We start from the raw sequence: 72,089 nt of genomic DNA, 5'->3' as shown, positions 1-72,089 counted from the left end.
ACGAGCCATCTGCATTTCCATGACTTTCTGCCTTGCGATAAATGATGTGGTAATCATATGATGACAAAATTATAGCCCACCACTGAATGCGAGCGCCAGCCATCATTGGGAAGTGCTTGTGTTCACCGAACAGGGTCACTAACGGTCTATGATCAGTTATCAATTTGAAGGATCTTCCACAAATATTGATGGAAATTTTCTACTCCGTAAATCACACTCAAAGCTTCTTTCTCAATATCTGAATATTTCTGTTCAGCAGGGGACAAAGTATGAGAAGCATTTGCAATATGCATATGCAAGTCAAAGGCAGTTGTGGATCATAATACACTTTGTCACTGGTGAGCAGTTCTTTACACCTGTTGAAAGCACTTTGTTCTTTTTTCCCCTGCGGCAAATAACTTGTTCTTTCAACAGTCTATACGGTGGTACCAACACTGTGCTCTGATGTGGTACAAAACATCCATAATAATTTACCAGACCTAAAAAGGCTTGCAGTTCCTTCACATTTGAAGGTGCTGGTGCATCTTGAATAGCTCTCACCTTGTCTTTTGTTGGATACACCCCTTTTTCATCGATCACATGACCCAGGTATTCAGTTCGTGTTTGTCCCCACTCACACTTACATTTCTTTACTCTTAGCTCTGAGTCTTGAAGATGGTGTAAGACTTTGCAGAGGTTTGCCAGATGTTCTTGTTCATCTTGACCTGTGATAAACAATCACTTTCAGATCTTTCATCAAATTTTCCATTAAGCGTTGGAAATTTGTGGTAAGGGATACACTTTAGTATTGGCATCTTGATTAACAGTGATACACATATACACATTATCCCAATACACCAAGCCCAATTTTCACTCGCCCGCAAATACCCGAAATCGGAGGTAGCATAAATCGGTGCTCATTAATGCGAGTGACAATTACACAGTGTGAATTATCAAAGACGCGATCTGAGAGATTCAACGAGATATTTGGCATGCTTAATATCTGGACCTGTCTGCGATTCAAAATCCTGCTGTGTGAAATGTGTTCTGACTGAAAATGACATCGGCGATGACCTACAGCCAATGAGAGAGGGCAGCAGGAAGTTATAGACCCGCGTCTCCCCAACCATTTCGTCCTCCATAATCTTTTACTCCTTTTTGCTGCAAATTAGCACACAGACTATTTGGTTTCAAAGCTTCTTGCGGGATAACATTTTTAATAAAAATTCCAGTCTTGCACAAGAACTCCGGTCTCACGTGTGACATTGCATTATTTCCTTATCACTTCTCTAGTTTGCCGACTAGAGTTGTCAGCGATTCTTCCTATTGTAAAGTCATGCAATGTGAAACCCCCTGTCACCGATTCATCGTGCAATGTGCACACAGCAGCGACTGAATGCTACCCCAGATAGTCATACAGTATGAAAAGAACAGTGATCTGATGACTTTGAAAATCGTGCAGTGTGAGCTCGGCATTATATTACCTTCGCTCAAGACCAAGACGATATCAATTTGCTTCAGCTATGTGTATATTAGTCTGAATCAGGTCGGTAACTAGATGGTATGTTCTTGTATCAAATTAATTAAAGTTTAAATATGCTAATAGCATTTATATAGTTCTGTTGTGTTTGTTTTATGTTTGTTGTTCTGAATAGAAATTACTTTCTTTTCCTCACCGGAATTCCTCCACAACTTGTAACATTCTAAAACAACATTCAGAGGCAATAAATACTCAATATTCAATGCGTGCCTGTCAGTGAACAATAGAATGCCACTCTCAGGCTGAATAACGCAAGGACGTGTAGACCTTTGCCAAAAATGTCTACCCGTGTTCAGCGATTAGAATATATAGCATACAAAATATTTATCATGAACTAGTGCTAAGGCCCAGAAACTGCCAGAATCGATCAGGAGCCACTACTAGGACTCATGAAGTTGACGACTGTTGATGAGCATGTTACTTTTACTTACAAAGCAGTCTGCTTTATCATTGTTATATCATTACAATGTCCATATATTTGCCCTAATGACTATCAACTGCTAGATAATATAGCATACATATTTCAAATACGTATTTCCAGCCTGGTCTCATTGTTAATACGTAGTTATTAATACGTAACTTTAAAAGACACAAAACGTACATATTTGTACGTTTTGAATGGTGCTAAAACGTACAAATACTGACGTAATTATGGCACCCAAACGTAAACATACTTACGTTTTTACTGCGAATAAAACGTAAAATATTTACGAATCTTTCATGTCATAAAAATATATGTATAAAATATATATAAATGTTCCCTTTTTAACATTTTTAGATGAATGTAATATCCGTAAACCCCACCCCACCCCGAACCTAAACCTACCCATTTTATACATAATGTTAAAAGAATAAATCATAATTGACAGAAATGTGTAGGAAAATGCCAATTTTAGTAAAAATATGACATTAAAACGATATTTTGAGCCACTTATCCTACACCTACCCCTAAACCTACCCATAACAATTTCTTAAAACTACATACTGTTAATAAATGAAAAACAGACAAACAAGCGTAACGTTAATCACAATCATTTATTTTTTGCAAATATGTCAAAAGTGGTACCAAAAGTTAAAATGATGATGAGTTCCAGTCGCAGTCCTCTCTGGCTGTAACGTAATAATTTTTATAGGGTACAGAGCAGAATATAATTTATTAATCCGTGAAATTATGTCTTCTCTCCGTGAAGGCGCGCACTCATGCCAAATGTCAATCCACTGAAACACGGCATATCGCAATCTGCGACGAAGCAGGTGAGAACCAATGAGCGTTCGATATCAGTGCCGTAAACCATGTCGTAACGCTTCTCGAGGGTGGCGCAGGCGCACTGGCGCTATTTTATAAATTTGAATCATAACGTGCGCGGGCTTTGACTGTGACGGTCGCTGTTGCTGAGAATGAAGGTGAAGATCGACAGATAAAGGGCTGAATTTGAATCTGTTCCTCGCAAACATATGGATTCTAAAGATATGGAGTAAAGCAAACAAATAAAATGGGTGTGATTTGTTAATTTATGTTGTGCTTTGGTGTATCTTATGGTTGTATTGTCAGTCACTGCATAGGAAAAAAATCGCACAGCAAAATATTACAAAACGATTATAGAAATGTTATTCATTTTAAGGTTTCAAAGTGTAGTCTCGTTTAACATTATGTAACGTTAATGACAATTGAACACAACATATTTGAATCATTAAAGCCAAGATTTTAATATTAATACATGGTAATTCATATACATTCACACTTTACGTTAGATGTTTTACGTTTTTTAAGCTGCTAATACGTAAGTATTTGTACGCTTTAGTGCTATAAATACGTCAATGTTGTACGTTTTTGTGTGTATGAAAACGTTAGTAAATGTACGTGTGGTAGAACCACACTTCACGTAAAAATACACACGTATTCTCATGAGATCACGTTGGTATTTCAAATACAAAGTAGTATTTTGTAATTTGTATTTGATAGGGTTGATGAAAACGGCTTTGTTTTTGTATCAAAATACTTTAGTGTTTTGTATTTTTGTAGTTTTAAAATACTGTAAAATACTTTGTAAGAAGTCTACATGATGACATCATAAAAATGCGGCCTCTGATTGGTGCTTACTCAGTGGTTTGCAGAGACTTGTTACGATCAGAGCAGAATATTGATCCATATGGAAGAAGGTGGTCAAGAAATGTGCAGGCTGCCAGCTTTCCATACATTTTTAGCATGAATTGCTATAATTTTTAACAGTTCATGTTAAGTTTTGGTGTTCATTTTAGAAACCTAAGCTAAATTGTTTACCAATTTACATAATGTTCTTGAAAACTATAATACCAAGCAGCAGCCCCCTATATTTATGATTAACAATCAATTGATTAATTAGTGCTATGAATACAGGTGCCATCAGTTGTCTTCTTACGAATGAGTCAGTATTGCTGATGCAAAGTAGGCCCTTCGTTACCAAACACCAAGTAACTAAATTAGGATGCAGTTATGAGTCACTTGGAAACTGTTAAACATTAAACTGTTGGTTAATTTAAAACTAGCCTTCATCTTGTTACATGTGCACTCTGTTTTGGACTTGTGTTGTACCATTTCCCACCACTAGTTTGTTGCCATAGCTACTGATCACCTTCATTATCACCACCAGCTGTGGTCGTTCACCCATCTCGTTTGTCTGTGTATTTAACTCCTGTGTTTTCAATTCTGTGTTGTCTGGTATTGTTAGTGTATAGTGTGGTTGTTTCTTGCCTGTGGATTCCCTTGCCTGTGGATTCCCTTGCCTGTGGATTCCCTTGCCTGTGGATTCCCTTGCCTGTGGATTCCCTTGCCTGTGGATTCCCTTGCCTGTGGATTCCCTTGCCTGTGGATTCCCTTGCCTGTGGATTCCCTTGCCTGTGGATTGCCTTAAGACTGTTATACTTATATCTTCCTTGTCATGCGTACTGATACTTACAACCAGCTATTGTAACACATCTAGGCGATCACATGTGAATATTTGATCTGTTAAAGCAATATGTAAATTTTCGCTGCTAGAGGTCGCTTGTTCATTCGCTTATCCTTGATTTTGTGGAATAATGGGATGTGTTGTCTTCACGTCTACAGCCAGTGGAAAAGAATCGGGGCAGGACTCGGGCAGAAATCATGTTCATGGATGAGATTATTAAAGTTACTGTAATATGAAGCAGAGCAGGACGAATGATGCTGGAGCTGAACGAGACCACTGGAGAGATTGCTAATGAGAGACGAGCGAGACACATGTCTCAAGAGCAGCGGAGCTTTCATTATGCCGCAGTCGCCGCTTTCGCTTTTTTTCAGTCAAGCGCACGTGGGGTAATGCAGTGCTGTTTATCATATTAGATTTGAGTGTTGAAAGTTGTCCTAATCCTACTCTGTGCGTTCGCTTGGCAGCTGCTATGAGACACTTGTTGCAAACTGCAGTAAGCTAAATCAGTGCTAGTCAAGGTAAAACATGGTGCTTGCAGTAATTCAAGAAAATGAAATTTAAACAAAAAGGTATATAACATGATTAGTTTGCAGTCGATGAATGAATCCAAATAGTTCCTCATCTGTCTAATAAAATGTTTTATTAGACAGATGAGGAATATAAAGCATCTTTGTTTCATGGTTTCTACAAAATAAAACCGGAAATTTTAGGGTATGATGTCATTGATAGGCGACACGTGGACACAGCCAATGTCCTGGTTAAAATTGCTTATTTCTCTGGATTTAAACATTCTTGGAAACATTTGGGATAATGTAAGTACACAAATCAACACAATATATAACATTGTTCAAGTGGGTTTTTGGATATTTTAATCCAAAAATCCTACTGTACATATTGTGCCTTTAACTGGTTGCATATGTTAGATTTATTGATTAAATCGAGCAGACAAAAGCTATCAAACATTGTTTACTTAATCAACTGAATCAGTGTAATGGTGAAGGGATAGATCAAATAGGCCAATTGATGGAAGGTTTGCGAAGAAATTTCATGCTCCATGTAAAATATTTTTTAGTATTTTTAAAATACAAAAATACTGTAGTTTATTTTGATACATGGTGTGGCTGCTGTATTTTGTAGTTTATTTTGATACACTTCAAATTAAGGTATTTGGTATTTTATTTTAAAATACATTATGTATTTTTGCCCAACCCTGACTATGATGAATATCACAATATGAAAGTAAAATCAATTAGGTCCATGTAATTGATTAAAAATGGAAAGAAGATTGTTTTTCGTTTTAATCAACTGAAGTTATTAAAAAAGACTCAATTTAATGTATGTTAGAGGGGTAATTGAAAAATTAATCAAATAAATCAGAAGGGAGTTTCCATTTCAGGACAGGTTTTATGAAAATTAATAAGCTTTTATGATTTTGAACCATTTAATACCAAGCTTTTAATCTGAATCAGAAAGAGCTTTATTGCCAAGTATGTTTGCACACACAAGGAATTTGTTTTGGTGACAGAAGATGCTACCAGTACACAGAGACAACAACAGTACACAGACAGTATAATAAAAAATAAAGATATATGTGAATAAGACACACACAGCACACCTTCAGGGGTCTAGTGGAGTCCATGCCTCGACGGGTCAGGGCTGTTTTGGCAGCAACACAATATTAGGGAGGTGGTTATAATGTTATAATGTTATGCCTGAAAGGTGTACACAAATAGAATAGAACAGACAGAGAATGGAATAAGATGTAGGATATTGTCAAATAAATAAAATTGACATTGCACATAGTTATCTTTACAGCTTTTTTAAATTTGCTTTGGTGAACATTTTCAAAACTCTTAGTACTAATATCACAAAATGTGCTGTTTTTTTCAAACATTTCATCATATTTTCAATTAGTACAATCACAGAGTATCCTTTTCACTACACAAAATAATGTTTCTATATAAATGTTTCATTCACGGTAACTGCCTTTCATAATGCTATTACTGTAAAATTTTTCATTTGCATCTCTTTTCGTTAAGTTTAATACATTTTTCTATTATTTAATCCAACTGATCTTAATGGTTAATCAATGGATCATTTGGTACACCTATAGATTTCTATAGATATTGGTTCTATAGGCTTTTTTATAGAAATTATTTGCAATTTCTGATATGGATAATCAAATGTAATGAATTATAAGCAATTTGTCTTAGATGATGACCACAATTTTCAAAGTTTGTGTGTGTGGTCCTGGTAAACACTGCATTGTGAACCAAATGTCCCAACAAGGATAGTAATACCAGTAATTTTAGTAAAAAATTAAGTAATATCTTACTGTTGTGTTTCAGTGATTAAACCAAATGTTCTCATGACATATCACAATGATCTTATGTTTTGAAACAGTGATTATGTAGAATGAAAATATGTACAACTAGAATGAAAACATGAGATCAGGTTTTGAAAGAATGACAAGCTGTGTTACAAGTGTGATCAGTTTGGATTTTTGCACTAAGAGTTTTGAAAATGTATACCTTGTTAAAATAGTACCAAAGTGAATAATAAAAAAAAAAAAACTGTAATGAGGCATCTAGTATAATGCCACTAAAAATAGTGATCGTCTTTGCGTCATCATGTCACGTCTGTAAACAGAAAGGAAGGAGTCCCAGCTAGTAGCTATATCATGTGAGGATGCTGCTTATAGCGGATCATTTATAAACTTTTCTCACAGCAGCTGCAATAATTAAACTTATCATTTTGATGGTGGATTGTAATCCAGAAAGGTCCGAAATGACAGTCTTCAGTGACACCTGGAGATTCAACTGTGGTCAAAAAGCAAAAGTCTTCGGACTGCAGAGTGGCTACAAAACTAACTAGTGGCTACAGATCACTAAATACACAGTCACACAATGCTGATGTTAACATTAACAATTTGAGAACAAAGTATAACAACAATAATAATTTGCACGGTGCGATATGAGCTAAGAGATTGTTAGATTTAATCACCATTGCAGCGTGATTTATTGTAGGCTAATGCTTTTTCCCTCAGTTGGTCAGAACAAAAGTGGCAGATATGTACTTACTTGTTCAGACAACATTTTCTGGTGAAAAATCATCATTTGAAACACATTGATAACAGCACCAGAGTAAGAGTTTTTTTTGGAATATGGAAGAGTGGCTGATTTTGACAGGAGGACACTGGGATAGTGGAAAGGTATTCAGAAATAAAAAGCGTGTTACAAAAATGTGTGTGACAAAGAAAGAAAGAGCAAGAGATGGACACAGAGCAGCTCTAGTATGAACAGGTGCAGTTGTTAGGCCCTTTTGATCTTGCACCGAGCCACGTCCCATAACACCATCATTACTCACCATACACACAGACCAACAGACAAATAAGGTTTCTGTTCTTTTGTCAGCGTCATCCTTTTTAACACTCTATCCATCTTTTCCCCATTCTATCTTTTTCCACAGCATGCAGGTCCATTCAAAATGTTAAAACAGCATGTGCTAAAATAACTCATCTTTTGTCTGACCTGATGTAGCCAATATAACTGTCATAAAAACTCCATGGAAATCTGTGGATTCCTGCATTTCCTGTACGGATAGTAATGTTGACGACTATGAGTATGAATATATTACAGACATGTTTGATATCACAGATTGGATTGTATCTTTCTATGTACCACTGTGAAACAATAGTCAGCCAAAGCAAACAAAGAGCTATGGCCGCATATCTTTCAGACACAAGAATGACAGTATCTGTGCAAGTTTTATGCATTTTCTTGAATTGTAGGAAGGATAAATTGAGCAAACAACTTGTTTCCCATATTTTCCATTTATAGTTCTCATATCACAGAATTTAAAAGACTTAAATCTAATATTCTGGGTTCAGTACAAGCAAAGTTCAACTGACAGCATTTGTGGCATAATGTTTATTATTGCAAAACAAGCAAAAAACAGGGTTACAATGAGGCACTTACAATAGAAGTCAATGGGGGCAGTCTATAAAACATTAAAATACACACTATTTCAACAGTATAAGTGTGTTAACAAGATTTTAGTGTGAAAAATCACTTGCTAACCTTTTAAGTGTACAATTATATCCAATTTCGCAACTTAATTGCCACGACAGTGACCATAAAATGGAAGATTAAAGTGCATAAAATTATACACATTTTCATTCTCATTTTTTCGGTATTATGGTAGGCCCATTATTTATTATAGCCATATAGACGTTATCTTGCAAATTCTATCTTGCCAGACGTTTTTATAAAATAAACCATTTGTCTGTGATGCCTTTATTGCTATTCGCAACTCAGAAGAGAGATCTCTCACCTGTGGTAATCTTGTTTTATTTATTATATTTCGATTTTGGCTTCCAAGGATGATAAACAGAAGATATCTGAGGTAAAACTATTAAAAACTAGCTGCATTCCGTCTAGAGCAACTTTCTTCCCTTCACAGCGGTGTGCATTCGTTCCTCCCAAAAGCCCACAGGGAAACACATACAACACTTTTGTGTTGTCACACAGAGGGAACTTACGACCCATGTCTCAAAAATAAATAAATAAATAAATATTGGAAGACAAATGTGATAGAGGTGATACTGTCTCATACATACTGCTGTCTCATGCATAATTATTTTTTATGCATACTACAGCGCAGTGATTGGATTGAATGAGCTCTTTGTCATGAATAAATGCAAAGAAGCGCTCAGAAACGGTTGACATCAGCTCGTTCGACCAGCCCCTACTGGAGCCCGGCAGCCAATCACCAGTCCGGACCTTGCCTGTATTACGCAATGATGTCAAAATCCGTGACATTGCTCTGACTTTGCTTTTCAAACTGGATGACAGAAAGCAAAAATAACTAATTTCCACTTATGAATAAAAGTACCTTTAGTGTTTTCAATGATGTGCAGCCTACATATCTGTTCACATCTCAAAAAATGTGTTTTAGGGTTTCATGACCCTTTAACATCAGAATCAGCACAATCAGTGAGTGTTGTAAAATGCAGTCTCTACTGTTGCTAAATTGTGGGAAAGCACAATAAACCCCGCAAGAGACGGTGTTTCCAACTTCAAGGTGGTGTGTGCTCCGAAACGGACCGCAAATAGACAAGCAAATTATACTTTAGGTTTCGTGTGTGTCTAAACGATCAAATACACACAAAAATGTCAAAATAACCGGCTTGGAGAGTATTCACTTAAACACAGTTTATGTCTTAAATGGACATAAATAGTTGAGGCTTGGGAGAAAATATGTGTATTAGCGTATTAACATTCGGTCTTAAAGTAGCAGCAGTCTAATAAACCTGCTGATTGGGCCATTTATGTGAATCAAACAACAGAAGGCAAAGAGAAAATTACTCACAGCTCTTGAATGAATAACTTTAGCTTTATTAAGTATTAGGCCTAATCTATCAACGTATACAGTGAAAACTATACAGTGTTATTTTACATTTGATTACTTTATTAGATTACTTTTGTAGGCTATATTACCTGAACAGTAATGTTAGTAGACCTTCCTGAAATTAAAGCACTGTTTACTTCATTTGTATCTTTGTTTTATTGTATGTTTATTGCATTTATTTGACCATTTATTTGTACACTGTTTCTTTGTTCTTATTCTTATTGTTATAAAGATAAACATAAGATAAAATACTGCACACTGGTGCATCTAAAAATATGTTTTATATTTGTTTTAAAGGTGCCCTAGATTATGTTTTTAAAAGATGTAATACAAGTCTAAGGTGTCCCCTGAATGTGTCTGTGAAGTTTCAGCTCAAAATACCCCATAGATTTTTTTTTATTAATTTTTTTAACTGCCTATTTTGGGGCATCATTATAAATGCGCCGATTTTATGCTGTGGCCCCTTTAAATCCCGTGCTCTCCGCCCACAGAGCTCCCGCTTGCCTTAAACAGTGCCTTAAAGTTTACACAGCTAATATAACCCTCAAAATGGATCTTTACAAAGTGTTCGTCATGCATGCGGCATGCATGCGTCGGATTATGTGAGTATTGTATACTGTTATATTGTTTACTTCTGATTTTGAATGAGTTTGATAGTGCTCCGTGGCTAATGCTAATGCTACACTGTTGGAGAGATTTATAAAGAATGAAGTTGTGTTTATGAATTATACAGACTGCAAGTGTTTAAAAATGAAAATAGCGACGGCTCTTGTTTCCGTGAATACAGTAATAACCGATGGTAACTTTAACCACATTTAACAGTACATTAGCAACATGCTAACGAAACATTTAGAAAGACAGTTTACAAATATCACTAAAAATATCATGATATCATGAATCATGTCAGTTATTATTGCTCCATCTGCCATTTTTCGCTATTGTTCTTGCTTGCTTACCTAGTCTGATGATTTGGTTGTGCACATCCAGACTTTAATACTGGCTGCCCTTGTCTAATGCCTTTTATAATGTTGGAAACCTGGGCTGGCATATGCAAATATTGGGGGTGTACATATTAATGATCCCGACTGTTACGTAACAGTCTGTGTTATGTTGAGATTCGCCTGTTTTTCTGAGGTCTTTTAAACAAATGAGATTTATATAAGAAGGAGGAAACAATGGAGTTTGAGACTCACTGTATGTCATTTCCATGTACTGAACTCTTGTTATTTGACTATGCCAAGATAAATTCAATTTTTCATTCGAGGGCACCTTTAAACAGTTCTGTTTCTTTTGCTATAGATATTTATTTTACATTTCAGAATATACAGCAATGTTAATTATGTTCTTAATTTGTTTCTTTATATATATATATAATATATATATATATATATATATATATATATATATATATATATATATATATATATATATATAATATATATATATATATATATATAGCTATGGAAAAAATTAAGAGACCACTCCAAGTTCAGAAATCAATGTTAAGTGGTCTCTTATTTTTTTCCATAGCTGTATATATATATATATATATATAAATAACAAAAAGAACAGATAGGTATACCGTCAAGTACTGGATCGATAAGCAGTATCGGTAAGAGTAATATCTTTAAAACCTTAACAATACCCATCCCTAGGGATTAAAGTACATCCACTTCTCTTTATCAACTGGGTGCTTGTGTAGTTTTCTATTTTTTTGTTTATTGGGGACTGTATTTCCTACCAGGTGATTGATATGACCTCAGTATTAGTGCGGAGGTCTTTCTCATTCTCCCTCTCTCTCACTTACATGTACACACACACTAAGTCTCAAGACCTGTAATTGCTCTACAATCAATGACATCAAACACTTTCCTCAGATGCATGAATTTAAATCAGCCTCTTTTACCGTCCAGCACTCTCCCAAAGACACAAATACTGATTCACACACACACACACACACACACACACACACACACACACACACACACGCTTTATGTTCTCTGAGCATTCATAACAAGAGGTTGTCATAGATACCAGCAAAAAAAAAAAAAATTCCATTCATGTATTTGTATGTCTGAATTGCAGGCTTTTTCAGTATTTTTTTTGGACATGATCAGAGTTTGGCTATTCAATTGCATTGTGTGAGAGAGAGAGAGAGAGAGAGAGAGAGAGAGAGAGAGACATTTGTGTTCTCAGATGGTGAGCCACCCCTTCACAATATAAAGGTCTTTCTTTTCTTTCACACACTTTTTCCCTCACATTTTATTTATGAGCTTGTAGACTTGAGGATAGTATGCTGCTGCACATATGTGCAGTGACGTCCAAATTTCTTGAGTAGGCAAGTTTTGCAATAATATTTTATCTACAATAGACTAACCATCAAACTTTATTGTCAAAGGTAAAAAATACATATATTTTTTGTTGTCTATTTTTTTTGTTTTTAGACGTTCTATAAAATAAGCTCAAAATCTGTCATGTCTTAGTTTGAATCAGCATGATGCTCCTGGTTTCAGTAAAACAAAGTCAAACCCTGGGTAACACTAGTTTGGATGAGTTAGATATCAATAAAAACCAACCACTATCATATTTCATCATCCTCCGAAATGCATCCGTGCACCTAAACTTTCTGTAGTTCTTTCACTTATATGCAATTATACTGTTTAGAAAAAAGCTCAAGGATTCAGTTCAAATAACAGGAGTGCTGAAAACATCCGTTGTGCCTTTCAGTAAAAATAACTTCAATCTTCCAAAAGACATAAACCACTTGCTGAATTTCCGGCATCCTGTAATTTTCACTCAGGAGGAGATCCAAAGTGTTTCGTGCACCTACAAATATTTTGTTGTTTACCAGCAATGCATGCAAGAGAATGATTGTACGAGTACAATTTAATCTAGATTGTGAAACTGTGTTGTTTCAATACGCTATGTATGCACCAAATAAAATACAATGAATTGTTTTCCATGTTACTGCCATTCTGAAGGTTCCCTGTACAGTATTATTAATAAGTAGGGCTCTGTATACTCTTGTTATATTTACATGCAATTCTATGTATTTTTTCCACATTATAATAGGATGTTCCACGGCACAGCACTTATTTTCTTAAGGATAACAAAAATAGATCTTATCTAATGCTGTCTGACTCCTCCATAAACAACAATGTAATTACCAATTTCAAGGCCAGAAGGTAAAGACATGGTTAAAATAATCCATGTGACTACAGTAGTTCAAACTTAGTTTTATCAAGCAACGAGAATACTTTTTGTGCACAAAAACAAACAAAAATAATGACTTTATTCAACAATTTCTCCTCTTCCCTGTCAGTCTCCTACGCTGTTGATGTTGTACAGACTGCAGCGCTTCCAGGTTTTTACGTCAGAACGCCGGCTCAGAATTGGCCGATGCTGTTCACGTGAGCACCACAACACATGCATAAATTGTTCTATATGTTTGTACTTTTTACAACTATTTACATAACATGACTTATGTTTAAGATCAGAAAAAAGAGCTTTGCCCCACTAGAAATTTTACATTCCCAGAACATTCTCAGAACGTCCCCACTGGTGTTCAGGACGTTGTCTAGTAACGTTCCCATTACGTTCAGAGACGGTCACGGTGTGGAGTTCTTTTAAGCTTTGGGGAATGTTATTTGGTGGACCTTCACAGAACATTCAAGACATTCTCTTGTTAAGGGAACCATATTTTATTTGGAAATGTTCTCAGAACATCCCTAATGCCCTTGTCAAAAAATGTAATTGAAAATTAGAGTTAAATTGACTAATAAAAGTAGCTGTTCAAACAAAAACTATTTTTTCTTAAATTTCTTACAAAAAAAGCTCTTTACAGGTATTTCCTGGATTATTATTATGAAAACTTTTCTTTAAAACATTAAACTCTTGTAGTAAGTCATTAGCTGACAACAGCAGACATGTAACTGCTGTATCACTGCATCAGTAAATATACAGTTACTGCCTTTAAATAAAGCAACATGCAGCAGAACATCAGTGTTTCTGGATCATCACTGACTGAAGCACAGACTTTGAGGATTTGGTTGCTCACTGTTGATGATTTTATCATCATACAGTGGTCTTGTTCACAGATCTCTGAATATTGTATTTTCTTTCATCTTGTTGTAGTCCTATGATAATGCATAAAATCCTGTCCTGCTTTGATATTTTGAAAGTTTATAGCTTTATGCAGAAATTATTCAGCCAGGATCATATAGATTCACACAGACATCAAGATTCTGTGTATGATCCTCAACAATGGTGACAAAAATTTTCAGATAAACAGATGACCTCTGAACATCACAAAATAAGCTACCAAAGTCACAAAAAAGATTTTTGTTTATTGTCACCATCGTTGAGGATCATACGCTGATTCATGATGTCTGTGTGATTCTAAAAGACACTGCTCAAAATTCTGTCTGTATAATGAATTTAAAAAAACTCATAAATAAATAAAAACTAACATATAATACACTCATAGTTTAGATTCTGATGATTTAATCACCATTACTAAACAACCCAATTCATCTGATCAGAATTTCACTTGTGTTTTTTGCTATAACGAATGCGTCTTGAAAACACAATTAAAGCAGCCAGAGAAAATTTAATTATAAAATGTCAAGAATCGAAAGCCCATCTAAAGCAAATGCTCACCTCCATAATGGTGACTTCAAACTTTATTTGAAGAATAAACTTTATTTATTTTTCTCATGACCTTGCACAACTTTGCCTAAAAGTTCTCTAAAACTGACGAAAATTCTGAAATTTTACAGAACATGGGACATAAAACATTCTCTTTTGGTAATGAAAGTGCTGCAGTTCAAGGTTCCCGATATGAGTTCAGGGGGACGTTCCAATATGGTTAATTAACATAAGAATGTGTAAGATTCTAAGAACATCATGTGCACGTTTTGTGCTTCTGTATCTGTCTAGCCATTACATCATGCTTGCTTAGAGAACATGTTGCTTTTCTTAGAGTTGTGTACAACCCTTACTGATTGTATTAATACTGAGGTGCCATTTTCACTTCCTATATTTTCAATATAAAATTGGCTCTCTGGCTGAATAAACTTTGTATCTTGGTTGAACTGCACTCTTTGTGTCTGAGTCTTCCATTTGATACCCAGGTACCTGCTTTTCTGTGCTGGATCGCTCAACCCGAATAGATCTTTTTGAATTGTATTATTAAGTTGAATTATTAGATTCTAACAGAACGTTACAATGAGGATATTTATGACATTAACTGAATGTTCCCACATGGTCCTCTGTTGGTCATTTATTAACGTTCCCGAAATGAGTTATGGAGGACGTTCTATTTTGGTTATTTTATGGTCGCGCGAGAACGTTACGAAGAGGAAGTTAACAGAATGTCTTATAGTAATAGTCCCCTAAACATTCCCAGAACGTTCTGAATGTTCCCTGAAGGTCCACCAAATAATGTTCCCCAACCCTTTAACAGAACATTCCCACATGGTCCTCTGTTGGTCATTTAATAACGTTCCCGATTAATAACGTTAACCAGCCCCTAACTGAGCATATAATACTCATCTACCGATACAGCTATAGGATTACCGCTAGCAACTACTTGTCACAGCACGAAGAAAGACAGAAGGTAGATCCAATAGCAGCAATAATTTAATAAGGGCAATTCCAAAAACGTAGTCCAAGATACAGGCAGGGGTCAAAATCCATAAACAACAGTCCAAACATAAAACAAGAAACAGGAAACAGGAAACAGGAAACAGGAAACAGGAGGGTGACATTCAACAATGAACCACAAGAACAGACAGAAACAACTCAGACTAAATACACAGACACTAATGACCAAATACACAACAGCTGGGTGTAATGATGAGTGGTAATTAGTCCGGGAAGTGTGTATGGGGAATGTAGTCCATGTGACAGTCCGGGACGGAGTGCCCTCTAATGGCTGAAGGGCACTCTCACAGGTGATCGTGACACTACTAGCTTAGGTCCCTCAACCGGAAGTAAGATGACAAAACGAACGTAATGGCGCCACCCTTGTTGTCGCGGAAAATAAGGTGATTAGGCTTATGTTCAAAAAAATTTCATCAGAGATCTTAAGGCTGGTTCACACTGTGCGGTTTCGGCCACGGATTGCAAATCCAAAAAGATTCCTATAATCCTAGGCAAAAATCTGTAGTCTTTGATCGCTAGTTTGACATGTTCACAGACAGCCGGTTAATAACCGTTGAGATCAAATTTTACCTCAGACGAAATTCTGGCAGTGTCAGAAGATTTGGCGCACAGTCCTGCAGTGTGACTTTTCCTACGACAAACGTCAAATTGTCTTTGTTTTTCAAGACAAGCCATTATCAAAATTTACAATAGAGATGTCTTAAGTCCTGCGTGTAATGCAGCTCACTGTCATCAAACGTGTATGGGTTGATTATGTAAAACTCCGGACAAGTTTTCATGCACGCCTCTGTTTTTTCCTTGACTGTTATACAGTCTGACATAAATGACAACTGAGACCCCACAGTGTGACATGAGGATCATGAACGTACAGTCTGACAAGCAACAACCCTAAAGGACTATTATAAATCGCACAGTGTGCGCCTGGCTTTACAGTGTAATTTGGAGCACAGTAATAACTGAGTATTTAAAGGCAACAATAGTTCTTCTAAATTCTCAAACGCACACCTTTCAGGCTAGAGAAAATACATGAGAATAAACCCAGAAAATTGCTAAATACATAGGGACAAACAATGAGAATGTTTCCTCTGAAGGATATTGCATTTGCTCCTCCATCACAAGCTGCATCGCACTCATCCACATGATCTCAGAGGACAAACTGCCAGACGTCTCATATCACCATGTCCAATTAAGTCATCTTACTCACCTTGGGCAACACAAATAAGATTGTGTGACTTGCACCTGTGTAGATATCAACAGTCTCAACACCTTGTTCCTTTGCCTCAGCTTTGGATTTTCACACTATGGTAAATCGGTTATAACCTTCAATATAAATGTATGAAGTGTTGAATTCTATCATGATGCTAATCATGCTCTTTAGGGCCAGTAAAAATACCTAAATATGCTTTATGATATTTCCTATGCCATTCACAGTCAAATCATTCATATTCTGTTTCAAAATCTGATGAAAATACTTTAAATTACAAATGTGATGTGTGGTTAGTTTTAATAAATAAAACGTTTTTTACATTTTCAATGTAATTATTATTATTTTATTTTTTTTACTGTTACGAATGTTTATTTAAAATGTGTTAACATTAAGTGTAACCAGAACATTAATTTACATTAAAATAAAGTTAAAATAAAGCATTAATAAACATCCTGTACTACATACACATTAAAACCCAACAGAACATCTAAATATCATTTTCACTACTTCAAACACAGCATTAAAAGAAAGATGTTTGGGTACAATAATTCAAAATTAAAATCTGACATTTGATATTAGAATTTAATCTCATCTCATAATGACATTCTGTCAGAGGAGTCCATGCAAGTGTGTTCCAGAATTATGAGCAAAGTGTATATTATGACAGATGGAGAGCCCTGAAACACAATAAGCAGCAACAGCTGGAGGATGGAACAAGCAGGTTAGGGTGAGAGAGCTGGAGAACGTGTGTGTACATAATTGGGTTTCACCAAAAAACAGCAGGTTCAGACATGCATGATATGGACAGCAGCATGTGAACATGTTTATGTCAATCTCACATATTTGAGTCACTAAGATCTGGGGAATACAACTCACTCTCTCTCTCTTTGTAATCATCTGAGCGAGGGAACAAAAGGGCAGACAGCTGCTTTCCCTCCTTTGAGACTTCTGGGAAAAGAGAAAGCGAGAGAGAGAGAGCTGGGCAGCTGAGAATATAATAAGCAAAATGGTGAAATGGTTCATTTTTCTCCATTTAAAGATTAAGTCTAAATAAGTATCTGCTGGATAGGACGCTTCTTTATCTGTATTGGGCTCCTCTAAACTCCTCTAGAGAGGATTTGAAAAGGGAATCATGTTAGTTAGACTGACCACCTGCTCGTTGTATAAAAAAGGCCTGGACACACTGTGGCCTTAAAGGTGTTTTGATGAGCCTATGGTACAGTCAGAGTCTAATCCTCAGGGGCTTAAATATGTGCTCTCGCCGAGCAGTTGAATGTGTGTTGGGTCTTATGACTGATTTAACTGTTCTGATCTTTGCATTGCGTCAGAGAGAAGTCGTTTTGATACAGTACAAAGACAATTGAACAAGTATTCATTCTAAGCCTTCTATTTTGAACAAATTTAGGGTCCAATCTAATTCAAACATTCATTTATTCTCAGTAATAGCTTTTAGTCACATGCTGTCCATCTGAAAACCACCAAATGGATCCATCTGAAAATCACTGGAAACCAATAATCACGCACACTTTTTCAGCTCTGAGCCTATCAGTTGTATATCTCTAATCCTATCATGGTGCATACTTTTCCCAATTCCAATTGACTTTTCAATTTCTAGCATTTTAATCTGCAGATGTCATCAGTAGTTTTTGTCACTCAGACTAAATGTTGCTGAAGCAAAAAATGGGCATCTGCCTTTTTTGGCTTTATTCAGAGCTATATTTATTTAATTGATTTGAACAGTCTATTTTATCATAAATATATAGAACTACATTTGAAATACTCTAAATGTCCTTATAAGGTTGTTTAATGTTTTAATTAGAGGGCTCCTTGATTATGATTTCCCTTTTTTTTTAGTTAGTGTGTAATGTTGTTGTTTGAGCATAAAAATCTGCAAAGTCATGATGCTCAAAGTTCAGTGCAAAGGGAGATATTTTTTAAGCATTATAATAAACGGCTGGTAAGGACTACAGTGAGCTTTTTCCCGGGTAGGTGACATCACAAACTCTAAAGTTCAGTAGTCCTGCCCACTGATTCGAGCATGACAAGTAGTAGTAGGTAAATAACAGATGTTATGCTAACACTGGATCGAGCAACTAAGCAACAACATGCCTTTGAAGAGTGCAAAATGTTGTGCAGTGTATGGAAAAACACAGTAGCTGCATTGGATTTCTGCAATCAAAAAACAATTCTGTGCCTTCTAGATTGGATCCAATAGGAACGGCGCAACACATTTATGTGAGTAAAAAGTTTTTACTGTGTCACTATTGCTTTATTACAGATCGTTTGACATGTTCGGATTATGTGTACATGTTTAACCAAAATCACAAAAGACCAGTGATTTCTGATATGTAATTATTCATGTAAACAAGTAGATGTTTTGTCTCAAAATTGTTTATTGTCAGTAAATCAAACCAGTGACTAAACGGTCAATTTCACATTGTTTTTCTTAGTAGGATGAAAATAATCTGTTATTTATACTGTGATTAAATTATATATAGAAAGCGATCAAAGAACGCTCCCTTTACAATCGCTGGAGCTGTCAATCAAACAGTACAAAGTGTTCTGGACTCTCGCCAAAACTCCCATTAGAATCAACAAATCTCTTATTTACATTGTGTTTGCACTGTTAGTTATGATGAAAGCATTCATTAGTGTGCAGAAATCGAGTTACAATGACGAGATCACTGCATTCATGCACTCAACACATCTGTTATCAGCTACATGCTCATCACTGCAACCTTTCATGCCACAATCTAAATATAATGCTATAATCAACACTTTTCACAATAAGTAAACCTTGAGAACTGTAATAGTAAAAATGTGCTAAAAGTTTTTGAGAGAATTCCAATATGTAATACTTAGCTATTTCCATATGCAAAGATTTTAGCGAATCACAGCAGTAAATGCCCACTGATCTCTGAACTCTCACAGCAGATACACCCTTAAAACAAAGCGTTGAAATCAGAGGGCTAAAATCAGGGTAGGAAAAATGCCTTTTTTTTTTTTTTTTTTGATGTAAAAATCATACTAACATTATAAGTGCACCCCAGAAAACATTAAAAATAATAATGCAGTTCATGATCCCTTTAAAGCTAGTTTCATTCAGCAGGTTTCATTGGTACACCAGTAGATGGTGACAAGTGGCTGTCTATGATTGAGTAATGGAATCATTCTGATTTGTTCAAATTCAAAACTAAATGAAACAAGTCTGATGGGTGAGTAAACATTTAGTCAACTGATTTGTTCAAAAACACAGATTCATTCAGGAACAAAACAAGTGACTGTGAGTCATTAAGCCATTCAATCAACTGATTCCTTCAAAACATTGATTCATTTAGGAACAAAACACCACAGCTGTGTTACTCTGAGACTCGCAGTGGTGAAATCTGCTGTGGCTTTGTTTGGAACTATTTTCATTGATAATGCAAAACAGGCAAAGTGACCTGCAATAGTGTTTTGAATAAATAAGTGAGCCTACTCAGTATGAACTTCTTGTTTAGAGAACTGTAGCATAAAAGCAATACCAAAATCTAAACCCTGCTGTTACTCTGTGGTATATTTGGAACAAACAAACTCTTGCTATCCTGTTATCACTTATGTCACTGATTGAACCTTGTGTGGAATTTTAGTTTCATGAGTTTGTTTCCTCATAAAATCTTTAAGCTGATAAGGTTAAGCGTATTTGGCTTGCTGTACGCTGTGGAGGGGCTCGAGGAAGCAGCTTCAACTCAAGCTTGGATATAACCCCCGGGACTACTAGTGCCTGGAAGAGGAGTAGATGAGATGCCTAGGGAGGTGGAGGGATATCGAAACAACTGATGCCAGAGCAGGGTGGGTTCCCTCCTCTTGAAATTATGTTTGAATTTCACTCATTGAAAGATTAGATGGGTTCACTCCTCCCGAAATTACATTGTGAACTTCACTTGTTTTTTCTGTTGGTTTCTCTTTTGTTTGTTTGCTGTTCAGTTGTGGACCCACATGTGGACCACAGTGGATATGATTATGTTAAAAAAACATTTTTTTTTTTTTTTCATATAAGCTACACAGTTGAACCTGTTAGATGTAGGAGTTGTACATTCTGGAGGAGCAGGGGGGATCAGGAGAGAGATCAGCAGGTGGGATGATGGACTTCACCCCATCTGGTGAGCATTCCTCTCTATACCAATTCATCTGGTGGCTGTACAGAGCCAACTAAGGATAGGCAAGGATCAGCTAGAACTCAGAGTCTGCCTGAGATTAAACAGACCCTGTGCCAATTAACACAGAGACAGTGGAAAAGTGTTATGGTGAATCTGCCAAAACTCTTCTATCCATTCCAGTGATGTAAAGGTACTAAATTCAGTATCAGTGAAATTGTAGGCACACTAGAGTCTACATTTGTTTTTTTGATTAACCTGATTCTAAAGGTGTTCTTCTGAGGATAAGTAAATGATGAAAGAATTTTCATTTTTGGGTTTTGGGTGGAGTATCCCTTAAAATTAGAGTATGTCTGATTGGTATATATGGCACATATGTTTTTTTTTTCACCATCCTTGTGTGAAAAAGAATGGAAAAATTGTGTTTTAATGTTTTAGGTGAATACGTAGTTATTAATACGTAACTTTAAAAGACACAAAACGTACATATTTGTACGTTTTGAATGGTGCTAAAACGTACAAATACTGACGTAATTATGGCACCAAAACGTAAACATACTTACGTTTTTACTGCGAATAAAACGTAAAATATTTACGAATCTTTCATGTCATAAAAATATATGTATAAAATATATATAAATGTTCCCTTTTTAACATTTTTAGATGACTGTAATATCCCTAAACCCCACCCCACCCCGAACCTAAACCTACCCATTTTATACATAATGTTAAAAGAATAAATCATAATGGACAGAAATGTGTAGGAAAATGACAATTTTAGTAAAAATATGACATTAAAACGATATTTTGAGCCACTTATCCTACACCTACCCCTAAACCTACCCATAACAATTTCTTAAAACTACATACTGTTAATAAATGAAAAACAGACAAACAAGCGTAACGTTAATCACAATCATTTATTTTTTGCAAATATGTCAAAAGTGGTACCAAAAGTTAAAATGATGATGAGTTCCAGTCGCAGTCCTCTCTGGCTGTAACGTAATAGTTTTTATAGGGTACAGAGCAGAATATAATTTATTAATCCGTGAAACTATGTCTTCTCTCCGTGAAGGCGCGCACTCATTTCAAATGTCAATCCACTGAAACACGGCAAATCGCAATCTGCGACGAAGCAGGTGAGAACCAATGAGCGTTCGATATCAGTGCCGTAAACCATGTCGTAACGCTTCTCGAGGGTGGCGCAGGCGCACTGGCGCTATTTTATAAATTTGAATCATAACGTGCGCGGGCTTTGACTGTGACGGTCGCTGTTGCTGAGAATGAAGGTGAAGATCGACAGATAAAGGGCTGAATTTGAATCTGTTCCTTGCAAACATATGGATTCTAAAGATATGGAGTACAGCAAACAAATAAAATGGGTGTGATTTGTTAATTTATGTTGTGCTTTGGTGTATCTTATGGTTGTATTGTCAGTCACTGCATAGGAAAAAAATCGCACAGCAAAATATTACAAAACGATTATAGAAATGTTATTAATTTTAAGGTTTCAAAGTGTAGTCTCGTTTAACATTATGTAACGTTAATGACAATTGAACACAACATATTTGAATCATTAAAGCCACGATTTTAATATTAATACATGGTAATTCATATACATTCACACTTTACGTTAGATGTTTTACGTTTTTTAAGCTGCTAATACGTAAGTATTTGTACGCTTTAGTGCCATAAATACGTCAATGTTGTACGTTTTTGTGTGTATGAAAACGTTAGTAAATGTACGTGTGGTAGAACCACACTTCACGTAAAAATACACACGTATTCTCATGAGATCACGTTCCAGCCACAGGTACAGATACAGGATTTTCACTTTTTGTTTTCCCAAAGATATGTGTGAATATTTTGGCACTTTTCTTTCAGGGAAGAGTGATTGCTTATCTTCAACATGAACTTGGGGACAATTGCAAAAAATAAAATGTTTAATTTTTCCTTTTTGCTGTTGTGTAATTTCCTTTTACCTGAAATATGCAGAATCTCACAATCTTGTCACATTTATGACTCATTCAAACTTGCTGCTTGAAAGAATTCAAAGAATAGAACTCAACTGAGAATCTAGGATGTGAAGAATTTAAAAGAATCTGACATGTCTGTCGCTGTGTGTATATACATTTCTCAGAAAAAAAACGCTGTTATGTCACAGTATAATTAAGGGCATTGCACAAGTCTTAATCAAAGATGAGGTTGTTTTCCTGGGTTTATAAAACACATTTGGATTGACCAACTTACATCTATAAACCTTCCAGTTTGAAAATAGGCATGAGGGCACCACTCAATGGATTTATAGTTATGTGTATTTAATCATTTGGCAGTTTTGTAAGTTGATGAGTTTGGTGGCTATGGGATTTACTGTACTATGCATGGCCTGTGAATCACCAGAAATACAATAAAATCTGAAAAATAGAAATTAAAGGAAGCAAACATCTTTGATAAGTAGAGTATTATATCTCCACACAAGCTGGAGAACATTCACCAAACCCTGCAATCAGCCAGCTGAGCCATTCTTATTCTAATGGAGTATGGCCACCTCTTTGGGGAAATTCACACACATCTCAATGCTCGTCATCAGTCGGGCTCATTCAGATCACCTCTTTAAGAGCTTAGCGCTCTTGAAAGACTCTCAAGACCCGCAAACAAGAACTTCAGTGAACTAATGCTACATCAGTTTCTGAAAGAGGAGAATCAATGTGAAGCTGAAGCATTTATGATTCTTTATCAAAGAAAAAGAGAGTAAGGATTTTTAGAACACCTCAGAATCATGGTGAACAAAATGATGATTAATCTTGTGACTGGTTTCTATATAGAATGTGATATTGCTCAAAAATACAAACAAACATTCTCACTGATATTCCCATACTATTTTTGTGAATCTCTGATTTCAGGTTTCAGCAGAGTGTCATATTGTCCTTTAAAAAGCACAGAATACAGTAAATATGGTCCATAGGAATCAAGACTATAGTAAGATTGTACAGAAGCAAACCAGGTCAGCTATGCAACTTGCCCTTTGATGTAAAAAAAAATTAATGTGATTTTAACGGTAAAATATTGTAAAAACGCTATGGGGAAAAAATGTAAATAGGTTAACAGTAAGTTCAGGGAAAAACTGTAAAAGCTCTTACCAGACATTTATGCAAATACATTTTACAATTTTTATAAGTAAAAAAGACAAAATCAATGTATAATTTACAGTCAAAATCTGTAAAATGATGTTCCCACAATTCCCTGTGTGACACTCCACATTTTAAAGTATTTTGTTTAAATAATCGTGTTTCTTAATAGTTTTTGTTATCAGTTATGTACATTTGGGTTTTATGTTATCATCTGTTGTTTAATGAATGGTTATTGCGGTAAGTATTGTGGGTTACCATGATGGTGTTTTGCGTTTACGTGAATGACTCTTTGCACCTTCTTTATATTACTATATACACTTCTGCTCGTGGAAAAGCTACTTGTGATGATTCTTCATGTGGCTTTCTCTTTTACCACCTGCATTATTATGGTGGTTGTCAGTATATGTTAAATGTACAAAATAATGATGGTAAGTTCGGATCATTTTACCGACTCTGACTTTTGAGTCTCGTTCAACAAAATGAACAAATCTTTTTTTGGAGTCATTTCGTTCATTTTAGCAAAATGTAATTAAAATGTTACGTGTTACTTCCCCAACACATCTACTACTTATGCAAACGTTGATCCCACTACAAACAATACAAAACTAAAATGCTATAAGATTCAGAAATGATTGATTCATTACCTGGGTCTTCAGTTTATGACAAGCTGATTAAGCTCACCTCACCTCTTGTCTGACAAGTCTTCGGGTTTAAGTCATTCCTTAATGACGTGACAGGCAGTCCCATGCTAAACCAATGCAGTCTGAGCCGGTAAGAGAATTGATTATTTCATTTCATGAGTCTTTCGGGTTTTTGAGTCGTTCCTTAAACACATGACAGACCCATACACTATTTCTGACATTTCTGTCACTGTTTTTGTTACTGTTTCTTGAGGATCTGTGGTGTGTTATTATAAATAAATAAAGCCCTGTTATAAATAAAGTATTGATTAATTTATCTTTTTGACTGTCTATCTGTAAATAAACACTAGGCTATATAATAATATAATAATCCAAGCCTACAATACAAAGTATTTATAGCCTAGTTTGTTCATTTGTTCACAGTTTGTTATAAGTGCTTTTCCTAGGCAGACTTGACATATTGGTCTAATATTTGTATAAAAAGATTGCTCCAAAAGGACATAATGACATAAATTAAAAGCAAATAACATTTTGAATTTGAATTATTCATGTTAGTTTAAAACATCAAGGTTATGATAACTTCAGCTTTAACAGTTGTAACACAAACTCAAACAAAACTGGAGAGTTAACGTTATTTACTAATAAATATAATGTGCTTGGGTCACACAGCATAGCGTATCTGTCACATGATTAAGGAAGGACTCAAAAACCCGAAAGACTCATAAAAATAACTAATCAATTCTCTTTCCGGCTCAGAATGCATTGGTAGCGTACATAGACAGTAAAAGAAATGGACACAGCGACCCCATTGGAACTCAATTGAGTCAAGTGAAGCCCATTTTTAGCGATTTTTAGCACTTCCCTTTCTGACGCGCAGACTCAAACTAAGCTTGATGACGCCAGCAACCTGTCTGACAGATGTAAATCTTCTAGTAGCTGTGCGTGCAAACTGCCATCGTTAATCTCGCAGAGACGGCGAGCTTGAGCGGGGAGTTCTTTGGCGTGAGTGAGCAGGAGTAAGTATTCTGATTAATTATTTTTTATAGTATTAAAAAATGTAACGCCAGTAGGCTTCTCTCTTGACGTCTCCCCGATTGCTGCGAGCTTCTCCTCCTGTCTGTACGGTAACTTCTCTTCTGTGCGACAGAGAGTCGAGTGGTTATGACGCAATCGTTAGCTTATTTTTACAAAAACTGTTTCTACGGGGCCATAATGTAACATAGAAGGTAATGGAGCCCTTTATACATTGTCTTGTATCTTTGGAAATAAATAATGGACAAATGGAGTCTTTAAACGCCTCAGATGTAAAGTTATTCACTGTCAAAGTGACGCCAAAATGAATGGGAGTCAATGGGGATGCTAACGCAAGTGAAGTTCTGCTACAAGATGGCGGCACCCGGCCGACTTCAACTTCCGGTCGACTTCCTTGGGCACTGGTAGCGTATGGGTCTGTCACGTGATTAAGGAACGACTCAAAACCCGAAAGACTCATGAAATGAACTAATCAATTGAATCATCAGGTGAACTACTACTAGCAGTACAGAAACTGTAGAATATTGCACATGCGCGACTGAACGAATCACCCCCCGAGGCGACTCGTTCTTCCCGAGTCAAAATGAACGAATCGTTCAAGAACGACACATCACTAGTACAAAACAGATTTTAGTAGTAGTGTGTATTGTTGAATTTATTGGTTTACATTCAAATTTTCTTAAATTACAGTTTTATATTGTAAAATTTACAGTTTGTTCTGTAAATGTGTTAACAGTTTTTCTGTATTTTTTACAAAATGTTTCTGGCAACCACAGCTGCCAAAATTATTTTGTAATTTTTTTTTACAGTGTAATGTATGCTACAGCCTTTTTCCTCATGAAAGTGGTGTGGCCTGTCTCGAAAATTATGTAATCAAATAATATTCTTCACCATGACAAGAAAACAACTGACAAATACTATATTTCTAAACTCTCGTTGATTCCAGGTTCAAGGTGATTTTAATCAAGCTTTAGGATAAAAATAATAACAGACAGTATCAGAAAGAGATATTTTAATTATAAAATAGAAACCAAACATGTGTTTACTGATAAATGAAAATAAAACATGCAGGATGCACAAGGTTGATCTGTTTTTGCTTAAATCTCACCTTCCTCTGTGTCAGTTACTCTGTCACTCTCACTGATTAAGAATAAAAGAAGGGTGTAAGATGAATTGACTGCCTGTGACATTTCGAGTCACATATTGCAATCCCCCATTTTGGTAGCAAATCAATGTGAAGCTAAATTTAGAACGGAAGCACCAAGCATATGTAAACAATTGTAATAGGCCGAATTAGGATGCAATTCCTCTAGTGTCTTTGCCCTGTCAATGAGTGTGATGTTTATTTCTTCAGGGCTTTCTACAGAAATATGTTTTTGCCTGCAGGGGGCACTTGTCACCTCAAGAGAGCAAAAAAGATTTACATTCATTAAACACTTTTTTTGTCTCCTCTTTGTTTATTAATCATTTACAGTTAGGCAAACCCTAGAAAAATGCTTGGTTACACAGTCATTATGTGCCTTTATGTTAACAGAACAAACATTTTGGACAACGCTAGGCATGGATAACAATAGCTCATCAGCATCAAAAATGAGCTCAGTGGTCACTGCTACTGCCAATAAAATTAAACCTGTTGGATTTTCTTGGAAGCCATTAACTCAGCAGGAAGTTGAGTCACTGGGGGTGAGGTACAAAGTTTTATTCAAACCAGCTTACTTTAACTGATTCATAATTCCCATGAATTACTACTCCTTTGAGTTTTCAAAGCTTAGGTATATTTATAATGTGGTATGAATGTGAAAATTATTATTCATTTGTTATTTTTAATAACCATATCTAGAGTATTTCAAACCCCCTTACTGACCAGCATGAGGTGAGATTGTTCAAGAGCTCTATGCTGACTTTGCCTCTTTGTCTCTACCATCTCTTTTATGTCCACCATGCGTCACCATAAATTATTGCAGTGATGCAGTGATGCCTTTGACTTTAGCTTCTGACTCTTCAGATCCAGGGCCTGATATTTTGTTTTGAGCTGTACAATGCAAGCTAACTCATTTTAATGCCTCACTTTTCCTGATTCCATGGCACAGCACCATTTACACCTGCATCTTGTCCATCTTTGAATATTATAACGTGTTTGAATAACAAAAAACATGGAAGAAACTTCAAAAGCAATATGTGTAAATAAACCCATATCAGCCTCTTAGGCTGGTCGACAAATCAGGTACTTAAAGGTGCCCTAGAATCAGAATTTGAATTTTCCTCGGCATAGTTGAATAACAAGAGTTCAGTACATGGAAAAGACATACATTGAGTTTCAAACCTCATTGTTTCCTCCTTCTTATGTAAATCTTATTTGTTTAAAAGACTTCCGGAAAACACTCGGATCTCAACATAACACCGACTGTTACGTAACAGTCAGGATCATTAATATGTATGACCCCAATATTTGCATAATGCCAGCCCATTTGACGCATTAGACAAGGAAAGGCAGTATTAACGGCTGGATCTGTGCACAGACAAGGTAAGCAAGCAAGAACAATAGCGAAAAATGGCAGATGGAGCAATAATAACTGACATGATCCATGATATCATGATATTTTTAGTGATATTTGTAAATTGTCTTTCTAAATGTTTCATTAGCATGTTGCTAATATACTGTTAAATGAGGTTAAAGTTACCATCGTTTCTTACTGTATTCACGGAGACGAGAGCCGTCGCTATTTTCATTTTTAAACACGTGCAGTCTGTATAATTCATAAACACAACTTCATTCTTTATAAATCTCTCCAACAGTGTGTAATGTTAGCTTTAGCCCATTAGCCACAGAGCATAGCCTCAAACTAACACAGAATCAAACGTAACCATCTAAATAAATACTTTACTCACATAATTCGAAGCATGCATACAGCATGCATGACGAACATCTTGTAAAGATCCATTTGAGGGTTATATTAGCTGTGTGAACTGTGTTTATGCCATGTATAGTTAAGAGCTCGTGTGGCAGAGGAAGCGCATCTCTTAAAGGGGCCAAGCTGAAAAAATCAGTGCATAGTTAATGATGCCCCAAAATAGGCAGTTAAAAAAATTAATAAAAAAAATATATGGGGTATTTTGAGCTGAAACTTCACAGACACATTCAGGGGACACCTAGGACTTATATTACATCTTGTAAAAAAACAATCTAGGGCACCTTTAAAGAGTTAGTTCACCCAAAAATGAAAATTCTGTCATTAATTACCCACCCTCATGTCGTTCCACACCCGTAAGATCTTCATTCATCTTTGGAACACAAATTAAGATATTTTTGATCAAATCTGAGAACTCTCTGACCCCTCCATAGAAAGCTATTATTTACCACTGTCAAGGCCTAAGGTAGAAAAGACATTATTAAAATAGTCCACGTGACTACAGTGGTTCAACCTTAATGTTATGAAGCAACGAGAATACTGTGCAAAAACAAAACAAAAATAATGACTTCATTCAACAATTTCTTCTCTTCCTTGTCGTTCTCCTATGCTGTTTACGTTGTACATACAGGGAAGTGCTTCTGGGTTCTACGTCAGAACGCCGGCTCAGTATTTGCGACGCTGTTCACGTGAGCAGCACAACAAATGCGTGTTTTGTTGACGCAGGAGCCGGCAAATAGTCAGCGTTATGATGTAGAACCTGGAATCACTGCACTGTGTCTACAATGTAAACAGAGTATAAACATGGATAAAAGTAAAGTGACTTTCCTCATGAGAGCATGCTGGGTTGGATAACTCAAGTCAGATGTTGATACTTTTTGACTGTCTCCTTTTGTGACACACTGTGGGACAATGACACTATTGTGTCCTCCAATGAACTTAAGTTGCTGTCAAGTGTTATTTGTCTATGCTTTTGTGTATCTGGTCTCCTGTGAATCTCATCCTTGGTAAAGACTTAAGTTTTGCTGATGTGAATATGCAGTTAGAACTTTTTAAAATTGTTTTATTACTTTATTGCTAATAAAGCTATAAAACTGTCAAAAGTAATACATAGATCTTTATTCTTTTTGGGTTTTTTTTTCACCATTTTTGAATGAACTTGCAGTTGGACATGAGGACACAGTCACTGGCTGATTTGTTGGCTAAAATACAAGCATGTGACATTTTATATTTTTTTTTATTTTTTATATTGCTGTGTCCTTTGTAAAACATAAAAGTTGTTAAGTTGAATGATTGTTTTCGCCTTGAGGAAGTAGAAGAGAGATCTGTCTTATGAACTTCATAGACATTTTAGCACAAAGTTAACAGTGAGAGGAGCATCAGATATCCTAACATCAAATTTACATGTTGTTTAGAGATTTTATCTTTTAAGCAACTGTTTTTCTGATATATTTTTCTAAATAAGTATTTAAAAACGTCTCTAAAAAGCATTTTAAATGTAATTAAGCCTTTGTGATAATGTGAATTCCTTGTCTTCTACTCACCTCTCTTCAATGAAAAACAATGAAAAGTAAACATGTTTCTCTTTCTCAGCGAATGTCTCTAAAGAGCATAGTGCGGATTACTGAACAAATTTACCATGAAAGCACCTTTTCCTCCAGTGCATTCCACTGTGAATTGCATGCCTAGTTACAACACATTTCTTCATTGCACCAGTGTACAGACAATACTTGTTTCTCTTTCATCTTCCTAGACACAACACATTGGTACCAATTTAAAAGCAAACAAATGTTATGTTCCATATACTTTCTTTCCTGCTGAAGAAAATATATTTGGCTGGTTGGAATAAGACAAGGACTTTAACGTTTCCACAGAAAACAATGTACTGTGTTAATATGAAGGACTGCTGTCTATTTTTTTTTTTTTTTTATCTAAATGTAATTTTTTACATTGTATGCATTCCTTCTGAAGGCATCTAGCCTTGACATTGTAGTTTTAAATAAATACATACCCAACAACACAATGTTACAGTATAAACTACACCATGTACCACATGCTTATATCTTGTTGAAGAGCACAGCTTTCATCACAGCAGATATGCTGAAACAACATTCCAGCTAGCTTGTGTTAAGATGGAATTCAATACATTGTCAGGAAAGAATTTTAAAGGTGCCCTAGAACATTCTTTCACAAGATGTAATATAAGTCCTAGGTGTCCCCTGAATGTGTCTGTGAAGTTTCAGCTCAAAATACCCCATAGATTTTTTATTATTATTATTATTATTATTATTTGCCTATTTTGGGGCATCATTAACTATTCACCGATTCAGGCTGCGGCCCCTTTAAATCTTGGCCCAGTTTGATTCTGTATGAGTTTGATAGTGCTCCGTGGCTAACGGGCTAATGCTACACTGTTGGAGAGATTTATAAAGAATGAAGTTGTGTTTATGAATTATACAGACTGCAAGTGTTTAAAAATGAAAATAGCGACAGCTCTCTTGTCTCCGTGAATACAGTAAGAAGCGATGATAGCCTAACTTTAACCACATTTAACAGTACATTAGCAACATGCTAACGAAACATTTAGAAAGACAATTTACAAATATCACTAAAAATATCATGTTATCATGGATCATGTCAGTTATTATTGCTTCATCTGCCATTTTTCGCTGTTGTCCTTGCTTGCTTACCTAGTCTGATGATTCAGCTGTGCACAGATCCAGACGTTAATACTGCCTGCCCTTGTGTAATGCCTTGAACATGAGCTGGCATATGCAAATATTGGGGTCATACATATTAATGATCCCGACTGTTACGTAACAGTCGGTGTTATGTTGAGATTCGCCTGTTCTTCAGAGGTCTTTTAAACAAATGAGATTTACATAAGAAGGAGGAAGCAATGGAGTTTGAAACTCAATGTATGTCTTTTCCATGTACTGAACTCTTGTTATTCAACTATGCCAAGGTAAATTCAATTTTTGATTCTAGGGCACCTTTAATCAAAGGCAAGCACACAGAAGCATTGTTTTACATATCTTCACAGTAGGTTAAATGTGATGAACCATCTAGCACTGCTACACATTTAAATGTGGTGCATTCTGATATTTAATATTTTCTTCAGTTAGGCTTTTCACACTGTGTTCTTTTTAAATGGCCTGACATATTAAAACAGGGCCGACTGCCATGGCAATTACATTTGCACGTTTAAAGTCCCCGTGAAATCAAAATTGACTGCTTGTTTTTTTTAATGTAATATTGCAATATTTATTATATATGGTTTATCTGTGCACATTATTTTTTTCTTAATTGATGTGCCCTCGTAATCTTTATGACATCTCTTCCCTGATGACTTGTTTACTAGTGCAAGGGGGGACAACCTGTCACTCACATGAGATCGACCAATAGAAAAACACAACAATCCACTCAATTCATGATGAACAAAATCAAGTCTCATCGTACATTTTTTTTTCTCATTTGAGAAGCCATTTCACTCAGTTAGATATACGCCATAATAGGGAAGAAAAGACTATTGCAACTTCCATTTCATGTCAACTTTAAAAATGACAGTGTTACCAATGTCTCGGAAAGCTTAACTTTTTAAATAAGTTTAACTAATTTTAACTTGAGCTCTGCATTTTAGTATGGCGTGTTATATGCAGGGATGGGCAGTATTATGTATTTCAAATACAAAATAGTATTTTGTAATTTGTATTTGATAGGGTTGATGAAAATGGCTTCGTATTTTGTATCAAAATACTTTAGTGTTTTGTATTTTTGTATTTTTAAAATACTGTAAAATACTCTGTAAGATGTCTACATGATGACATCATAAAATTGCAGCTTCTGATTGGTGCTTACTTGTTACGATCAGAACAGAAAATTGATCAATATGGAAGAAGATGGTCAAGAAACATGCAGGCTGCCAGCTTTCCATAAATTTTTAGCATGAATTGCTATAATTTTTAACAGTTAATTTTTTCTTGTTTGGTGTTCATTTTAGTAGCCTAGGCTAAATAGTTTACCAATTTACATAATGTTCTTGAAAACATTACCGAGCAGCAACCCCCTATATTTATGATTGGTTAAAAACTAGTTGCTATGGATACAGGTGCTGTCAGTTGTCTTCTTATAAATGAGTTGTTTTCATTGAGTCAGTGTTGCTGATGCAAAGTAGGCCCTTGATTACCAAACACCAAGTAACTAAATTAGGATGCAATTACAAGTCATTTGCAATCTGTCACAAACTCGGCCTCTGTGGCTCCCTCCGATCACCACCTGAGGGCACCCTCGCCCGAATACTAACCATTCCTGGACTACATTTCCCATCCCCATACCTGGACTGATTACACTGCCACCTGAACCTTGTCTTCCCCGGACTATAAAAGACACACACACCCCATCATGCTTTGCGAAGTCTTGTTTTGCCCTGGCAACAATTCTGAGTGTTTTCCTAGTGTTTTGTTCTCTTGTGTTTGACCTTGGACTGCCTGTTACCCCTGTCAACTGCCCGCCGCCTGCCTACTGACATCTCTGCCTGTTTACCCCGTCTTGCCTGCCGCCTGTCCCGATGAGTTTGTTCTGCCTCCGACACTGTCTTTGCTGGTATCTGACCCCTGCCTGTACGACTACGTTTTTCTAAATAAAAGCTGCAAATGGATCTCCCCTAGTCTGCCTCGTTACACAAACATTAAACTGTTGGTTACTTTAAAACTAACTTTCATCTGGGAGATCACAGGGATATGTGAATATTTGTTCTGTTAAAGCCACGTTATGTAAATGTTTGCCTCTAAAGATCGCTAATTCAAATTGCTCGATGACACCTTGAGTTCATGGAATCATGGCATGTATTGTCTTCACGTCGTATTGACACACAGCTCGACAGCAGCGGATCTTTTATTATGCCCCAGTCGCCGCTTCCGCTTCTATCGGTCATGTGCATGTAGGGTAAAGCAGCGCTGCTTATCATATTAGATACATTTGTGCAATGAATGTTGGTACACTATGAGACACTTGTTGCACACTGCAGTAAGCTAGATCAATATTAGTCATGGTAAAACATGGTACTCGCTGTAAATCAAGAAAAAGAGATTCAAACAAAAAGACTTAAGGCCAGATTTAATAACAGCTTGTGCCAACGCAAACCCTCTTTTGGCGTTAAAAATCTACTGTTGGGATTTACTAAAGACACGCAGTATAAAATTAGTGCTGAAAACGCGTGAATGAGTTGTGTTTGCAGCTGACCTTATTGCATATGCATTTTTAGGAGTTTCCCTTTCAGATGCAAAATTTATGTGAGGAGAGTATTTAAATGAATCTCACGATGCGATTTACTAATGTTTATTTGCACCATTATTTAACGCCCTAAAAAAGCATGTCTGAACCCATTTTGTGACATGGCTGCAATTGTTGCTGTTAGGAGGAGACACCACAGAGAACAGAGAGCACGTGGTAGAAGGATTATTAATTTAATAAGACCTTATCCGAACATATCATATATACAAACTATATTATACAGTATATGTGTATGTGTTTGTCAGATTACATGTTAAGTTATGCCTGTGTCGACCCGCACCTGATGAGAACATCAGCATCAGGATTCAGTTCTGTTTATTTGTGACCCAACTCTAATTTGCACTGCTCTTGGTAGATTGCGTTACACTGTTAAAGGTTTCTGTTAATTTACACCTAAATTTCAACATGATTAACCTGTTATTTTTAATAACTGCGCCTTACTATTAATTTTAGGAAATATATGTTAAATAACATCTTATTTTTGTTATTTAACACCTCATTGTAAAATAACACCTCATTTTTGTTATTTAACCGCAAAATCGATGTTGGATAGAGTAAGATGGTCTGGTATATTTGGAGATAAATAACGATATGCAATTTTATGTTTATTATAAAAAAGTTATTATTTATCAGTGGAGAAGTTAGCAATTTAATTTTTTTTTTTTTTTTTTTTGGTTGCTAAACAACGACTGATTCAATCAATAGTCGACGGTGCAATCCATTACTAACAAGCTAAATATTGTATGAATTTAATGAATGAAGATTAGACAAATTAAACATCTGATTTCTCTACTGCAAATGTTATCAAGAATAATCTTGCAAAGCCTATTCTAGGGCTGGGCGATATATCGCATGCGATTGTCACGCGCATTTCGTCAGTAAAGCCGGTTCCCTGATTACCGCTAAATCGCCATCACCTGCTTTCAAATGGAGCGGCATTTAATAGACAGAGCCGTAGATCACTGACAAGCCACGCAATATTGCGTTCATTATCGCAGATGAATCGTCTTCGATAATGAACGCGATATTGCGTAGCTTGTCAGTGATCTACGGTTTGCGAAGAAATTTCATGCTCCATTGTAAAAGTATTTTGTAGTATTTTCAAAATACAAAAATACAGTAGTTTATTTTGATACATGGTGTGGCTGCTGTATATTGTAGCTTATTTTGATACATTTAAAATTAAGGTATTTGGTATTTTATTTTAAAATACATTTTGATGTATTTTTGCCCATCCCTGGTTATATGCAAGACATGAGCCCAGCAGTTACTGAAACTTTCACTTGCTGTATTACTTTCAGCATTTAAGGGAAAAACGCAAAATGTCAAACACTGACAGAAAATGAGTTAATTAAAATGAAGAAGAGACTGTTTTATTCTTACAGTTATTATTGTCTGTTTAGGACAAACTGGATATAGAAATGCATATACTGATATGAAAGACAAGCTGTCATCTACACAGGTTGCGTGCTGTGTTCGTGTATTTAATGATACTGACAGTGCAAAATTTATGAAGGTACAGTGTGATACTTGAACAGTGTGATTGTGTCAGAATTTTAAGAATGTCCTCTGTCATGTTCTAATTAAAAACATCAAGAGATAGCATATTTATGATCTCACTAATTGCCTTTCCATTTCCTTTTTTATGTCTCAGTATATGGCTCTCGTTTTTTTAACCATTGGCAAGCTTGAGTACTAGTCTCACCACAGGCATTTTTTCATTCTCAAACACACACAAGCAAAGAAAGTAAAATTTTGTGCTGCCCTGAGGCTGAGTGTAATATTAATGGATGAACTGAAAAAGTGATGGACAGACATGATACATGGAAAATATTTCAAAGAGATGGAGTGATATCAGTGCTCTCATACTTATTGTGATTCTCTGCACATGCATTGGAAGCATTGGGTTATCTGCTAGAGGCATAACAAAGCTGTCACAGAACATCTTGTTTAGCTTCGTGTTAACAAGGTATTTTTACAAGTTAAAGTAGCCATTACAGTGAGGACAGCTATCACAAACTCGAGATGTGTGGACAGGCTTCTGGCAATACAAAATCAGATGGTTTTCAGCATCAATTACTGATAACCAACAGAGTGATCATTTTCTGAATCTTTAATAAACTTGAATGCATGATCAGTCCATATATTTTATTTAATTGTAGCATAGCTCCCATCACAGAGTAATTACAGGCATGTTTACATTTCGTTCCATGTAATGTCCCTATTCCAGTTTACTTTGCTACTGGTAGCTTACAAAAAGGAAAGCTGAATCCATTCAGGATAATGTACATAAATTCAGAGATGTGCTGCTTGGAAACAAAGGCATTTATTAAGTCATTTATAACCACCATTTTGTTTAATAGTCTTTCTTTCATCTGCGCAAGTCATGTCAAGTCAAATTTTATTTATATAGCACAAATTTAACAACTTTAGTTGATCCAGAGTGCTTTACAGTAAATCAGAAATTAAAATAGACAAGGAGGGGGAAAAATGGAGATAAAAGTCAAATATCAAAGTCAGTCAAACAAATTGTATATACATACATAAGATGGAACACCAACTATAAAAAAATTATATATACATATACACATATACATGCACAGCATCACTCGAATGCTAAAGAGTAAAAAATAAGTCTTTAAACTGGTTTTAAAAACATCCAGTGATGGAGAAGCCCTGATACACAAGACAGACTGTTCCAGAGCTTTGGGGCAGCTACAGAGAAAGCTTGATCATCTTTAGATTTGCAACGAGAACAAGGGACAGATAAAAGTAACTGATCACAAGATCTTAATGACCTAACAGTTGTGTATGGCTTAATAAGGTCAGAAATATAATCTGGGGGCCAAGTTGTGCAATGCTTTGTATGCGAAAAGAAGGATCTTAAAGTCGACTCTAAATTCAATGCAATGAGGCAGGGACAGGGGAGATATGATCCTTTTTTTAGTTCCTGTCAGCAATTTGGCTACCGAGTTCTGAACCATCTGTAACCGAGACAGTATGGATTGAGGTAGGCCAACATAAAGAGTTGCAGTAGTCCAATCGAGAAGAAATTAGTGCATGGATCACAATTTCAAGGTCTTTACTAGAAAGAAGGTGCTTCACTTTTGCTACAGATCTAAGTTGAAAAAAAAGCTACTCTTTAGAACTGCATTTATGTGCTTGTCAAATTGGAAAAGAGGGTCAAAATAGACACCAAGATTTTTTCATTATTGTGCAGGTTGTTGCTAAAAGAACCTAACTGTGTTTTAACAGAGTTGTTGGTAGCAGCAGGACCCAGTAGAAGCACTTCGGTTTTATTTACATTCAGTTGCAGTGAGTTATTTGTCATCCAGGACTTGACTTCATTGAGGCATGAAGTAATTTCCTTGTTTGATTGCAAGATATAGTTGGATGTCGTCAGTGTAACAATGATAATTCATGTTATATTTCTGGAATATTGAGCCTAAAGGGAGCATGTAGAGGGAGAATAAAAGAGGGCCAAAAATGGATCCCTGTGGAACACCGCAATGAATAGGCACGGAGGGTGAAGTGAATGACCCGATATTTACAGAGAAATTCCTCCCCTTTAAGTATGAGGCGAACCACTAGGTCCTGGACTCCAACACCACACTAAAGACATTTCAAAAGAATGTTGTGATTGATAGTGTCAAATGCAGCACTCAAATCTAAAAGAATTTGGATAGCAGAAGACCCAGAATCGACAGACAGCAAAATGTCATTCGTGACTTAGAACATTGGGGTCTAGAACACAATGGGTCTAGAACATTAAAAGTATTCGGGTATGAAGTAAACTGTAAAAGTGCAACTTTCCAAAACCTTTGAAATGAAACAAAGTTTAGAGATAGGCCTGTAGTTGTTATCCACGGTACGGTCAAGATGAGGTCCTTTCAATAGAGGCTGTACGATAACATGTTTAAAACTTTCTGGAAATACCCTGTTTATTAAGGAGCTGTTTATTATAGTTAAGAGAGTGGGGCTGATTGTATCTAAAACCTCTCTAAACAGATGACCATGCAAAACATCTGACTAACAGAATCTAAGTTTCATCTGAGAAATTATTTTGAGTAATTGAGATGAAGAGACTGGAAGGACCAATTGAGAGTGGTCTATGTCAGGTGGTCTATGTCAGGTGATCTAATGTCCTGTTTTTTCTGAACGAAAACTTAATTTCACCATGTCTCTACCTGAAATAATGTCTTGCCTTTGTTCATCTTTTGCGCATCGACTTTCTTTTCTTGACTTTAATGAAAGGAAATGGGATGGAAGTATAAATTGCTCCTTAGCCAATTCATTTTGGAAGGAGTGAAAGGATATGAATTAGGCCAGATTTTCATAAAGTGTACATATGCCTACTTGTGACCAAAATGGCTTTGATGTTTCACACCCTTCAGAACAGTGAAACCAGTAACTGTTTTCTCTCTCAAGAGTTCACAGCGATGGTGAGGGATACGGACAGTTACTTCAGTGTCTGAATCAGTGGTTCAGTTTTGCTAAAGGGAACACTTGCATTATCTCAGCACTGCTGATTTAACAGACGATGGCCAACTTGTCTAACCATGAAGACGTCAGCAGCCACCATATTTTGACAGATATATGACCAGCAGGTGAAGATGTGATCACTAGAGACATCACTAGGCCTGCAATTTCTTGATGTGGGTTGGCAATCCTCCCTTCCTCCTGGAACAGCATTTAGAGCCAGTGCATTCATGGCTTTGCTTTTATATCGCTTCTGTGCGATTCTGAAGTGAGAAGACGGCTTCTTTTAACGTTCTTCTCACTTTCTACTCATAAAACCCAAAGGTTTTCATTCCATTCATAGTTCCTTCTGTTCCTCATCGCTGTCTGGAAAAAAGATTTCTAAAGGCGTTGTTGTAGTTCTTATTAAAGGCTGTGTAAATGAGTGGGTTGAAGAAGGAGTTTGAGTAACCCAGCCAGAGAAAGACACTTTTCCAGACAGGTGGGATGTCGCACGAACAGAGTGGAATGATGAGCTCAGCAAGGAAAAAAGGAATCCAGCAGAGCACAAATACACCAATCAGGATCCCCACCATCAGAGCCGCTCTCCTCTCTTTTTGCTCTCGCCATGTCTCGCCATCCGTCTGGAACGATACGGTTGCATGACGAACCGTGAAAGCCATCTGTGGCTGCCGTTCGGCCTCCTTTACCTGGCAGTAAATAAAAAGATGAAATGTATCGGTATCAGTCAACTATTAGGTACTTCATTGGTGGGCATAAGGGAGAAACTACACATTTTGAGAGTGAAATTGAGTTTCTGTGATCTGTCCTGTGCCACATGGGTTTATATCAATATGCACAGATTCAGAGAAAAAGGAGTGTAACATTCATATCAAATCTTTCAACATTTAATTAAAACTTTGAAGCAGTGTAACTTTGAAAGGCAGTACATATTTCTTTTTGTACATATTTCTGTCTAGACATCCCATTTTTCCGACACTGATCTTTAAGCAATACTTGCATAACAGGTATCCATTTACTCAACCTGTTACAGAAGATTCTGAAAAGCATAAATTTAAATATTTCCGTTCTATAACTCAGAATATCCCCTGGTTTCACAGACAAGGTTTAAGCTAGTCCTAGACTAAAATGCATGTTTGAGCTGTCTTAAGTGAAAGCAACTTGACTCAATGTCCCATTTTGTCTCAAAATGCACACCAGTAATGTTTTTTTCTAAGGCACATTTATAAAAGCTCTGTGAAAGCAAGCCTATATCATTTACAGTGGTGTGCAGTGGTGTTCTGAAATGAGGCAGCAAACAATGACCTCGCAGTTTTTTATTTTGGTAACAATTTAAAATAAGGTTCATTAGTTAACATTAGTTAACATGAACTAATAATGAACTGCACTTCTACAGCATTTATTAATCTTTGTTAATGTTAATTTAAACATTTACTAATACATTATTAAAATCTTGTTAACATTAGTTAATGCACTGTGAACTAACATGAACAAACAATGCACAACTGTATTTTCATTAACTGACATTAACAAAGATTAGTAAATACAGTAACAAATGTATTGCTCATGGTAAGTTCATGTTAGTTAACACATTCACTTATGTTTAACTAATGAAACTTATTGTAAAGTGTTACCTTTATTTTTTATAAATCAAATGTAAATTCATATCCGTTACTTGTCACATTTTCCTTGTTAAATGAGCATTACTTTAAAAAGAAAAAAAAAGAAACCAAATATAATTCTATTTCGTATTTTTACATTAACAATGTAATGAATGTTCTATTTATTAAAACCAAGTCAATCTCATCAAGTTAGTTTAAAGCACTTTTACATTTATTCCAAAATAATAACTAAAGGCAGTAACAATTTAAACAATATATTTTATTTGTGTGTTGATTTTCATCTGTTCTTTTTAACAGTCAACTTATTTCAGATCATCAGTCATGCTCGGTAAACACTGTCACAGACACGAAGATTGATTGCTCACTAAAACCCCTGCAGTCATCGTGTTTTCAGGTCTTTTGACATTTGGATTTGATGTGACAAAGCGGTGATATCTAAGTGGGTTTTAAGTGTTCCTTTAGAAAAACGAGTGACTTGTACACTTTTTATTGTCATATTCTGTAATATTTGCGTTGTTTTATTTTTGTAATATGGATTATTTTCTCATCTTAATTTTTTGAGGGGGCACTGCCTCCCTTGCCTCCACGGAGGAAACGCCCCTGATCTTTTACATAAAGCAATTACTGGACTAAAATATCTGAGACTATTTCACATACAGTACATACATTAATGTTGGAAAATAGTGTTGGAAAGAAGCGTCTTTCCCCAGCTTTGTGAGACTGAGGTAGCTTCTGCAACACAACGTTGTGTGACCAATCTCACATCATTTCCCTTTGAAAGCAGAGGTGAGAATATTCTAAATCAAGAGAATATATTTATATTTCCTGTATTTGCTCACAAAGTTCCTTATGACAGAGTTATCAACAAAGAAGTCTGCATTAAGCTTTACGTGTTGCTAAGTGACAGCAGGTTAAAACCACACCACTCCGCTTCCGTACTGCTCACATACTCTAATCTGGAATGCTGCAAACACAGAGAAGCAGAGTGATATATTGTTAAAGGTGCCGTAGAACGTCTTTTTAAAAGATGTAATATAAGCCTAAGGTGTCCCCTGAATGTGTCTGTAGTTACAGCTCAAAATACACCATAGATTTTTTTAAATTAATTTTTTTAACTGCCTATTTTGGGGCATCATTAAATATGAGCTGATTTAGGCTGCGGCCCCTTTAAATGCTCACGCTCCCCGCCCACGGAGCTTGCGCTTGCCTTAAACAGTGCATAAACAAAGTTTACATAGCTAATATAACCCTCAAAATGGATCTTTACAAAGTGTTCATCATGCAACATGTCTAATTGCGTAAGTACAGTGTTTATTTTGATGTTTACATTGATTCTGAATGAGTTTGATAGTGCTCCGTGGCTAAAGTTAACATTACACATTGTTGGAGAGATTTATAAAGAATGAAGTTGTTTATGCATTATACAGACTAGCGTTTAAAGCGTTTAAAAATGAAAATAGGGACAGCTCTTGTCTCGGTGAATACAGTAACTAACGATGGTAACTTTAATCACATTTAACAGTACATTACGTTAGCAACATGCTAACGAAACATTTAGAAAGACAATTTACAAATATCACTAAAAATGTTATCATGGATCATGTCAGTTATTATTGCTCCATCTGCCATTTTTCGCTATTGTTCTTGCTTGCTTACCTAGTCTGATGATTCAGCTGTGCACAGATCCAGATGTTAATACTGGCTGCCCTTGTGTAATGCTTCGATCATTGGCTGGCATATGCAAATATTGGAGGCGTACATATTAATGATCCCGACTGTTACGTAACAGTCTTTGTTATGTTGAGATTCACCTGTTCTTCATTGGTCTTTTAAACAAATGAGATTTACACAAGGAGGAAACAATGGATTTTGAGACTCACTGTCATTTCCATTTACTGAACTCTTGTTATTCAACTATGCCGAGGTAAATTCAATTTTCAATTTGATGGCACCTTTAAACATCCCAGTACTGTTATATGAACTATTGGCAGCTTATCCAATATAATTAGAGGACTGGAACTAACTGTTGTATAAAATATATTTACCCATTTGCTTTGACAAAATCCTACACTACAACAATACAGAACACTACAGTATATAAACATTGTTTGCCTTGTGTTTTGCATCTTGAATCTTTAAAATGAATATTTAAATTTGCTTTAGTAGCTTTTTGTTTGAAAGGCTGTTGGTGAGTGAGCGTAGTACTGTGGCAGAACAAAACAATTACTGTGTATGTTTGCTTGTGCGTTTCAACAGATAAAGGAGGCAACCGGGCAATAAATTGATTCTTGGATCAGTGTACGTTAGTGAGAATAATGCACTCCAAACGCATAGTGAGAAGCTGCTTCTAATTATACCCTTTTCTCTCACTCTGAGCACACGTGTGTGTTGGGAGGGAATGTGTCAATGTGGGGCCAGGTGTCAGCTCCTGTGGGTTGAGAGTACCTACTGAGAAAATACCTTTCTAATGATAGACTGTCCGTGCATTAGTGGTGGGGATTTTTAGTAACTCTTTTTGCAGGTTATACTGTTCTGCTGCTTGGTGGCTGTCTTTATAAATGTGAGGCATTACTGAATCATTCAACCTATTCATTTGAAAATGGTGATTTATTTGTTAATGATATAAGTGTCTGCCTTTATGAGTGGCTCACTGAATTATTTTTGCAATTGATTAGTTCCTTCAGGCAGTGACTAGCTGCACCTGAATAAGCATACTTTCACCCCTATAGTAGGTGAAAACATAGTATACATAAAAAAATAATGTCCCAATTCACAGAATTGATAAAAGAGTAGGAAAACCTGACCCATTACTTCAAGTGAGATGTACACTTTACTATCCAACATGACACAGGAGAGGATTGGTAAATGGTATACAGTACAACACCAAAAATACATTTGAGAACCCTTTGAAAATATCTGAATTTCTATATATTATTTATAAAATGTGGTCTGATCTTCATCTAAGTCACAATTAAAAACAAACATAATCTAACTCAACTAATAAACAAATTGTACTTTTCAATTTTTTATTGAAGACATTGAGTGACCCTTGACAGGGCATGCAGGGAAAAGTAAGTGAAACTCTGTTGTGACTGCCAAGGCCAATTGGATTCAATTAAGGAGATGAGATTGAAAGTGTGGGTTGCACACAATAACGGCACACTTCTGGGAAAATTCTCTGTGAACAGTTGAGACAATAGTTGAATAGATTTGACAAAACAATACAAAAAAATTCACGTTTTATTTAAAAAAAAAGGGGGGCTCTGCACATCAACTTCAAAACCTCATCTCAAATGTGAAACGTGGTGGACGGAGCATCTTGGTTTAAAGCTGCTTTTCTGCCTCAGTGCCTGGATACTTTATAATTCATTGTTCCATTAACAATTGCAAAGTCTATCCAGACATTTTACGGTAGAATGTTGGGACAGAAGCTAATGACTTCAAGCTTTAGAGATGCTGGGTGATGCAACAAGACAATGATGCAAATTATACCAAAGAATGATTATACCTACTAAAGAATGGTTGAAAAAAAGGCATATTTTTCCTGTTCAGATGACCCAATTCAGATGTTGCATGTGACATAACCTAAAGAGGACTGTGCTATCAAGATGACCTAGAATTTCTCATCTGAAACATTTGTGGGAAGCTGCTAATGGAGGATCTACAAGTTATAAAATTCAATGTTTCACTTACTTTCTGCACCCTGCATTGTGGATGACTGCTCAATGTATTCAATAAAATGTAAACAATTACAGTTATTTGTGTTATTACACTGTAAAAAAAAATCCCAGTAAAATTTACGGTAAAAAACCGGCAGCTGTGGTTGCCAGGATTTTACTGTAAAAAATACAGTAGCGACGTAAAAAAAAAAAATCTGTTAAATTTACAGTAAAATAACATTTCATTAACTGATATAATGTTAATTTACCAACCTAATGAAGTACTAATATTTGTTTTGTACCTTTATAATACACTGACAGTCACCAAACACAGTGGTAAGAGTCACATGATGAATCAAAGTTCATCACAAGCAGCTTTTCCATAAGCTGAGGAGGACAATGCTAATATATAGAAGGTGCAAACAGTGTCATTCACACACACACTAAACACCATCATGGTAACATGCATGAAATTTTAAAAATGCAATAAACATTAATTTAACAACATTATATGTAACATAAAACCCTAATGTACATAACTGATTAGAAAAAAAATAGAAAAACTAAGAAGAAACAGAGTTATTTCAACGAAAATATATCAAATATGAAGTGTCACGCAGGGAATTGTGGGAATGTCAGTTTACGGTTTTTCACTGTAAATTTTACAATGAATTGTTATTTTTCACTTCCAAAAACTGTGAATTTAACGGTATTTTACCGTAAAATTACATTAAATGTACCATTAGATTTATCACAGTTATTCACCGTATATAGTACGGAAACTTTCTGTAAACCAATTGACAGTTTTTCACTGCAGCATTTTTACAGTCTTTTACTGTTAAAATCACGGTCATTTTTTACAGTGTAGTTTAGTCAGATTGTGTTTATCTGTAATTGTGAATTAAAGATCAGACCACATTTTTTGAGTAATCAATGCAGAAATCCAGGTAGAGATAATTGAATTTCAAGGAGAACACAAACTTATTCTTGCCACTGTGTATACATAATCTTATATCATCTTTTTTTACCTCTATGACCTCAGCCATGGGTGTGATGGTGTTGGTCTTGCGAGAGCCAATGCGGAACTTGGCAGCCTTGTATATCTTCCAATAGACAAAGAGCACCACGCAGAGGGGCAGGTAAAAAGCTCCAAAAGTGGAGAAGACTGTGTAGGAGGGCTCCTGGCTTACTTGACAAGTCAGGCTGTCTTCTGAGTAAGTCTCACCCCAACCAAAAAGTGGAGAAAGTGAGATAACAGAGGAGAGTAGCCATGTGAGGCAGATCATCACATTGGAGATTCGTTTGCGTGTTTTTAATGTGTACTCCAGGTGGCGTGTTATGGACCAATAACGATCTAGGGCAATGGCCGTCACATTCCAGATACTGGCTGTGCAACAGAGTACATCGCAGGAGATCCAGACCTGACACAGGGCCCGACCCAGAATCCACCGACGACCATAAAGCTCCCTAACTAGACTTAGGGGCATAACCAGTCCTGCAACCATCACATCTGAGATAGCCATGGAGGCAACCAGATTGTGGGGAACACGATGGAAGGTGCGCACCCTCAGGATGGTCAACAAAACCAGAAGATTCCATACAAAGGTTGCCACCACTAGCATGGCCAGCAAAGTGAGCGTGAGAACACTGAACACAGAAAACGGGCGGTACAGATTACCCAATCCGGATCCTCCAGAGATATTAGCCGAAACAACTGTAACATTGGGTTGAGTCATGGCAGCATGTGATGGTGCAAACAGATATCTGGCTCTAATTAAAAGGCAAGGTGAAAATAAATAAAGTCACTCTAAGAGCAAACTGATGTTTGTTTGTTTTTTACTTTTTTTTAAGGTCAGGCATGATTTTCTTGTTGGATGTTTTCAAGTTAATTCATTTGAAAATATTTGCAAGAGTTTGCTTTCTGGGTGGGCGTCATGTGTTCTTGGCACAACAATTTGTGAGCTTATTGTTCTACAGCTCACAGTTCTGTACGCCGGTCACTGAAAAGGTGGGTGTTTTAAAGTGCTGCCATACTGATAGATGACATTATGATTGCACATATTGATAATCGTGAGTTTATAACCTTCAGCAATTTAAAGGTTCACAGGACACACATCTGAAGATGAGATAAGCCATCCTCCATCCTTCATCCTATAACACAAAGAAAAAAAGGCATGAATGAATTTTATAGCTTATTGCACAAAATCGTCTCATTCAGCTACCACCTAAAATAGAAAACAGCCCTAGGCTATGGAATGGCTTTCTTTTTTTTTCTATATATATATATATATATGCTGTGAAGGGTCTGATTCTGGCCATGAACAGTGCAAACTATAAGCTTTGCCTCACTTCCTTATCCCATGAATGTCCCCTCTATAAGTGTAAATTCATGTGTTGTGATGTTCCTAGCTGTATTAATTTGATAAAACAACAAGAACGAATGATACAAAACATTTGGGCTGATGATTTCCCCAGGTAATTATTAAATTCCACTGTGTGGATTTTCTACCTTTTTGCTAACATACTTTTTAGTGACAAAAGTTTCTCCTCTGTAGAAACTTTTCAAAAAGTTCTTAGCCATTTAAAAAAAAAAAAAAACAAGTATTTGTCTCATTCATCATTATTTTGCCTCTGCTTAATATAAAATTGGCTCAGTTATTATTTATTCTTCTAGCTTCTGTAATTTGGTCCATGGAGTCCTTGAGGATTCAGATCCTCCATTGGGTTAGATGTAATTGGTTCTAAATGCTTGTGTTCGCTTCAATTATTTGTACTTACTGAAATTACACAGGAGACTTCGACTGCCTGTCTTTTTATTGACCTTTCAGCAATAATGTCAGCTGCTATAGATTCATCCCCCAGGAAGAAGCATATTTATTCTAAAAACACAGCCATCTCCACTGAAAAGTAGCTGTAGAAGATGTCAAACGATATTATAGAGCTAAAAGGCTTTGATTTTCATTAGTTTCTGGTTTATGTGTGTCGAATCTGAACCTCTGTTGGCCTTCAAAACCCAATTAGAGGTACAAAGGCCAGGACGCTTGTCAAGAGATCTCAGTGGTAAAATCATCAAAACATCAAATAACTGTCAGCAGCACAACAGTGTAGGGAATATTACAAGCAGTAATGACAACAATGACAGGCCTGAGTTTTCTGCCATGTTGAAAGCTGTCTCTTTTCAGACAAAGGAATACAAGTGTGATTTTTGTGTTAGTTTAATTCATTTCAAACAAAGCATAAAAATAGAAAATGGGATTTGTGACAGAAGGGCACTGAGGTATCAACAGACATTTCGTCTTGATTAACGCACCTCTGATTGCCCATAGCGCATCTCATTACCCAGCATGCTCATCATCAGTGAGTCTGGAGTCAGTCCTGTCAGGAGGAACAGAGAGGAAACACACAATGTCCACACTTGACAGGCTCATTACCACACACAAGCACAGAGGAACACTGACTACAAATTCCCGCTCATTTTCTCTCAATGCTGCTGAGCTTTGTTTACTCCGTTGGTATGACAAAGTCACTTTAAAGAGAAAATTACATTTATGGAAAAGATCTAAGATATACATCAAAACCTCTGTCTTAGTGACTGGACAAAAATAGTCAACCCATATTTTTTATAATATTCCTCCTTTTACCCATCATTTACTCTACTTTCATCTTCCTTCGCTCTCTGCATCTCTTCACGTCATCTTTAAATCTTTCCCTGCTGTTGTTCACCTCCATCTCTTTTATTAGCCTGTACCCAGAGCCATGAAATTGGACACACACATGCACCTAAACACATAATCAGTGGCAAGAAAAGCCCTCAGCATATTGTCTTGGTGGTGTTCAACTAATCATCCCTGACAGTTACCCCTCAGCAAATCAACCAGGGCACTTAGATATAAAGACACCTGTCATTTATTGCCATTCCCATAAGAGTGCGATGAAATATGAGTTTATTTCTAGCTGCTTTTTTTTTAACTACACAAGATTCTGAAGATAAAAAGCATTCTGTTGTGTTTAAGTTTGTTTACTTAGCACACCACATGACAGAGACAGTAATAGACAGTAAGAGATTGAAGGAATAGTTAACTCAAAAATGAAACTTCTGTCATCATTTACTCACCATCATGTTTTTCCGAACCTGTATGACATTATGTCTTCTGTAATACACAAAAAGATGATGACAAAATGTTCATACTTGAGTGAACTATCCCTAACAGAAAAAGATGTAATGACTGTGAGAATGTGAATGTGTACCAAATATACTTTGAAATCCTGTTTTTCACATATGCTGCGCTCTTGGAAATCTTTAATGGATTGCTCACTGCTATTAGCTCAATATTTAACAATGTCCTAAGAATTATATAAACTCAAGCAATTAACCTGCATAAACTTACTCCTTAAATGTTTTGAACTTTTTTCAACATTTAGTTTCTCAATCTGATCAGAAAGACAAGGAACCGGTTCCCAGAGTGGCTCCAGATAAATGGTTAAGAGTCCAGGTTCATTTCCAATTAAGGTGACTCAAGAACTGAATAGTTACTGAGACTGCAATCCTGCACTGTCAATATCATGCTCGGGTAGAGATGTTCCGATACCCCTTTTCCATTCCCGATACCGATACGATACCTGAGCTCAGGGTATCAGCCGATACCTAGTACTGATCCGATACCTGGGTGTGTATCTGTATATAAAGATTTCCTGTAGCTCAGTGGTTAGAGCATGGCACTAGCAATGCCAAGGTCATGGGTTGGATCCCAGGGATTGCACACACTCAGATACAAATGTATAGTATAATGCAATGTAAGTCGCTTTGGATAAAAGCCTCTGCCAAATGCATAAATGTAAATGTAAATGTATATAGCTGTACATACTACTATAATTCTGTATGAATTGACAGAATTATTTTTATGTTATGGTGTGTTTCAGACTTTTCCCTTAATAAAACAAGAACAAATACATACAGTGAACTAGAGTATTTTTATTATCTGACATACATTTGTGAGTTATATTATTTATTTATTTTGTGAAAGTGAAAAAGAACTTCAAATGCAGCCAAAAATCTAACACTGTAAACTGAAAAAGGTATTTTAGTTTTACAATGTAACTGTATAAAAACAGTGCAAAAAATAAATCTAGGAATATAATTATATAAGAAAATAATCTCTTTAAAACTTAAAGTCCAGAAACAATTTTGTTAAAGGGTCATGAAACCCCCTCTGTTTTAGCCGGGTCGTTCACACCTCTGAGCTGGAAAAGCTCTGTTAAAATGGGCATGTAAAGCTCTGGAAAAGTGGGAGTGTAGAGGGGGGGAAGAGGGGAGAGAACAACCAATGAAGCACAGATATACAACACACTCATTATACAGAATAATGAATATTAATATATGAGCATGGAGATAATAAATAACATCAAACTCCCAAGCACAAGGGAGAAACACAAAAAATATTTAAAAGGGCTAATAATACTTTCACTATGTTTACGAGCACTACAGTCTCATGATAAATGACACGTAGTTTAACAAAGAAAGAATAAAGACATAGTTTAATTTTGTCCATTCTCTAAGTCTTTTGTTCATCAGAATAATTGTGTCATCACGTTCAGATACACATATCATTGTCCAGTTTGCACATATAATGCAGGGACTGCAGATGAAAATTAGCCAGAATGGCTAAATCTGGCACATTTACATAAGAGACTTGTTTCTTGTGTTAATTAATGTGCATTGTCCTCTTTTAAAAAATAAATAAATAAATAAAAAAAATTTGAAGAAGACTTGATGAAATATGTGTGCATACTAGGGGTGTGACGAGACAGGTATCTCACGAGATGAGACGAGACTCGAGATTGAGTTCACAAGACAAGACGAGACAAGATTTTTACACACTATTTTTAAGAAATCCTCAATGGCGAAATACATGACTAGAAAAAATATTCTGCAGGTGTATATGAAATGTTTTAACTTATCATCTTGTAATGAATGTCTGAGTATGAATTATCATATGCAGTAAAAGACAACAATACTCAAGCACTGTAAAAGGTTTTGCCACTAACTAAACTGACTGACTTCTCTCCTGTATGATTTCAGTCTCTTCAGACCTTACTGTACATGATTTATGAGCTTCTACAACTTTTGACCTCCTAACTGAACTCCTTTCCACAAACCGATCATAGAAATAAAAACAGTATAAATAAAAATGGTAATACTTTACAATAAGGTCTCATTTATTAACATTAATTAACCAACATCAACTAACAATGAGCAATATATGTGCTACAGTATTTATTAATCTTTGTTTGTTAATTAATAAAAATAGTCATTCATTGTTAGTTCATGATAGTTCAGAGTGCATTAACTAATGTTAACAAATGAAACCTTACTGTTTGTGCTTAATAAGATTAAGAGAAAACTGTTATTCATTTTTTATGGTAACACTTTACAATAAGTGCAACCATCACACTCTCTCAATATTCAAAGTGCAAATAAGACCAAATTTTTCTTTGATACAGAGCTAAGAGATAGTTACAACTACATTGCCCAGCCTAAGATAGTTTTTATACTGAGAGATATTTGCATGCATCAGGGAGCCGCGGGTATTGAAATCGCGTTTACTTTCACTTTCACGATCGCGCGCAACTCTGTAAATATGGAGCGGCGGCGAACGTTATTCAACTGAATTAAATGTTTTTTATTTAAATACAAAGCAAAACTACAGGAGAGGCGTAATGTAAACGAAGCGGTGGCATATTCTTTCCTAATCATCCTAACACTCTGTCATGGCAACATCACCACTTTTCGCCCCGACGAGAAATCTCGTCACATATTGGTCTCGCGATTCTCGTCACACCCCTAGTGCATACACCGTGCTGCTTCATGTTCGGTGCAGGACAATATGTGAAATGTGTCTATAAAAACTTTAAACACGGATACTTTTTTCTGTATATGAGCCATGATCCATGGCTAGTGTTATTAAACTCATCGCGGAGCTCCGCGCTGAAACCGATCATATGCGCATTCCACGTGAATATCATAATAACAATTGTATTTTTCCATGTGTTCGTATTCAAACTTCAGTTCTGACCGCATCGTGGGCAAAATACAAACACCATTCATGTGCTGCTGTGCTGAGGGAAACATACACACGGCTTGCGTGTCCGAACGCAGAGGTGCAGGTTATGTTAAAGGGTTAGTTAGTTTAAGAGGAATTCAGATGCATGTTATATTATCAATATGGTTATATTAAAGTATCTAAATTTGTTATATAGTTACAGTTATATACACAATGTTATATTATACAATATATAACTGTTTATTCAATTCTAATATATGAATGTATTTTATTGTCATCTCACACATGGATCTTTTATCTTTTATAACAGGACATTTTCTATGCTATAATTTCTATAATAAAATACATATTATATATGTGATATCTTATTTAATAATTAGCATCAAACAATATTAAGAATAAAAAATGATTGCATAACCACCCAATAGGTGGTGATGTGCACCAAGTAGGTTATGTAAATCGCCATTAAACAAAAGAATGGCATGCTTTTTCTTAGTGTCTGTTTCCATGGTGAATCATCAATTCGTCGCTCTGTTGAGAATGTCTTGTGTGACCGGAAACATACTCTGGGTTGGCTGAACTTACTCCCAGACGCATTTTTGGAACCATCATATCACGAGTAAGCAAGGTTTGGGTTAATCAACTGAGAGTTCAGGGTATATGTGACAGTAAGTTAACCCTGCTTTCTGGAATACACCCCTGCTCTGGTCGCGTAGTAGGGAAACGCATTTTTGTTGTAGCACAAACAAACACAACTACGACCCATATCTCTGAAAGACAACAGACAGAGGCGAGAGAAGTGATACTTCCTCATGCATAATACCACAATTATAATCTTATGCATACTACAGCGCAGTGATTGGATTGAATGAGCTTTATGTAATGCGTAAATGCAGAAACTGTTGACATCAGCATGTTCAACCAGCCCATACTTGGAGTCAATCAGCACTCCGAATCCTGCCGATAGTACACGATGACGTCAGATTTTGTGACGTTGCTCCAACTTTGCTTTTCAAACCGGACGACAAAATTCACTAACTAATAACTAATTTCAAATTATAAATAAAATTAATGAGTACCTTTAGTGTTTTCAATGATGTGCAGCCTATACATATCTGTTCACAGCTCAAAAAATGTGTTCTGGGGTTTCATGACCCTTTAAATAAAAATCTCACGTTTTCGACGACTGACAGTGGCTGGTCATCCAGAGCAATAAAGTCGACAATTTTGTCGGTTATTTTTATCGCTTGTTTGGTGTCAAATTTTTCTCTTTGTTTGAATGCAGCTTCCAAAGGTTGTTGATTCTGGCATGCCTCATCCTTCTCCGCCCTAGCCTTTCTGTAACCATTGTGTTGCGCGAGGTGACGTGTCTTCAAATGCTTTATTAAGTTACTTGTGTTAAAGTTGCCAATACTTGTGCCACCCCTCGAAATTGTAGCACCGCATATGAGACATGTCACCGTTTTACTGGCTGGTTGGTCCAGTCTGAAATACTGCCAAACAGCGGACATACTGCTAGCACATTTTCACTTCTTCTATGCTGCTCTAAACAGTGGTTGCTTGTGGCAACACAGCACAACTTCCTGTGTTTGCATTCTGAGCTGCATTCTTGATTTCCGATTTGCTGCGTTAAGCAAAGATAGCGGGCACAACTTGGTATTGTTTAAGAAAATGGTATCGGATCGGTACATGAGTTTAATTACTCACCGATACCGATGCCAGAATTTTTTGTGGTATCGGTGGTATTTCCAATACTAGTATCGGAATTGGAACAACCCTACTCTCGAGCACAGCACATAACCACAGGCTTCTGCAGGGGGCTGTCTCTGCAATCAGTGTAGTGTATGCTACTTTAAATAAAAGTACTATTAAATAATATATCTGACTTGACCATGAATTTAGGCCTTACCACAAGAATTACATGACTAAATTTTTTACAATGAAATTTAACTTATGAATTTTTACTTCATGAGGCATTTACAATAAATCAAGTTCACTTGATTGACAATGTCCTTTATTGAACCCTGACCAGCAACTGCCAGTGAACATTAATTTCACATTTATAACATTAACAGAAACTCTTATTCAGACCCTGCTGAAAAGTGTGCTTAAACATGTTGGTTTGATGGTTTTAGCAGGCCCTCTGGTCAGTTTGCTGTTATTAGAGGAGTTTTGAGGACATTTTTGAGCTGGTCAGCCTGGAAGACCAGCTAAACCACAAGCGACTTAAAGTCATTAATTAATGATTATAATATCTTCCCCTCCCTGCAACGACATCTCTTCTCTGATGATGTGTTTACCGGACCGAGGGCGGGACAATCTGTCACTCACATGAGATCATAGCAATGAACCAATCAATTCCCGATGGACAAAATCAAGTCCCGTCCAACATTTTTTATTGTTTCACTTGGATATACATCACAAAATGGAAGAAAAGACTATTGCAACATCCGTTTTATGCCTACTTTAAAGTGTTTAAAGTTAGTATCACATAATGGAAATTTGGGAAGCTGTACAAATACAAAGCGCTGCAGTTGTATATTGTTTTTTATTATAAAATTATGCAAATGCATCATAGGATCTGTCTGCTGTCTAGATAAACGAATAGTAGAATGCTTAATGAAGGCAATTAGCCTATGTGAGCCACTGAACACAATTATAGCTACTGTTAAAGGACAGTGCCTTTTTTTTGTCAAAAAGTGAACTATGATAAAAGTGCACAGTTAATACACAGTAATAATCTTAAATTCCCAATTATTGTTCCAATGAAAGAAAGCATGGCATCTCACTTCTATTATTTTATGCACTTTTGTAGCAGAGAAATTACACTTGTACTGTGCACGAACGCGGAGTAGACCCAGCAGGAGTGCAAACTCTCTTATTTGAGCACTTGTCACTCAAATGACGGTTCCACGGGGTGAAACATCAATCGCTGTTTTCTGAGAAAATGCGCGCAATTCGCATCAGCAACATCGCCTGAAAGCGTCTCACTTCAACAACCTACTTTAAAGCTGTAAAGTTCAACAAATTTCAGAGATTCAAGCGAGAGCGATCATTAAGCAACGTTAAATAATGTGTGGTCACTTCACGACACGGGCTCAATGAAATGTTCCTGCATCCATTAGGGACAGAAACTCGCCAGAGAAATCTGATATCTGCCTTTTAATCATGACATTTAAATCCCAAAGGCTTTAAATGTGCTGCATTAAAAACGCTGTGTCTACACTTCACTTCAAGGACACCAATTTTTTTCCCCCTCAGTGCTCTACATCTAGGACAGAACAACAATAAATTGGCAAACATTTTGCAGCGACCGCCTCATATCACTTTTTTTAGAAAGATTTGAAAAACATTACAGTCCGCTTGTATCTCGATAAATGTCGCCAATGCAGCACACTTAACATAGCGTTTCTTACACTTTGCACACAGCAAACGTCTACTAAAGCACTTAATACTCACCCTTAAATCACGACAGCAATACGAAGATGCCACAAAAGTGCAGGATTGATTAGCTTTATATTGTCGAAAGCTAACTGTTCTGCCCACCCGAAACCGTCTTCATCTAAACACACTATACTTCAGTCAGGGCTTCTTCAATACCGCATGTGGATTGAACCAATGTGTGGCGTAGGGGTGTTGCGTCAATACGGCACGGTTAAGTATTCTAGCTATAAGAATCACATGCCGATTAAGGACTTTGTAAGCAGTAAGCAATGATCACCGACTCCTGAAATTCGTGAAAATATTGATAAGTTGTACACTATTGTAAATAACAGATCAAGAGCACAATGGTTAGCTCAAACTTTTTTTTTAACTGTCTTGCACTAAAGTTGTCAAACATGTTTCAGTGAAACGCTCTGTTCCACATAGCGATCTATATTACTATTTAATCAGTTTTAATCTGAAACCTATTTCAGTTACAGCCCTTTTTTTCCCTCGGGTCTAGCTTTTCGCTGAGCTCGCGCATTCCTTTTGGGATCAGCGCGCGTATTAACCTGGAAATTATAAAATCATAGTGGGCACGCGGCTTAATTAAATCGAAAAAAAAAAAAAGTCTTCATATGTCTAACACAAAACTGTCAGAGATTCTCAGATAGAGAGGAAACGATTTCCATGCTTTGACGGTTGACCTGACTGTCAATAACAAAACATGTTGGTGCTGTTAGGTCCTTTATCACAGTAGCAATACAATGTAACACGTAAATGTCCTTGAATTATTGGTGAGAATTTGGAAGTACTGTATGTAATATATACTGTATGCTTACTAAAGACTTTAATGTATCACCAAAGATCCTGTTTATGTTCACATTAAAGTGGCCTACAGAAGCTCTAGCCTCCAATGGAAGTGTGACATTCATGCACATCAATGTGCTTCAAGGTCACTCAATAGAGTGCCCCAGGGATGACGCGTTTTTGTAGGCCAACCCGGAAGTTAGCAGCGCACGGGTTCCCTCGACTGAAAGCCTATTCATTTTTCCCATAGACTTTTGGAAAATCACAGAAAATAAGCTCTGTGTTTAACAAAGGGTTATGACACTTACATGTTTTGTCTATCAAGATAATCTTTACAAGTTGACACAACATTTATAGATTTTGAAGCCTAAAGAAAGTCGTCAGATATAAAAGGCTAACAGTAGGCTATAAACGGACTATAGCACACCATGGTCACGGATCAACGTCCTCACGACCAAGCGTCCTCAAACTTTATTTAGAAAACAACTCTATTTAAAAACATGCTCACTGATTATATATGCGCTGTGTATGAATACTTATCCACTTTTTTGTGAGAAATGCTGTCCAAATGTCCTATTTGTCATGATGACGTCTAAAGTCCCCGCCAAAGGAAGTAGTCCCTTTTAGCAATTTGTTAGCAACCGCCGAATTTAAGACACAGTAAAAGTTTAAAAAAATCACAAGTGGGTTATAACTGGTGTGTTTTATGTCATAGATCAAAACGTGAAAGTATTTAGAGGCTTTGTTAACCACAGACCTTATTTCAGGCGATTTAGCAAAAACCCATTCAAAAAACCCATAGACTTTACGGCATTGGAACCGGAAGTCCTAAAATCTAACTTGCTTCCGGGTTTTGCCTACAAAAACGCGTCATCCCTGGGGCACTCTATTGGGGATATGTTGATCGTCACATGACCGAACTGGAAAACTGGGGCACGTTCAAGCTCAAACTGGTGCGCAAAGTTTTGCTACGGTTTCCGGGTTGAACGACATGTTTCCTGGAAACGGTGTGCAACACGTTTGAGATGCGTTTCCTCTTGTTTGGTGGGTGTGTCAAAAATGTCAACCCAATCAGCATCAACATACATATAAACCACGCGGTATTAAAGAGACAGCTCGTAAATGTAATTAACAACAAAATAAATTCATAAGAGCAAGTATATTGTTTGCACATGTGTATTTACATTAATGGCAAAATAACTTAAACAATAAGAGCACAAGTATAGATCTGGAACTTCTTTAAGTCTGTCTAAATATCATTTATTTGCAATGTCTTCTGGTCCATATCCGAATGTGTGCTAGACACTGATTAATGTAACGTAAAAATACTAGGCCTATACTATTTTGCTATTGTATTGTGGAGTGATACTTTCAGAAACTTTCATAAACAAAGGCAAATGTTGTATCACAAGGATGTCACAGCAGGGCAGTGACTGTAACATCGAGCGTATTTTGCAGTATTAAACACGTATTTATACCGATTTCATCAGGCTCCGAAAATTCTTTAAAAAGAACACAAAGAATGGCCTTCTCAGCTGCCATAGTTAAATCTCTTGCGTCATCACAACGGGGTGTTCAACGCACCCCGTTTCCGTTTCCGGTAAAAAAAGTTTTGCAACGTTTTGTCGGGGCTGAACGCAGCCCTGGTCTCATTGCATCCGCTTGTCAGAGAAAGTGTTAACACTTAAAAGCATTATGAACTGACGGAATATCGACTTTTAAGATAATCAGCGAAACTACCTATTTCACATTGTTATAGAAGTTTTATTCTATTAAATATCTAAACCTTAGTGTGAAGAAGTAAAAAAAAAAAAAAAATTAAATATCAATCTGCATATGCGGGGGACATCAGTTATGCTCATCTTTGCTTGCTCCTTTTAAGTTATCTTGAATAAAACAGCTAATTTTTCATGAAGCACATACAAAAAACCCAAACCGGAAGCAATCTAATCGGTTTTACAGAAAACGGAAGTTAGATTGTGCATAACCCCTATTGTGGTGACCATAAACCAGAATAATAAAGGGACAGTTTAAAGAAAAAGAATTAACGTGTCCTAATGTATCTATTGCTTGTCTTCTGGTATAGACGTATCACACAGACATAACTTTAAATTGAAAGGGATAAGGGGATTAATTTCACTTAAGAAATTTAAAATTAAGGTCATCATTTACTCACTCTTATATCGCTCTAAACTTGTTAGCACTTCTTTCTTTTGCAGAAAATGAAATAAGATATTGATCAAGTAAATTATGACAGAATTTTTATTTTTTGGGTGAACTATCCCTTTAAGATTTAGAAGGTTATACACAACCATCTTTAATAGTCTCTTCTTCCAAACAATGTAGTCCAGACATTATTTGACAGTTGACTATTTGAAGAATTACACTAGCACAACTACTCAGCTTAATACAGGAAAATCACTGTACTATAAAATAAGACAACAACGTTGCTAAAATACAATGCTTCTATATTACAAAACATGTTGAAAATAATTTATTTCACACATATATGAATCAGCAAAGTACTTCAAATAAGCATAGCAATTAAAAACTTTCACTTAGTAAATTTAAATGGTTATAACAAGGGTAATGTTTGAGAAGAGCAGAGTGACCTTTTCATTCACTGTCATTTTTAATGAATCTGTGGTAAAACTCAAGGGAAAATCAAGCCATTCATGCATTTTTAATTCACATTTATTATTTATTTTTAGCTCATTCTCTTAACTCAGTGAGTGAAAACACTATCATTTGAGACCCATGCAGGTTCTGTACTGTGTGATGTAAAAACACTATTATTGAACAGATGATGAACCTAAACATTGACTTATGAAGGACTGCCTAAATGCTAATGTGCTAATGCGAAGGTGATCTTCATTCTCCGACTCCCAAGCTCCATTATCCACCTGTTCCTTCTGAGAAGACCAATAAGATAAGAAAACAAAATTACCATTCCAGTTATAAGTGATCTAAAGGTGTGTGTGTGTGTGTGTGCGTGTGTATATGTTTCAATAAACCGTTTCAACTGAGTTTACTTACTATTTACTGACAATAATCAGTTTTCCTTCTTGTGAGTCTGTAAAAGTAATTTTCACAAGCTTGTTTACTTGTGGTGATGCTGCTGAAAGTGGAGGAGTCAATGAGTCTCATTTTGGAGAAGTATTACTAAAGTCTGTTTCTAAGAGTGCCACTCAATTTCAAACATTAAAGCCATGGGACCATGGATCTTATTCTTAAGGATACTGGAGGAGTTAACTGTAGCATTGTGAGTTTGAACTTGCCAGTTTTGTTTTACTACTTGGACACACTCTAAACTAATTAGCTATTTCGTTTTCATTCTTATTCACACAAGAAAATAGGCTCAGTTATCAAAAGAAACATAAATGCACTGATAGATTGTTTGAGGAAAACATAGGATAAAAGGAGCAAGATTTTTTTTTTGTAAACAAAAGAGAGGATAAGACCATGAAGTCTAGATAATTGAAAGAGCAAATATTGCGAGGTGAGGGGGAGTATATGAACATTAAATGTGGAAAAGGGATTAAGGGAAAATAACATTAGAGCTGTGAGAGAGGTGCAGAATAAATTATAATTTAGCAGATGGCAAATCTGTATAGACTAACCTAGCAGAACCACTCTCAGCAGGTGCCCTAACATGCAGGAAATCACCTGAAGCACCCTTTCCCTATCTCTCTTTCTCTCTACAGTCCCCTCTGTCACTCTCTCTTTGCCTCTGTGCTGTGTGGGATGCAGACAGGAGGAGCATGTGTGTGTTTTTTTTAAGTAAGCGATAGAGAGAGACATGGGGAGCAGAAGATATAAGACTTACTGGCAGGAAATAGCTTTAGGTAGTCAAAGATGTGAAATAGTGGCTGCTGAGCCATTTGCTTCCCTTTCCCTGAGGAGAAATTAAATTCACTGAAGTCGTTGGTACTTCAAATGTGTTTATTTTTCTAAAAAGCTTGCGGTCACTGAGACAGTCATTGTGAGGAATTGGTCACTGAGGTAACCTTTGTGTTTAGATCCTGTCAGCCAGAAATGCACCCTACAGTTTATTTCCAGAACTGAATTGACAGACTTCCTTTCCAATCACACGATTTTCCAGACTACACACCTGGACACTGTTAACCTCAAGGATTTATACTCCGCACTCACCAACCTTTCAATAAAGCCCAGCATTTGCGTTCATCTTGCCTCTGCCTCTGAGTGATTCAAATCGACCTGCCACTTCCAACATCACAATTCGGCAACTGTATCATCTAAATTTCTGAGTGTCCACTTGTAAATACGACTTTGCTCAGTCATTCATGTGCTCTGAGTTCATAATTACAATATTTCCGATTCCACTTGAAGGGCACAGTTTATTCAGATGTTTAGTCAGGAGTTTATACGTCGCTCTGGAATACTTAACTCTAAATGATCAATCACAGCATTCAGCATTTTGATTTTTTCTTTATATTCACCACTGTCCATAAAAATGTATATCAGTCCACTCAGCTGGGTAATATTGTTTAATATTGTTCATGTATTAATTTATAATATAGCCTAAAATGTTTCCATATGTATTTATTTATTTGGTGAGTAGATGTAGAAATGTGATAATGAATGGGTCATAGCAGACCCATTTTTATATATTATCCCTTACATATCTTCCAGCCGCTGTCCATTTGATTATACACACAGCATTTTGACATACCCATTCTTCCATGCACAAGTTTGTGTGAACAGGCAGCTAAGGTGAAGGTTGTTCTGATCACAGAGAACAATGTTTGCTTTAAAGAGTAATTTATCGGCCTGTTTGTCTCAAAATAAATCTGTGCATATACAATCTGTCACCAGGGTATTAGAAAGATCTATGCATGCAATACATCCAAAACACTGCTTAAGAGGATATAGAGATACACATTTCAAAATAAATGTGTATGTGTATGTTTGAGAGACACAGTGACAGATGGTGCTTTGTTAACCACTGCCAACAACCTCTGCTCCAGAAAATGAGAGTGGCCTGTCTTGGGTGCGCTATAGTCAGGTGTGAAATAGATGGGACATGCAGCCACTGTCTGCCTTATTGGAAAGTGATTTTTTTTTTCTGTATTAACCATCTCTCACACGATAAGCTAGACTGAAGAGAAGATAAGACAAGATATAAATCAAGATGCAACCACCCATTGCAGAAATCTTTGCAAGACTTTCAACATTAAGCAATATCACACAAGCAAGAGTGAAACAGCTGTTGGAAGGCCATTCAGCTATTCAGATTAGATTATTGTTGATTTGACCAATTACAATTACTAACAATCATGTACAGTGCTCAGCATAAATGAGTACACCCCCTTTGAAAAGTATCATTTTAAAGGCCCACTGAAGTGTCTTGGAACGCGCAGCATTATTCAGTGTGTTGACATAATTTCAACTGAAACAGGAAGACAGGGTGATATATCCAACAGCCTCATCCCTTTTTTTATTTTTATTTTTTTAAATAGCCAATAGCGTTTTGTTTATATCACAGCTCGGCCAGAGCCGTTAAACTCAGTAAAGCCTCTGTTTCCTTTTAATATCTAACCATTTATCCTCCCTATCTCCTCTATATCACTTTAAAATATAGCATTCTGTGCAGAATTTAAATGAGTCCGATACCTTTCGTGGTCTGAGCCGACTAGCGGATATGATCCGCTCTCGTGTCCCTGGGCCTGTGCTTGCGCTGCGGTTATACTAAAGTGAAAACGGACTTCATTCGTGTCAAGGGAAAGCATATTAACACTGTCTGAATCATTCCCTATTCTCTATATAGTGCACTATGTGCCATTCACCATGTTGAAACTAGTAAATGTGTGAACAAATGATCGATTTCAGCCAGCTTCAGTGTCTGTTGATAGTGTAGGAGGGGGCAGGACTTCAGAATCTAGAGAGCATTTGATTGGACAGAAGATCTGATGAGAAGCTGAAGTGCTATGTGATGTCATGAAAATCCATGATCCATTTTAGCGGAAGTGAGAGACTGTAAGTTTTGAATGCTTATATATCTTAAATGCAAATTTTGTCACTGTTTTGGAACACACCATCTTATTCATAACATTAAGGCTAACATATTTATACTAAAAGCTAAAAAACTTAAATTTTGATTTCAGGGGGACTTTAAACAATATCTCAATGAACAAAAACAATTTTCAAAATGTTGACAAGATCTGTTTAAAGGTGCCCTAGAATTAAAAATTGAATTTATCTTGGCATAGTTGAATAACAAGAGTTCAGTACATGGAAATGACATACAGTGAGTCTCAAAAAGCATTGTTTCCTCCTTATATAAATCTCATTTGTTTAAAAGACCTCCGAAGAACAGGCAAATCTCAACATAACACCGACTGTTACGTAACAGTCGGGATCATTAATATGTACGCCCCCAATATTTGCATATGCCAGCTCATGATCAAGCATTACACAAGGGCAGGACGTCTGGATGTGCACAGCTGAATCATCAGACTAGGTAAGCAATTAAGGAAAGTAGATTTAATAACTGACATGATCCATGATATCATGATATTTTTAGTGATATTTGTAAATTGTCTTTCTAAATGTTTTGTTAGCATGTTGCTAATGTACTGTCAAATGTGGCTAAAGTTACTATCTTTTCTTACTGTATTCACGGAGACAAGACTGTCGTTATTTTAATTTTTTAAACACTTGCCGTCTGTATAATTCATAAACACAACTTCATTCTTTATAAATCTCTCCAACAGTGTGTAATGTTAGTTTTAGCCGCAAAGCACCATCAAACTCATTCAGAATCAAATGTAAACATCCAAATAAATACCATATTTACACGATTAGACATGCTGCATGACGAACACTTAGTAAAGATCCATTTTGAGGGTTATATTAGCTGTGTGAACTTTGTTTATGCTGTTAAAGGCAAGCGCGAGCTCTGTGGGCGGGGAGCGTGAGCATTTAAAGGGGCCACAGCCTAAATTGGTTCATATTTAACGATGCCCCAAAATAGGCAGTTAAAAAAATTAATTAAAAAAACATCTATGGGGTATTTTGAGCTGAAACTTCACAGACACATTCAGGAGACACCTTAGACTTATATTACATCTTTTAAAAAGATGTTCTATGGCACCTTTCACTTATAACATGAAAGTAAGGTTAATAATATAACTTAGAGTACACCCCACTGAAAGTCTCTGGAGCAAAGCAAAATAATAGACTACAAATGTCTAATTTAACAAGAATTCAACCACAGGTGAGTCTAATTATTCATTACACAGGTGTCCAGCAGACAGTTTAATATAAAAGGGTGTTAAACCCCTTCCCATTGCATGCTGTCAGCAATAGCAACACATGGAAGAGAAATGTCAAAAAAGACCTGAGAAAAAAAAATTATTAATTACTTTATATCAGAGGTGAAGGCTACGAGAAGATCAGCAAAGCTTTACTTATCAGTCAGAATACTGTAGCAACTATGCAACCATCTCAACTCATCTCAACTCATCTCAAAATACTGTGCAACCATCTCACAGAGACGCCCAGGTCATCCATGGAAGTTAACACCTTGACAGGAGTGTCTTCTGATGAGAAGGGTTGAAGAAAATCTGCATGCAAGTTCACTACAGTTATCTAAAGAAGTTGTTACGATTTAGGGTAACACCTGTTCCCTAAACGGAAGCTGTTTGCTTTTAGCTGGATTCCTGTCCTAGGTTCTGGTGTTGTGTCTGTGTTTTTGTGTTTGCAGATTGGAGTCAGGCAGCAGGTGTAACGGGTTGCCTGTGGACTGATTAAAGGGGACCTATTATGCAAAATTCACTTTTGCATGGTGTTTGCCTATAACGTGTTTGCCTATATGTGTGTTGGCAGTGTGTGTACACTACCACCCTATAAAAATCCACCCACTCCTTTTTTTTAATCCCCATAAGCAGTGTCTCAGAACAAGCCGTTTCCAGATCCCTGGCAGTGTGACGTCACAAAAGCCACAGGCCCCGCCCACGAATGTTGATATACACTGACGTTTGAACACAGAACCGCCATGAGCGAGTTCACAGTGAGTCCGCCATTACTGCACTAACGAGAACATCTCCCAAGCATTTTAGGTGTTCTCTAGCTAGATGGATTAATCCACTCAGCTCTCTCCATATACTCCCTAAGTCTGAGCTGCTGAAAATGCGGTGGATTAACTTGGTTTTTCAGGAAAATGCTCCCTCGGTTCTGGTGAAATTTATGTCCGCGCGAATCATTTCACACTGGTCTGCTTAGTGAACGAATATCAATACAAAGGGACAATACAAAACAGAGACTGTGTTAAAAATATGCTACTCAAGGATATAAAAGTAAAAACTGTTCCTGATCCAGCTTACAATCTCCAGAGTGATACTGGATATGGCAGTAATAAAGATGAGAGCACTTTATTACAGTTCATCTGAGTTTATTTACGGGTATAAAGTTTATTAAGCACCACCCGAAAGGCATAAGGTCTATATATTCGTTTACTGTTAGTTGTAACAAGTGTTTCTGTGTTCTTCGCTATGTATGTTGGTGATGATAATACAAGGGAACGAGAGAGAGTTTATGGATAATATTTTAATGCACACTTACAGTGTTTTATTAAGTGCTTACAGAGATTTTCTCAAGTGAAAACGGACGCTTCATCTTTTGTGTGAAGTACAATAAACATCATAAAACTCATCTGTAAAGTTTTGACCTTCATTCTGTTGGAACAACAGGCCTGTACTAATATAGTGGATAAAAACAAGATGACAATTTAAGTTATAACTGTAATTTAACTAAACTATACCTGTTCTATCTCCATACAGCATGTATTCACAGTTTCTGACATTATAGTGCGTCCTGACTGACTCCTGACACCAGAGAATGAGCTCTTGAAGCTCCGCCCTCTTAGGCCAGTGCAGCAGCTCATTTGCGCTTAAAGGGACCACACTGAAATGGCTCGTTTTTGCTCAACCACTAAAAGTGACAATTTTAACATGCTATAAAAAATGATCTGTGAGGTATTTTGAGATAAAACTTCACATACACACTCTGGGGACATCAGAGACTTATTTTACATCTTGTAAAATGGGGCATAATAGGTCCCCTTTAAAGGATCTATCTTTCCAGAGGGCTTTAGATCCATGTTTGAGTTCCTGTTTTCACTTGAGTTTGACATTGAGCTTGACATATATGTCGTTCTTCAACTGTATGGGTAATATACAGGAGAGATGTGAGTGTCACGTGACAGGTGGAAGAACTGAAGTGGTAAACATGTTCCTAATATGGTATAAGGACAGAGGCTTCAGCCTTGGAGGTTAGAGATATAAAAATGAAGGGAAGCTTTCATTCTTGGTCTTACACTCTGCAGCTACTTGTGTTTCTGTATGACTGTCTGACCTTTCTTGCGAGAAATAAAACCTTTGAAAGACAATTGGACGTGTTTGTCTCTTATGCAGTAAGACTCAATGTTATTTTTGCCACAACAATTTGGTGTCAGAAGAGTTGGATTCCTTGGATGTACCTTTTGGGCACGAGAGTGGACGGTGACTGATCATCCTGGACTTAGGTGTCAGTCATACCCCGAATAGATGGACCGCCAGGGTCCAGAAGGGCACACTACTGGAATCAGTAAACGAACCCAGGTGGCATCACGACTCTCTGGTAAGAGATAAATCAAAATTTTATGGGGAATTAAAATTTTGTGATTAAGTAAAAATTGGAAAATGGGACAATAAAGGTGGGTCCGGCTGACTCAGGTGGTCGTGGTTAAGACATTTCTGGGCAGATTGAGATCACATAGGCGTATACAACACAGTTAAGAAATATTTGGTAGTGACAAATTGAAACTGTGGGTGGGTAAATGCAGTTTGATCGAGATTAATCTGGGGAGAAATTGCAATCACGTAAGGTACGGTCAAGAACTTTTCGAGTAGAAGGCGAGACAGTGCAATTAAGTGCATGCTCAACTTTTCGGGTAAAAAAAAAAGTGAGAGTCAAGAACTCTTCAAAGTCAGCTAAATGCTGCTATCTGAGCCTGCTATTTATAGTGAAGCAGTGTTTCAGTTGAAAATCATGGACACAGAGAGGTTAAAAGAAATGATTGCCATGAAGAGTGCAATTTGTTATTGAATGTGTCAAAGTAAAACTCAATGAGGTCTTTAAAATAGTAGTACAGACCTTGAATGATTATTTTGATGAATGTCTTCTATGACCAGTAACTTTTTGTCTGATCTTTGTCACCACCATGTGCAGGGCTGATGGCTCCGGTTACAGATGTAGCAGAACATTACACTGAATGGACAATTGTGATAGCTAAATTCACTTATAATGTCAGCACTGATATGTTACTGCTTTAAAGATGTTTAATGGATTTTAGTGATTAAATACTTCTGTCATTAACCTGTCTCCATGTTTTAACACTATTAGGCAGTCCAGTGGCTCTGGTGGCTCTTGAAATCACCTTCCCTAAGCTCCAGAAAACACCTGATTGTGTTGAAGAAAACTGTCAGATTTCATGATGGGAAAGAGCAGTCATGAGTGTGCACGAGGTGATTTCTCAATGAAGGGTAAAAATCTCTTTGGCCAGACAGGTGACAACCTAAGGCAGGGGGTTACCGCCACCACTGGGCATCTACCCTGAATGAAAAAACATTTTATTTTGACTATGGCAACATTTTTATTTAAAAATATTTATTTGAATAGGGCAACATTTGTATTTTAAAACCTTTATTTTAATGTGGAAACATGACACCTCATTCTACAATATTTATATGATTAAATCGTTGACAGAGACTCCTCCCCATCAGCCAATCACTGTGTGTACACTCCATAGCAACGAGGTCAACCCCGCCCTTACTCTTAGCTTAAGACTTCAGTCTATTCCTTAGTAAAAGTTTGTCTTAGCAGCTTTGTGAATAGGTTTTAAGAGAAAACTCTTAGCTAAGAACTTTTATTGCTATTTAGGAGAATTCTTAGTGGTAAGATAAAATGGTTTGTGAATACGGCCCCAGGTCTGTACACCATGACCTGACCTGCTAAACAAACCACTTGATAACTGTGAGAATGTGTTGTTTGTAGATGGCTCTGCCTTCAGAGACAAAACAACAGGCCTGAATTGCGAAGGATAAGTTGTGACCATGGAATGTGAAATGTTAGTTTCAGGGCCGCTGTCCTCTAATTATTTGGCATAAGCAGATGAGCTTGTGACCCTCACTAGAGCAGGAAAACTGATGACTGACAAAACTGTGACTATTTACACAGACACCGGTTATTGGTTCGTGGTGGTAGACGATTTCTGAGGTGATGCGGTTTGAATTTCTGTTTGTACTGCCAAACTAATGGAAAAAGACTCTGTAGGAAGTGCCGGAGCAGACAGAAGAGATTGTGTGTAAACTGTTATCTGAAAATAATCTTGATTCTTCTAACTCTTTACAGAACATGTTCAGAGGCAGAGAACCCTGGAGGAAATCTGGTTGCAGAATTGAAGACAGCTTTAGTTTAGTGTTGATGGCAAATGTTGTTTACAGAAACATTTCTTCAACCACTATGATAAATTGATGGGCAGTGCATCAAAAGGGGGGATGGTAACTCAATTAATGTATGGCTGAAATTTTTTTAATTAGGTTGGAAGACCCCATTTTCCTCAACCGAACTGTGTGAACATGACACGTTGAACTATTGTAAAGAAATGTCTTCTATCCTGTCTAACATTTGTGTACAGGTGAAATCAGCTCAAGGAATTCCAAATCACCACCAAGGTTTGACAATGACACATTGCGGGCAACAAAATAGATCTATTGTGAAAAGATGTTATACAACTAAGATGGTACATGCTTAATGTCTGTAAAATGAAGGATGTTGTCTTTAGTTCTATAATTGGGCAGTGTACCTCAATTTGTTGTTTCCTGTTTTACTGATGATTTTCCATGCATATTACAATCCTTAGAGGGATTGATTAAGGCAAGTATTGGAAAAGTTTATCAATCACAGTATTAGATTATGAACTTATATCTATCCTCCTCATATTTCTTTGTAATTGATATCTGGAGAGTGACTGTGGGTTTGGCCTAGTTTAAGTTGATCTCCTAGTTAAACACTTGATAGCAGAACATACTGTCGTGTGTATAGATTTTGAGATGTCAATCTCTTCTAACATTGTCAAGAATGCAGTAACAGTGTTTGATCATTTAGCCCGGCTCCCAGAAAACAAATCTGTACTTATATTTTGCTCGCTTATGTTGGGGTCTGTCCCCTCAAAAACAGCCTTAAGAGTTTTTTTCTTGTGTCCAACACAAATTTGAGAAGAGTGATTGTTTATAGGAAAACAAGAAATGAAGCGAATTAATGTGATCAAGTAGCTTAAATATTTATATATTATTATTTGGTTATCAATGAATGATAAAAAGGGGGGAATTGTGGAAGAAATTTTGAGTTTCTGTATAATTTCCATGTGATTTTCCTTATATGCTTATGGTTACATGACTTTTGTTCTTCTCAGAAGTATTTGAGTATGCATTCTTTAGGCGAGTTAGGGTGACTGTATTTAGGGATTTATGTCTGTCTCTCTTCCAGGGCCTGAACAAATAACATATATGTGTTCTTCAACTGTATAGGTAATATACAGGAGAGATGTGAGTGTCACGTGACAGGTGGAAGAACTGAAGTGGTAAACATGTTCCTAATATGGTAAAAGGATACAGGCTTCAGCCTTGGAGGGTAGATATATATGAGTGAAAGGAAGCTTTCATTCTTGGTCTTACACTCTGCAGCTACTTGTGTTTCTGTATGACTGTTTGACCTTTCTTGCAAGAAATAAAACCAATGAAAGACAATTGGATGTGTTTGTCTCTTATGCAGTCAGAGTCAATGTTATTTTTGCCGGTAGTGTTTTTTGTGGGGTGTACTAATTTTTGCATCACCCTAATTTGAGTAAAACTGAATATATATTATATATATTATATTATATTATTAACCTTACTTTCATGTTATAAGTTAAACAGATGTTATATTAAACTTAGTCTTGTCAACATTTTGGAAATTGTTTTTGTGTTCATTGAGATATTGTTTAAAATGTTACTTTTCAAAGGGGGTGTACTCATTTACGCTGAGCACTGTACATCAGTTCTACATGAATCAATTAAGGAATACAAACATAATTTGTTATTTTTAAGTAGTCTCAAAATCATTTTAAATATATCCTCCATACACCTGTTCTCAGCATATAGGCAAAAGGTCCACTCTTTACCACAACGGTAACCCAGTGAAATTGAAACCATGCACCATAATTGCACATTATAACCTATCATGTATCCCCCTTTGCTCATCTTGCTCAAAAAAAAAAAAAAAAAAAAAAAAAGTTTATAGCCTGGTTCAAAAAAGGGCTTTTCACACTTTAAATAGTTAACCCTGGGTCATTCTAAACCCCTGGTAAACGGAATCCTGGGTTATCTTTATTCACATTTCACACTGCTCATACTATAGACGGGTTTCCTGTATACAAACAATACTGGATGCACGCGCATTCAGAGGGCAAAACCACTAAGGAGTCTTATGCCGGAAAAACGATTATGGCTTAATGTACTAAGACAGTAATATTAACAGACCAAACTCAGTAAACATACTGATAAACCATACTATGTACAGAAAAGAAGTTAAGCCCAGAATATGAACGTTTAATTCGTTTAATTACATAAGTGTTTTCCTCCCATAGAAAACCGTTATAGACCCTTTTACTGTTTGTACCTTGTACACAATGATGACGTAGCAACGTATGCGTGCGCATTTTGGCAACGGAAGTGGTGTTGTTCCCCATAGGTTCTAACCGTGTTAGCAACTCCGAAAGTGATATATATATCTACAGCTTCGCGAGCAGATTAAGCAACACAGACAGATAAAGTTATTTTAAAAAGCTGACTTTATCAAATGGTATCCGGCTATCAGATCAGTGTAGTCGAGTGGATAGAAGACGTTAGCAGATGGCCAAATACAGTGACCATATATCAGTGGTGTAGTCTACGTGATACGCAGGTATACGCCGTATACCCACTAGGAAAGATCAAGGATTTCCGTATACCCACTTAAAAAAGCACAAGGATATGTAACCATCCAATAAATCACAATAAGATTTGTGGTTTGTTGCTTTTGACATGAAACAAAGTTTCATATTTCAAATTCTGCCCATTTTGCAACGAAAAAAAAAAACAAAAAAACAAAACATAAATACCGTTTTGGCGCTCTTTGATGTGCCTTATCAGTTCAAGAGAAGCGGTAGCGTAAAGCACACATGAACTGACCCTCTACTCCGTTTTCATACCAGTTTCAGCGTTGAATAAACATGAATGAACTTCTAAAGGTATGTTAAAAGATACAGAACAACTTAATGAAATCCATATCATGTCTTGTGTATTCGCATAATCGGTGTTTCAACTGCGGAAAGACGTTAATAACAGCTTGTAAACAATGTCACGTAACGTCAAATTTAGGCTAATGTTCAGGCATGAAAATCCCTCACCTTTCGGCGAAATTCGCCGTTTTGAAACCAAAATAGGTGACTTACTTGAATCGTGTAGATTCGATGAGAATTTTTTTTTTAAATGTGGGGGGGGGGGATTCGGTGAACTGCGACCTGCGATTCAGTGAACTGTGAACAGATGCGCGTGCCAGAAGGGCGCGCGAGTGCATGGAAATATTAACGCGAAGGGCCTTGCATCACAGACCACCATCAGAAGCTGAAAGCACGCCTGTCCTCGGCGATTTACCTGACTGAATTTGGTGAGTGATGGCAGGGCTCGACAGGACTGCCCGATGGCCCGGGGCCAGTGTGAACGACGCTCGGGACAGTAGACGCACCGGTCACTTGCCCGATCGGGCCAGTGCTGTAGGGTGTGCGTTATATATCGTCTATAATATCGTAGGCTAATTGTTGATTTAACGTTCTGAAATTATCGAGTATGTCCCTCACTTTACAAAAACAGTCTTATGTTACTAGAAACAGCATAGTTATTGTTACGGTTAAAGTGTACGCTTTCACTGCGTGATTTAGTCTATTAAAATGCCCCCAAAATTCAAGATAAGGGGCAAAAATGGCCCTGTATATATTTCATATATAATTTAATAAAGTTTATCAATATTACACAAAGAGCTCCGTTTTCTCCAAATATTAGCATGATTACAAATGTGATATTGATTTTATTCAGCATACAATTTAATGAACAAGAACTTAATATCAAGTGACTTACATTTTAGACACCAAATCGTCTGTTTCGCTGTATTTCACCAACGAAAATAGTTCCAAAGTCCACCGAATTGTTTTGCGTCTTTGAGCAACACTTCCTGAATGAATCAGCTGCTTGAATGAATCAGTTGAATCTCAATGATTCGCTCATTAACAGTGATTGGCTGCCACCTACTGGCGGGTTAAATTTCACATTTAAAGTGTCTTCCTTTTTTAAAAATTTCAAATAACAGTATTTAACGTTTTATATTTTGAACATTAAAAACATTTTTATGCATCTGTAACTGCTCTTGATTAACTTTAATAAAGTTATCTATTATATAGTTATACATTAGATTACAATTTCTGTACCTGAAAATCTTCTGTTTAAACCTACATAAAAAACTTGAAAAGCACCATTTCATAAATATGTTTGTTCTGTTGTATTTATTTGTGCTATTACTCGTAATTTGATTATTTGTTACTATTTTACTACTTACTGTTTATTTGTCTAATAATATTTAAAATAAATCTAGTAGCTTTTGGTGTCATAACCTTAAGTTAAATTTATCAAAAACAATGAAATCAATAACTATGCTTATTTTATAGGCCCATTTTCTTGTCTTTTACTTTTATTAATTTTTTTGTTGTGGGGCCCGGAAAATTTCGGCGGGTCAAGTAAAAATTTGAATCACTGGCCCAACTGGGCCAGCAGAAAAAATCCTTAGTGTTGAACCCTGAATGGTTTCAATAATTTTAATATTTTCTGGTATATAAGTTACCCAGGAGCTCTGTTGACATAGACTTAGCTAACGTTAGCTACAGCTTGATGAATTGAGTCATTGAACACAGTAGGAGAGAACACAATGTTAGCCAGCTAGCTAAAGCTCCGGTGGAAAATTATTAGCTAATGCTACTGTTTTTGAAGAGTCAGATTTTGAGGTGAGGGGACTGACAAGGCAGAAGGTAAAGTGGTCCACTGTTCTAATAAGTAGACCTGCCAACCTGTACACAATTTACGTAGCGGATACGCATTTTGACTTCAAAGTACGCTGGTACGATTTGTAACTCTAAGCTACGCAAAAACCTGATGACGCCTCTGTGCACGCGCAGTCCTCAAATCAAGCAACAGCAAAAGAAGAAGAGTTCGACCAATCATAGCGCTAGGTTCTTCCCCCAAATATACTGTAAATGTTAGACCCAGTGACAGGCTGGCATGAAATGGCTTGCATAATACTTAGGGGGGGGGGGGGGGGGGGGGGTTCACAGTATACTCACTACAAAAAACTAGACTACACCACTGCCATATATATATATATATACATAAACCAGGGCTCTCAAGTTTTAAAGACTGGCAAGAATGACAAATATCCAACAACATGACATGATTTTTAAAGTGACCAATAACATCGACGATGTAATACACTATTATTTATTTAGTGCTAATAAAATTATTAAGCCTTTTTGGAGAGAGATGTTTAATGTGACAAAATGTCAGTCATCGTGTGATAACGAAAATATAACTAGGTCTAGACTACTGAGCAGGTGTTTTCAGTGAACAGGCTGTAAAACTGTTGACTAAGTTCAGACACTCATGAAAAACTGATGTTGATTATCTGGGAAACATTCTCTAAAAGCAGTCAAGTTGTCATTGTTTGTGTCAAACAAGCTGTGAATTTGTTGTAACATTAAAATAGGAGATCATGACTTATTCTTGCTCAAAGTGATGCTCAGAGCTCCAGTCTTTTCCTCTGTGGGTGAATGAGGATGATGGTGAACAATTCCAGGATATGCTTTTTTTTTCATTGGTTGTTGCGTTAAATCTTACCCAGATACAATAGTGCTATTTTCTGATTGGCTACTGTGTAGCCTCTTTCTTTTTTTGATTGGCTGATAAGTGGCAGGCTACTCCAGGGAAGACGCGCTTGATTCCTTCCCAGCGCAGCGGAATATTAAATATATGAAAAATAGTTTTTCT

General features: G+C 36.5%; 1 protein-coding gene across 1 annotated transcript; it reads right to left on the bottom strand.

Moving 5' to 3' along the window:
* Positions 1-38,702: 38,702 nt before the first annotated feature.
* On the bottom strand, positions 38,703-45,363 carry htr5ab (5-hydroxytryptamine (serotonin) receptor 5A, genome duplicate b). Its single transcript, XM_067401811.1, has 2 exons — positions 44,656-45,363; positions 38,703-39,035 (listed from the first exon to the last, which is right to left on the bottom strand). The coding sequence occupies exons 1-2, from the start codon at positions 45,361-45,363 to the stop codon at positions 38,703-38,705; spliced, it is 1,041 nt and encodes a 346-aa protein (XP_067257912.1).
* Between the last annotated feature and the right edge of the window lie 26,726 nt (positions 45,364-72,089).

Source organism: Chanodichthys erythropterus, chromosome 11 (assembly GCF_024489055.1).
Source record: "Chanodichthys erythropterus isolate Z2021 chromosome 11, ASM2448905v1, whole genome shotgun sequence".
Lineage (NCBI taxonomy): Eukaryota > Metazoa > Chordata > Actinopteri > Cypriniformes > Xenocyprididae > Chanodichthys > Chanodichthys erythropterus.
Note: the sequence above shows the minus strand (reverse complement) of the source record. Positions and strands in the feature narration are given on the sequence as shown.

Bases quoted from the DNA above. Each gene is read 5' to 3' on its own strand.
- htr5ab (XM_067401811.1), bottom strand. From the start codon at position 45,363: ATGACTCAACCCAATGTTACAGTTGTTTCGGCTAATATCTCTGGAGGA. The intron at 39,036-44,655 runs GTAAAAAAAGAT...ATTTACTGCCAG, and splicing joins CCATGGCTGAGGTCATAGAG to GTAAAGGAGGCCGAACGGCA.